The following is a 59,998-nucleotide window of genomic DNA, read 5'->3' as shown; positions in this document are numbered from 1 at the left end:
GAATTAACGTACATTGTCACCGACGAACTCGTAGTCACCCCACTATCCCTCACAGAAGTCGTTTCATTGCGCAAGGAAATCTCTGATCCAATCAAGATGACAGAGTTTAGCGTAGCTGAAGAGGAGGTCAGTCTGGTCGCTTCGCCTTTAATTTGTGTTGATGCAAGTACTTCAAAAGTATGAGATACATCTAGCTAATTGCTGCTGCATGTTGTTGCATGCTCTTGTTTCAGGTTCTTGATTTTCTTGCTGTTGCTTTGACGTCCAACGCAGCCCTAACAGACGCCTTCTTAGCGAGGACTGTCGGCGTGTTCACTTCGGGGGGCGAAAGGAGTGAATGATACATCAGAAGGAGCAGAAGGACGGGGAGAGTGGGTTGCAAGTAGATGAGAGAAACTGATTAAATAAATCACTAGTTTAATTTCTTATTAGAAAATTTTAAAGCATTGTAGTTCGATCCCAATTGATGTTTGATTTGAAAAAAAAAATTATATTGAGGGATTGTGGAAGTATCCGATGGAGGTCTAACCAATTTTATAATAGTAGAAAGAATTGCAGAAGTTATTATTTGTCATGTAGTTAGTATTTTCGAATTTAATTTGATAATCGATGAAAATTTATAAAAAAATAAGTATTTTTTATCGATGAAAAATTAAAAATAATCGATGTAGGATAGATCCCTAGGACTATGGCTTGGAATCATCTTAAACAACAATGAATCAAATAAAATTGATTTATTTTGTGCTTGTACTTTCTTATATTTGTATTTTATTTCCGTCGTGTATTAACATTTTGTAGACGAGTATGAAATTGAGATGAGATAATCAAAGTTATTCACTCTCTCTCACTTGCACCGATCCTAACATCTTATTCTTTTCACTGAATCCATTTTGGTGTGTCCAAATTAATCTCACACAAATTCATTTGCAAAAGTGATTAGCAAGAAATTTATTAATAAAAAATAATAACTTTCATTAATTTAGTAGGTCAACATCTTCCTCACCTCATCTAATGTTTGTCCAATTAAACATTAATAGAAAGCTTTGAAAAACTCATTAATTAATTACCTTAAATTTCAAACTATTGGAAAATAAGGTATTCCTATTTGACGTAGAAAAAATCTAGTCAATCCCCCATTGAAAAAAAATCTTTAAATCGAATACAAATATCTCTAATATATAATTTAATAACTTATCTTGTAAAAGTACTATCTTTTATTTTCCATAATTTGTAGCCACACACCACTCAAAACCGCATAAGTTTCAATGAATTTTTATTTTAATAGAAGGAAAAAAATTTAAATTTGTCTTGTTCCTCCTTTTTCAAATTTAATTATGTACGAAAATCAACTTACACAAACTAAATTCACATTAGGCAAATTAATTTTGAGGATTGATTTAGTAGACAAATTAATCAACTTTATAGAAAAGTGTGCTTTGATAGTTTGTAACGGATTACTCTACTTTGATAAAAAAAAAAAAGTTAGGATCTGGATCGATTGGTGTTGACACGTCAGATATAATACCTGACTCTATGCCTGGCTCTGACTCCAGTTCCGACTGACCTACTTGACTTCATCACCGAGCTCATGACCGACTCCTTGATTGACTCTGCCCATAGTTCGGATCAATGCCCAACTCGGTTCAACACCCGACTCGTAGATCACTCGACCACCCGATCGAGCTCCCCACTCTAGCCTAGTGGCCAAGTTTCGGCTCGACTCTCTGATCAATCGACTCCGCGACCTACTCGAGCCCACTAGGGGTCCCATTCGACGTCCCACTCAGTGCTCCACTGACTCTGCTCTCGAATGAATTTGTGATCTCCTAGCTAGAGATCGATCCCTTAGTCATCTCAACCCTCTGAGTCTGTGCTTCCGCCCAGACCACCCTCAGAAGGACACGTGCAATGATAAATTATTTGATGGTGGATCACCTACCTCATTAGTACAGCATGATTAACGTAGCATGGTCCTAGACTAAACTGAACATGGGTGATAAGACTCTTAATTACCACAGTGATGAGACATTTTCTTTACCAACAATTAGATATTTCCTTTGATAATCTCATATAATTGTTCCGTTTCTTATGGGCATAGGTGCACACAAGAAAACACATACCATCTTCTTCATCTCCTACTCTATCTTCATCTTCATCCTCATCCTTCGTCGGAGAGCTGATTTAAATATTGAAGCGGTTGAATCAGGACATCCCTAATCTCCATTCGTATTTTTCTTCTTCTATTTGCTGTTGGACAGAAATCCACTATCTCTTCTCAGGTCGTGGGTCCTGCATGAATCCATCAACATCGAAGTTCTCAAGCAGGGACAACAGTTGATAAATTAGTGATTGAGTTTGACGTCAAAGAATTTGAAAGTAGAGATAGACTGGATTTGTTAAATTAAAGAATTTGTCTGGACGTGGAGTCTAATTAATTAAATGACGATGCAGAAGAGATATTCAAAGTTGACGACTGGACTTGTACATAAATAAATTGACACCTGGACGTGGAGTCCAATTAAATGGGAAATGGCGATGTAGCTGAAGAGATATTACGACTGGACTTGTACATAAATTAATAATCTTATAATTAAGTTGATGTTTTGTAATTACCTCCGATCCTCCTTAATATCGACGACTACCACCTCTCTTCCAAGTATACATTTTTCAGAAGTCAACACTCATGACCCTCCAAGTCAAATTTGTGGATGTGTGAATATTTAATTATAAGCCCATGATATATGTAAGGATTAGAAATAAGTCTGAATATCTAATGGACCTAATTAAAAGTCCAACTTGAATTGCTTGGTTGATGACTAGGGAAAAGGTCGATATCTCTTAAATTATTAATCTATTATTCTTTTCACTGAATCACTTTGGTGCTTGCAAATTAATCTCACACAAATTCACTTGAAAAGGTGGTCGAGCAATTGGAAATTTACTAAATGAAAAATCAATGAATTTCATTTAGTAGGTCAACATCTTCTTCACCTCACTTAATGTTTGTCCAATTAAGCATTAATAAGACATTTTGAAGAACCTTAAAAGTCTTTAATTTGCCTTGAATTTCAAGCTATTGGAAACATTATCCATGTTATAGGCAACATTTTTTTTACCAATTAAAAAGAACAATGATGATATTTATTTGAGTACATAGAATCAATTCAGTCTTGTGGATCAATTACAATTTAAGTTAAGTAATGGTTAGATTAGCTCAACCTCCTTAATTAACTTAATCATGTTATAGGAAATATTATTTTTTTTTAAAAATCATTAAAATTTTTTTGGATAACTTTATAATTCTTAAAAGTATTTTGGTATATATGTTTAAGATATTCCTCTTTGATATAGAAAAAATCTAGCCAATATGACGTCGGACAAAATAGTGATTATTTCATAGGCGAAAGATTGGAGGAGAATTGGGGAGAGAACAAGTTCAAGAAGTTGGAAAAACAGATAGAAGGCCGCGACGGCGCCATTCTAGATTTTTGTCAAAAAAGAAAATTTTTTATTAAACAATCAAACTGGTCGTAAACGGCTAAACACGCCTATAAATAGGCTATAAACCAAAACTCTAACTTGACAAAGTCAAAAATACTAAAAAAACTAAAAATAGAAAATTACTATAAATAGTAAAAAATAAGTTCGGAGGCGCATCCGACCATACCTCGTTCTGATTTCCGAGTCAAAAGTTATGACCCGTTGAAGTTCGACTCTTCATGTGTTGCCTCTGCATCACAATCCCTCCCCCAAATTAAAAATATATATATTTAAGTTGATTACAAATATCTCTAATATATAATTTACTAACTTATCTTATAAAAATCACTATCTTTCATTTTCCATAATTTGTAGCCATACATAATCGCATAAGTTTCAATGAATTTTTTATTTTCATAAAAGAAAAAAATATTAGTGCAATCGGCCTCTAAGTTGACTAGGTTGATCAAATTTGATTGACAAAGCTTAAGTTGATTCGAATTGAGTTTCGATATATGATCAATATATTTATTGATGCAAGTGAGATGCTTAAGTGAAAGAAAATTAAGATTGTTGGAGGAGGAGATTGTTGATATAATTGACCTTGAAGCAGATTGACCAAGATTGTGAATTGTTGAGTGAAGAGTTAGTAGGTCAAGATTGATCGAATATTTGACAGTGGAGAAGTCCAAGTGAATTATAATTAATCAGACAATTGACAATTGGAAGCTCATTAAAAAGTTGATAAGAAGAAAGTTTGAGTGGGTCATAGTTGGCCGAATATGTGATGTTCAAAGTCCAATAAAGATTTGACGAGAGAAAAGTCTAACTAGCTATAGGTTATGATTGAGCGGATGCTGGATGGTCGAAAGTCCAATAAGGTATTAACATGAGAGGTAAAGTCTAAGTGGATCATTAAGGATTAGACATTTAAGACGTGAAATCCAAGTAGGTTAACGGTAATCGGATACTAGATAAATGAAGTCATAATAGATTAAGGTTAATTGGATACTAGGTATAAGATAAAAATTCAACCTTGGTAAAGTTGAAAATAGAGGTATCAGTCGATTGCTACTCATTAGCAATCGACTGATGAATCTCTAAACCCTAAATTTATGATTTAAGGGGGTTTGTTGCATGATCAGTGGATTGATAGGTTTGATCAATCAACTGATAGACACATTAGTCGATTGATAACTTCGAGCAATTGATTGATGGCACTGTAGCAACAAGCAAATTTTTAAAACTGGACTGAACAACTCAACTAATGGATATCAATCAATTAATGAACAATAATAGTTGATTGATGTTATTGTTGGATCAAGAAAGACTAGAGATGGGGTGAATTTCGTATTTTAAGACTTTTCTTTTCATAATCATAGATAACAACGGAATGAAAACACACAAATAAACAAATCAATTTTTACTTGGTTCACAGTTCAATGATTGTTACTCCGAGATCCATGATCCCTTGGATCATTTTTCATTGGGCAATCCACTAAATTTCTCCTCTCCAAAAACTTTTGAAGAATGAGGAAAACTTGTACAAGAATGAAGAGAATAGTAACACACTATTACTCCCTTTAAATGGAAATGGAAGAAATTAAGTTTACTGATAACAAAGAATGTAGTATGTAGGCAAAGGTTGTCGAAGAGCCTCACGGAGTAGCAGTAGATTGTCTTGCACAGGCAAAGCAGCAAGTGAGAAGGACTAATCGTTCAGAATTGATACAGAGCCTCGGATCTCGAAGCTTCTTTTATAATCTTTATCAGATCGATCCTTTGGATCAACTGAACTTCTTTATCAGGCAACTAGACCTTCGACTTTCCTTGCGTGCTTGATTAGTTCTCATTCGATCTGATCTTACCATATTTTATTGATCGATTAATAGACTTACCAGTTGACTGATAAATACTATTTCCTTTCTGAATAGATCTCATCTTATCTGATAATGCTTTCCATATTTGTTTGGTTGATTGATCCTGCTAATCGATCTACTGAACATCTATTTTCTTCTTTGCTGGATTCAGATCTGACTGATGCATATCTGCATTGATCGATCAACCAAACCACTATATTCGGTCAACAGAACCCTTAAATTCTAGACAACTTTATTTTATCTGCAAAACAGAGTTAGCACAATATATAATAGTAATCCTACAAGACAAAGTTAGAACAATTTGTGTATGTATGGATCATCCAGTTTATGTATGCATGGATCATCTAACAATTTAGACGATCTAATTTTGATTTAGAAACCTCCGTTAGTTTCTTCAGTCGGATCAATGTTTAAGGTTGCTCTAATCAGGACACGTGCTCACTACCTCTCAATTTGAAAGAAGTAGTAATGCAAAATATTATTCTTTGATTTACCAAATATGCTAGTCTGATCAACCGTGTGCTGCCGATCGAAAATTTTATTTCGGTCACACTAAATCAAAAATCAATAAATTTTTGATCTGAGGACAAACTTTATTTCTTTGATTTACCAAATATGCTATGTTGTACATATCGAGCTGAGGACGAAAATTTACTAAATCAAAAATCAATAAATTTTTAGATTAATTTAGAAAAAACTGTTGTAATAAAATATGAACAATATTAAAATAAATATGTTCGGAATCGCGATCGGCGCGAGGTTTTCTCCCTGAGCGACGGCCACGGCAAAATCTCGGTCGCCGTCGCCTCCTTTCTTTTGAAACAGAGCCGCCGTCGCCGCCGTGTGAGAAGGCCCGAAAAGACACCTTCGCCTGATCTGCATACTTGGGGATTGCCGGTTGTCGTTCGTCGATCGACTTGCTGGGATCGATTTGAACTTGGAGGTGAGTTCCCTTTCCTTGGTTCCGGTTAGGTTTCCTTTTCTTGAATGGTGATCGGAGTGTTGTGGGTTTTGGCAGCGAGGTGGAACTGCGGAATCAGGTTGGATCTAGGGCAAGAGCTTACGATTTGAGGTGACTTGGTTGGATCTATTATGGTTTAATGGCTGATTGTTTTTGCTTTCAGTAGTTGGTGCTGCTCTACCAACTACTTAGATGCTATTGTTTTGAAAATGCTTTATCGGGGATGTTTCACATGGATAGACTACAACAATTTATTCTTCATTCTCTGACACATGAAAATCTTCCACGTTTCCGGCAATGGTGGATTTAGAACCCTGATGTAATCACTCGTTATATGTATTATTGTGTTTCATCTCCAGATTTCCAAATTCCAGCTTTAACACCCAAACTAAGAAGAGTTTCATAAAACATCAAATGTGCGACCATAATATTCTTAAACAGACAGGAAATGGTACTAGTTATTGAACCATCTATCCTGCCTTCATTTCTTTTAGTTTCTGTGAATGACTTTGTAAATGTTATTCAACCCCTAAAGGTATGAAACATAAGCACATATTTGCTTAGTTTGGAAAGGTCCATAAGGATCATAAGTAGCCAAAAAGTTACTTGTTCATAATTTTATTAAATAGCTATTATATGGACAACCGGCAATTTCTGTAGAGGCCAAATGGCTAGGGTTAAACTATGGGTTAGGTTAATTTGGATTGGGTTAAACAAATATTAAAAATCGACTAAGGTTTTATTTGATGGAAATATATATATATACATACCATCGAATTTAGGTAAGTTATTATAATTTCAGGACATTGAGCCGGATTTCTAGACGTAGGTTTTTCTTGTTGATACGGACTACAATCGGAAGGTGGGTATCTTCTCTTATCTTTTTAGATAAGTTGTTTGACATGTATAGTTTTGCTATAGCTGGTAGTATTCTTGATATGCTTTTATATATGCTTGGTATGTCACTACTTGCTTACATATGTTGTATACCATTTATACTTGATACATGTTTAGTTCCTTAGTATCTTGATACTAGCTATGTGTATATAGGTTCATCAGAGTAGTTATATACTGTTCTTTACTAGGCATTGATTATCTACTAGATGTATCTTGCATACATGAGTGTCATGCACCATTTTGCATGATTGCATGCTGGCGATCATCGGCTCCTTTATAGTTTGAGTCCGTCACCAGTTACATGATCTGCACACACTGCCACTCATGGGTTAGTGGTACATCAGGAGGGTGTGTGCAGTTGTTCTGTCAGGGCTCCGCTCGGCCACTCAGGGGTAGTGGTTCCGCAGCGTGGTAGCATTACAGGGATCCCTCCTTCGCATTATGAGACGAGGAGATGAGAGCATTGCTCCCCCATATGGCTTGGGGTAGGAGGATAGGTGTACTCCGACAACATCCTGTCCACTCGGTCACTCAGGAGCAGTGATGGCAAAGTGCACAGTTGTCATAGTCCTACCCACTCGACCTCACCATTGTGGTGACGGTGGCTGACTGGCGTCAGGGGTGACCATGTCATTGCATCATGTGCATACTGCATGGATTGCATTTATTTATGCTTGCTGCATATGTTTGACATGCACATACAGGAGGCCTTATGCATTTTGGTAGGTGATTCTGGTATGTACAGCTCTTCCGTTCCTTCAGTTTTTCCATTTCTTACTATCCTCTCAAGAGACTGTACTGACATGATTATTACTGCTAGGGATAGTTTACTATACATGTCTGTTAGATATCCGCTGAGTTCTTTGAATTCACTCTGTTGGTTTCTTTTTTTTTTCAAGTTGATGTTTGTCTGGAGAGCGGCCCTGCTAGTCCCTTGTCGAGATGATTTCGACAAAATTGTGGTTTTGTTTCGATATTAGTATTTACTTTTCAGAACTTGATCTATATCTTGTGGATTTTCATATATATGTTATTTATTTTTGGTATGCATGTTATAAAATAATAGTTGTGGTTATTATTCCCAGTTTTAGTACTTGTGAGTATCTTTGTTGTGTATAGATTGTGGTTGTGTAGGCCTTAGGTGGCCATGTTGGCCTTATTATATATGTATTTAGGAAAAATGCAATTGTTACTGAGGAGATGCTGTCGAATTTTTTCGGACAGCCATCTCCCAGAGCGTGACAATTTATTTGGTATCAGAGCAGGTTTCCGAGTCTTTCGGTATTTACGGATTTGTGGAGTTTATCTGATACCAATTCATGGTATCAGAGAAAAGGTATGCAATGCCTTTCGGTTTTGGAGCTTCGGATTTTTATTTTGGAGTCGTTATTATGACAAGGTCATGTTTTGGGACTAGCGGCGACAGAGCATCTCCAGACGTCAATAGGTAAAATGTATAATCTAGCAACTTTTGTATCTTTTGTTGTAGGGTATAGAACTAAAATGGTCGGAGAAAAGGAAGATCTTTTTAGAACCAATCATCTAGTAACTTATCAATCATATGGAAAATTGGTGTTATAATTTCATTGGATTTCACTTTGTCTCTTATGAAGTGACAATTAATCTTGATGTGTTTCATCAACATCAGTATGCATATTTGAAGGTGACTTCGGTCCTCACACAAAAGTGTCTTTCCTAGAGCATCCTTCAGATGTCATAAGATTCTTAAGACTACCTCTAAATGATCCAGACATTGAGTCTCAATAAAATAACTAAACATATTCACCATGAATGATACGTCTAGTGTTAAGGCATTATATATATTGTATTGAGGTAATGGATCCCCCTTTCCTTGCAACACTGACATTGAGATCCATAAGGATATTGGTTGGCTGAGCATCCAATATAACAACTTCCTATATTCCCATTGAGATGTATAAATGCATCTTCTCAAACAAACATATCTATTTAAGAAAAATATGCTAGATTACGTAAATTCTAAGTCTAAAAGTGCGAGTGAAAATATAATTTTTGCTTTGTGATTGTTATAGTGTCATTGTAAGTTATGTTGATATCATCTATGTATAGACAGGAAGAATAATTCACTTCCTAGGTAGAGATGTAAAAGGAAACACTGAATGACAGAAGAAGAGCATAATTTAGTGTATTACACTATGCGCTAAGGGATTGCTTCAAAGATATAATGACTTCCAGTTTGACACTGAACCATACTCCCTCTTTGTAAGTGGAGGTTACTTCAAGTACAATTCTTCCAGCAGGTAACTGTGGAGAGGCTTACATTCTTAAAATCCAACTAATAAATGAGGCACATTCATGAAGAGTAGTTGGATTGAAGTAACCTTAGGCAAAAGTGAAAAGGTGTCTAAGTAATTCATTACATAGTTAATCGATCACATAGACTTGAGTGTATCGGTAGCCATCAATCAAGCCTTTGGCTGATCCATTAAGGCACTAGATAATGTCTTCATTAGAAATACTTGTTTACTCCCTATTGTGAATTTGTCGAGAGGAAGAGGTATTGGTTTCTATATAGCATTAAAATTTAAGGTTTATATTCTGTCATAGCATGTTTAACATTGGGACATTGGATATGATATGAGGTAGGTGATGTAAAATAGATAGGTATGAAATGAGATATAAATGAGAGGTAGAAAAATTCAAGTACTTTTTCATAGATAGTCAATCGACTGTGTAGGACTGTTATAGGGTGATGGATTCTATTTTTTTTATTACAGAAAAAGACTATAACGTTGCAGTTGTCGAATTATATAACCTTGAGTGTTACTTCCTGATCGATACGTCTTAACTCAATTAATACACTTGTGTTATTTTATTTATGTACAAGTCCTCAATTATGAATATCTCTTCTGCATCGTCATTTAATTAGACTCCACGTTCAGATGTTAATTTATTTATGTACAAATTCAGTCGTCAACTTTGAATATCTCTTCTGCATTATCATTTATTTATATTAGACTCCACGTCCAGACAAATTTATTGTTTTTCTTCTATTAAAATAAAAATTCATTGAAAGTTCTTAATTACGAGGTTTTGCGTGGTTACAAATTATGGAAAATAAAAGATAGTGGTTTTTACAATATAAGTTATTAAATTATATATTAGAGATATATTTGTATTCAATTTAAAGATTAGGGAACACTGCAGTCATATCAATATATATAAGTGTTCATATAATTCAGATTACTGGTTCTTCAATTCAGTCAAAGAAATATTTAGTTGACTTGGAGGGGCAGAAGGCTGACTAGTGTAAGAAGTTTGCATTTTAAACTGTACAAGAGCAGTCGGTGATGACTAAGTGATGACTAAGTGAGCTAGGGATCTTCTATAAATGCATGCAAGCTAAGGAATTGAGAGCTCACTCAATCCCATCACAAACACTAGCTAGCATTAATTTAAGTGCTTTACTACTCGATCCACTTGCATGGCCATGGAAGCTAATTCGCTCTTCTCCCCTTTCTTCTTCATCACTCTCTTCCTCGGATTCTTCATAACTATACTGATAACGAGATCAAGGAGCAGAGTGCATAAGCAACGAGCACAAGTAGTATTAGCTCCTCTCCCACCCGGCCCGCCCAGGCTTCCCCTCATCGGAAACATCCACCAACTCGTCGGCGGCAACACTCACCGTATCCTCCTCCAACTGGCCCGAACTCATGGCCCCCTCATCTGTCTCTGACTCGGACAAGTCGACCTAGTCGTCGCCTCGTCCGTGGAGGGCGTCGAGGAGATCATCAAGCGCCATGATCTCAAATTTGCTGACCGACCCAGAGACTTGGCCTTCTTCAGAATATTGTTCTACAACGGGAGCGGAGTCAGCATGGTCCCCTACGGTGGCAACTGGAAGCAGATGAGGAAGATTTACGCCATGGAGCTGCTCAACTCCCGGCGCGTCAAGTCGTACGCCACTATCCGCGTGGATGCAGTCCGTAAGCTGACCGCGGAGATCGCCCGCAAGGCGAAAATGAAAGAAATTCTGCGTACCCATCTTTTCATTATGATAAAATATATAGAGAGTACATGAGTATTTTTAGGCTACAAATTAAGATGAATATTTACATTCTAATAATGCAGAGATTATTTCTATAATCTAACAAGGTAAATATTTACATCTAATAATAAAAGATTTATAGAGATTATTTCCATAATCCAGAGATTATTTCCATAATCTATCACACCCCCACAGTCGAAGCGGGAGGTTGCCGTACGTTGAGGCTGTCTCGAAAATCATCAAAGAGTATGCGCGGAAGTCCTTTAGTGAAGATGTCGGCAATTTGATAACGGGACGGAACATGAAGAACACGCACCTGTCCACGAGCAACTTTTTCGCGGACGAAGTGGATATCCATTTCAATATGTTTAGTGCGCTGATGTTGAACGGGATTTCCTGAGAGATAGATCGCACTAACATTATCACAATAAACCAATGTGGCCTTATGGACCGGATAATGGAGTTCCAAGAGAAGGTTTCGGATCCAACAGGATTCGGAGACAACATTAGCTACCCCTCTGTACTCGGCTTCAGCACTAGATCGAGACAGAGTAGGTTGACGTTTAGAAGACCAAGAGATTAAGTTGTCTCCAAGAAAAACACAGTATCCAGAAGTGGAGCGTCTGGTATCGGGGCATCCACCCCAATCAGCATCAGTGTAAGAGATGAGACCAGAAATCGAAGACTTGTAAAGATGTAAACCATAGTCAAGAGTGCCCTGAATATATCGCAGAATTCGTTTGAGAGCATTCATATGTTCACCCTTCGGGTCATGCATATGTAAGCAAACCTGTTGCACAGCATAAGATATATCTGGTCTCGTAAATGTAAGATATTGTAATGCTCCGGCTAAACTGCGATAATGTGTAGGATCCTCATAGGGAGATCCAGAAGAGACACTCAGTTTAGCCTTAGTATCTACCGGTGTGGATGATGGCTTACAAGAGGTCATGCCGGCCCGTTCAATAATGTCCTCAGCATATTTACGTTGACAAAGAAATAACCCATCCGCATGCCGTGTAACGGTAATACCCAAGAAATAACTGAGAAGGCCCAAATCTTTCATAGCAAATTCAGCAGCAAGGAGGGACATAATAGATTGGCGAAGTGCATCAGATGAGACAGTGAGAATGATATCATCAACATAAAGAAGAATGTATGCCATGTCATTTCCTTTTTGATAAATAAATAGAGAGTGATCAGATTTGCTATGGGAAAAACCAATGGTGGAGACAAAGTCAGCAAACCTTTGATACCAAGCGCGAGGGGCCTGTTTAAGGCCATATAGAGATTTCTTCAATAGACACACATACTCTGGATGTACAGGGTCTTTGAAACCCAACGGCTGATGCATATAGACGGTTTCATGTAACTGACCATGCAAGAATGCATTTTTAACATCTAACTGATGGATGAGCCAAGATTTTGATAAAGCAATACTGAGAACGGTCCGAATAGTAGCTGGTTTCACCACAGGGCTAAATGTTTCATCATAATCTACACCAACTTGTTGTGATCTGCCATCACCAACAAGACGAGCTTTATACCTCTCAAAAGAACCATCAGATTTCTTTTTATGACGAAAAATCCACATTGAACGAATAACATTAACATCAGAAGGACGAGGCACCAACTCCCACGTCTTATTTTTAATAAGAGCATCATATTCATCTGACATGGCCGCTTTCCAATTCGGGTCGGACAAGGCAGCTTTTGGGTTACGGGGAATAGGGGATGGTGTAACCGATGATGTCAAATTGAATTGATGTTTGGGCTTAAAGATCCCATGCATGCTGCGGGTTGTAATGGACCGAGGCAATGCTTGGCTTGTTTGGTTATGATGTGGGCTAGGTGAAGAGACTAATGGATGTGTTGTTGTAGGTGGATTGGGTTGTGGAGAAGTGCTGTTGGACCCAGATGAAATAGATGGGTGAGAAGAAACAGGTTCTGGGTGGGGCATGCTTGGAGCCGATTGAGAAGGGCGAACTATAGTAGGCTCTTGTTCTTGCTGATGAACTGGGGTAGATTGACTGTGAAGATGATGGTGCAAAAGGGGATGCAGACCGTCACTCAAAAAATCATAGGAGTGGGAAGAAGGAGCATGCAGGTTCGCAAACGGGAAGTTAGACTCATCAAAAATGACATGTCTAGAGATAATTATTTTACGACTAGACAAATCATAACACTTATATCCTCTATGATTGAGCGGATATCCCAAAAAAACACAAGGGGTGGAACGAGCTTGTAATTTATGTATTGTGGTGGAGGGAAAGAGAGGATAACATAAACACCCAAAAACTCGTAAATGTGTATAGGAAGGATCCCGATGGTAAAGAAATTGAGTTGGGGAATAATTAGAGAGTATCTTGCTAGGGAGAATGTTTAAGAGGTATGTTGCCGTTTGGAGGGCATGATGCCAAAATGATGGTGGCATAGAAGAGTGAGCAAGAAGAGTTCGAATCAAGTTATTGATTGCTCGAATTTTACGTTCGGCTTTGCCATTTTGTGGAGAAGTATGAGGGCAAGAAAAACGAAGCACCATACCATTAGTGTTACAAAATTGCTTAAAAGTCTCGTTATCAAATTCCCTCCCATTGTCACATTGAAAACATTTAATATTTGTCTCAAATTGGGTTTGAATGAGTGCACTAAAAGACAAGAAAATGGATGAAACTTGTGATTTTCTTCCAATGGGAAATGTCCATAAGAAATTAGAGTAATCATCCAAGAGAAGAATATAATACTTATGACCTGCCGAACTTAAAATTGGTGATGTCCATAAATCACTATGTATTATATCAAAAGGTTTTGTAGTGCAAGAATTTGAAATAGAAAATGGCAACTTAACATGTTTCCCAAAAATGCAAGATTGACAAACAGAAAAAGATGGTTGACAGTCAATAAATTTATTATTCCTAAGTGAGCGTAAAACAAGTGCACCCGGATGCCCCAATCGATTATGCCATAAAGCAGGAGAAAGAGCTGCAAAGGTTGATGGAGAGGTGGATTGATGTCTGGTAGTGGTGGTGAGAGGATATAGGTCCCCAGTGCTATCACATCTCATTAGCGGCATCCCTGTCTGAGAGTCCTTCACAGAAAAACCAAATTGATCAAACTCAATAGAAACATTATTGTCAATGGTGAAACGGCGCACAGAGATAAGATTTTTAATGAGTTTAGGGGCATGTAGGACATTTTTCAAAGTTAAAGGTGGGTGAGGTGGGGAAAGGAATTTTTGTCCATAACCACGAATTGGAATTTCCTGTCCACTGCCAACAATAATATTTTTGTTATTGCTCATATTAATATAAGACGAGAGAGTACCTTGAGATGCAGTCATGTGTGAAGTTGCACCAGTATCCATGTACCAGTTTTCATCAGGAACATTTAGAGATAAATTGTGCATTGCTGCATCAATGTCAGTAGGTGCATAACTCGAAGGAGGAGACACTTGGGCACTGTATGCTTGTGGTGGACGATTGCCAAGAATTCCGGGTTGACGAGCAGGAGGTGGGCGAGTCCATGAAGAGGTGGGGTAAGGACAAGGGGGAGCAACCCATGCTTGTTGTCCCCAAGACCCCGATAGTGGGTATGGTACCCACTGGTATGGCTGCTGCTGCTGCCACGGACGATGTTGTTGTTGTTGCCATGAACGCTGCTGTTGATGTCCACCGTTGTGGTTGTTGCTACCACGACCTTTTCCTCTACCGCCATCATATTTTTTTCGATTATTGTTGTGGGTCTGACCACGTTTCTGACCATTATTGTTGCGGTTTGATATATTTCCAGAACGTGATATCGAGCTTCGGCCATAGCTAGACGCAGGATCAATAGAACCGTTGGTGGTGAGGAGGGCGGTGTCTGCAGCATTGGAGGCAACGGCTGCCTGTTTAGCCTTTCGAGTTTCCTCAAGGATTAACCTCGATCGTGCCTCATAAAAAGAGGGTAAAGGATTACTCTGTTGAATGAATGTAGCAACACCATCGTAGTTCTCATTTAACCCTGCAATTAATTGAAGAACTAACCGTTGATTTGAAACCGGTGCACCGACGTTAGAGAGTTGATCGGCAAGCATTTTGAGTTCTTGACAATAGGCTGAAATATTAGGATAATCGTCCATCTGAACTTGAGTGAATTGATTTTCTAGGTAAACAGCACGAGAAGTTTTGTTATCTTGGAAAATATTTTGCAATCGCTCCCATGCTTGTTGTGCAGTTGAATCCGGTTCTAAGATGGTGTGCAAGAGATCGGAGGAGATCGTACCATAAATCCATTGAAGAACTATTGCATCCAAGCGTGACCATAATGCTTTCTCAGTCTCGATAGCCTCTTCTTGTTCCGTCTCGGTTGACTTTGATTTCGGTGGAATAATATGATCGATAACTTGATATGCTCGGCAATGGATTTTAAACAACTCCGCCCATGAAGAATAGTGTCCCTTTTCCATCTCTAAAGTAATAGAGATGAAGTTCTTGACATTGTTAACGGCCAGAGCAGGATGAAATTTGGTTTGATCGGCCATTGATACAAGTAGAAGGAGAGAGCAAGAGAGAGAAGGATGAGAAGGTGGAGAAGAAAGGAAGTTGGAATGGCTAGGGCTCTGATACCATGAAAGAAATTCTGCGTACCCATCTTTTCATTATGATAAAATATATAGAGAGTACATGAGTATTTTTAGGCTACAAATTAAGATGAATATTTACATTCTAATAATGCAGAGATTATTTCTATAATCTAACAAGGTAAATATTTACATCTAATAATAAAAGATTTATAGAGATTATTTCCATAATCCAGAGATTATTTCCATAATCTATCAATAATTCTATCATTTACATAGCCATTTATCCAGAATTTATTGAAGGAAAAGTCGGGTATTACAGGAAGACCTCAGATCTGGTACTGGAGTTTGTTATCCTCTTAGAGAGGTCGGCCCTTTTTTGCCTTTATTATGACCTCAAGATATCAGGATTTCTTTACCCTTGATCCACGTCATTGCTAGATATTTTTTCCCGATCTTACTCATCATCCACGTCCCTACGAATTACTCTCGCCGGATCAATATTCAAATTCAAGTTTGAAATATATATATAATATTCGAATTCAATTCGAAGCTCGAAAATATCAATAATATTGACTTAAGTTTGATTCAAAATATGATTCGAGCTTGAGTTTGATTCGAATTATTCGAACCTTAATTCGAACATAATCAAACTTTAATTCGAAATGCCTTAAATTATTCAAGTTTGATTCAAATTATTCGAGTTTGATTCGAATTATTCGAATTTGAACAATATAATAGAAAATAATAAATATATAATAAAATTAAATAAAAGCTCGCGAATAGTCGAACACAATATTATAGATTCGAATTCAACTCGAAAAATTATTGATCATACTCGAGTTCGGCTCGAATTCGATAATTTTAAATACGAGTCAAATATTATTTGAACTGGCTCAAAAAAGCTCATGAGCCGGTTCGATTCATTTGCACCCTAGTTTAGCCCACTAGGAAAAGAAAAAGATAAAAAAGAAGATTTTTAAAAATTTTGAATATTTATAAGGATTTTGTTAGAATTTTAGATGGTAATTTTAGACTAAAATTATCAAAATAGTCCTAAATTAATTATTTTATAATTTTTGACTCACTCACGACATATACATTTCCCTTGGTTCTTAAAAGCCTTGTCAGAGAGTATTTATTATTTATTCCTTCTTCTTCTTCTTATTTGGGTGTATCCTTAATAGGTTTCCTTAGTTGACTTTTCCTTATCATTCCATTCCTTTCCTTTCCTTTACTATGAGCTCAAATTTTGTATAAAAACCACCCCCAAAACCATTATAGAAAAACATGCTTAGTTCTTCGATGCCTAGTATCATATCCACCACCTCAAATAGCAGCTTCAACTCTCATTCCCTTGAACCTCCTATCGTTCCAATGTCCATGGAGAATCAACAATCAACTATGCCCATTTATGCGGTAAGCCAACATTCCCGATACTCGAGTAGTCCATCAATGATCGAGGCTAAATCTTTTATGTTTTTATTCACTTCTGAAAAACCTAGTTCAATTTGTACTAGTATGAGAGTCGGATCGATAGGGCCTTCCACAAATAAAATGATGTCTAGCCTCGAATTTTCATCTACCGTAGAACTCCCCCCTTTCCCGTTCTCGAGTTTCGCCCTTAGTACATCGTTAATGGAACAGTGTTCGGAGAATGTTGTTCCTAACTTTAGCTTCCAAAATTCCATTCTCATAACCCAAGCATGCGACTTCGAAGGTTATCATTTCGATACCAATCTCGGTCTGAACCCAAACCGCATGAACCGTAATAGTTGTTTGTATGATCCTACTTATGACATATCGAACCTCAATCCACAAAGTGAATCTGCCAAGCCCAAACGGCTTTATAGATGTGAACCTTGCCGCGTGCAATTCGACACTCCACAAGCCTTTGGAGGGCATATGAGCCACCATAGTAAGGCGAGGAAAGCAAGAGAGATGAAGAAAAGGGTTGCAAAGAAGCCAAAGGTCGAGTTGGAAGTTAGTCGATCGAATAAAGAGCTAAAGCTTGAGATGGATGAACTGGTGAAACTGAACATCATCAAAGAAGGCGATGCTGCGACTACCGAATTTGAAGCATTTATCAAGAACAAAGTCGAGAGAGAACAAGCTTGTGATCCTTTTGAACTTCCCAAATTGAAGAATAATTCGATTGAAGCCAATGGAAGCTTGATCTTTCCCAAGGAACAAATCAATGATTTCAAGCTCAATGAACTCGATTACATACATCTTTCTTCCTTCTTCAGTATTTGATTTGAATAATATCGAATGAGTTGTTATAGTCTTTATGCGAATAATGTCGAATGAGTAACATGACTAGCTATTATTGAGTTCCCTCTTTTCCTTTTATTATTATTATTATTATTACTATTAGGGATATTTATTTTCTTTTTTTTCATTTTTAAATTTTATTTTATCAGGAAAAAACTCAACAAACTTTTTCCAAGTCAGCAAAAATTGAGAAATGGAAATAGGAAAAGACTATTTTACCCTCACTGAACAATCAGAGACTCTCATGCCTCTCCCTTTATAAACCCTAAACCCTTACTCCGTTGATCACTCCGATGTCACCTCCCCTCTTCTCTGCCCATCTGCCACCGGCGTTTACTGCTCAGCTCCTCGTGCCCTGCTGTCTCTTCCCATGGAGCAACGCTGCAGGATCCTAAACCGCCGTCCTCTCTTCTCTGCTCTCGATTCGCTTCTTCCGAGGTATCTGGAGATGATAATCGGAAGCGAGTGATTGACTCCGAGATCCAGTGTGAGCAGGAGGCGCATATAAATGGCCAGGTCGATGATATTGTTCTGTTCTGTTCCTTTAGGCTATTTCTAATTCTTGGTGTCACTAGAATAGTCACAGTGATGAATTGTTTTTTTTCAAAAATTGTAGATGCTTCATTGCGTAGGATATAATTCCGGAAACGATTTGGTTCAGACTAATCCATGGATTTGACTGTTTTACTGGCAAAGAAGAATCATTTCCTAGTTTCTGAGTCAAGGAAAATTGACGCTCTTGGTTTCCCAATGATGACTTAATTGATCTTTTATGTATGCTTTAATCCAAGATTTTGCAAATCTGCTGCTACAGGTGAACTTTTGATTTCATTTGCTTGAATTGGTTTTGTGGCCTGATGCTGCCATGATATGCATATGAAAAACATTGGGATTGGAAGGATAATTTTGGACTCGAGGGGACCTCGTGTTCTCTTTTCTATTCCTCGATTGATATTGATAAATGGGTTGTGCAAATTTGCAGGTTGTTGACATACCAGAAGACTTCCCTTTTGAGATTGTTGATAATCCTGGCGATCAAGCATTTTTTGTTAAACAGGACTTTGCTGGTGAGAGCATCCAACTCACTGTGCTGATGAACTTTGATGGACAACATGATGTTGAGGAGAATGATGAAGATGATAAAGACGACAATTCTGCGGAGCCTACACCATCTTTGGTTGCAACAATTGATAAAGGAGAAGGCCCTTTACTAGAGTTTTGTTGCAACCTCAATTGATAAAGGAGAAGGCCCTTTAACTCAACCTCAATTTGGAATCAATACCATGGTCCTCAAGAACATGATGATCCTGATGACCAAAGTGCATATCAAGGCCCTGAATTTGCATAAGTTCTGTTTTTTGCATTTATACTTGTGATTTATGCTGCCCTTGGTAACTTTGGCATCAACCAAATTCTGTGCTGATGAACTTTGATGGACAAAATGATGTTGAGGAGAATGATGAAGATGATAATGACGACATTTCTGCAGAGCCTACAGCATCTTTGGTTGTGACAATTGATAAAGGTTGTTGCAACCTCAATTCGGAAGAACTTGCAATCGATACCCATGGTCCTCAAGAACATGATGATCCTGATGACCAAAGTGCTTATCAAGGCCCTGAATTTGCGTAAGTTCTGGTTTTTTGCATTTATACTTGTGATATTATGCTGCCCTTGGTAACTTTTGGCATCAACCAAATTCTTGCATTTAGCAAAAGCAAAAATTTATTTTAATATGTCTGCAGGAAATGCCAAACGTAAGTGTTTGTTTTTGAAACTAGAGCTATTAAAACTTGGTAGTAAATCAAGTGTTTAAATTTAGCTTTTGCAGATTTCACCACAATTGCATCATAGTTTCAGCATATCATTCTTATTAGTGGTGCTAGTAGGTGGTACAGTTGGCAGCTGTTCTTATTTATTGTTCTATTCATGGTTCTTCTAATTGAAGCTTTATGCAAGCCAAGTAGAATGATGAGCTGGTTAAGGTTGATTTTGGAACCCAATCTTTGTTTTTATATTCAAAGAATAATTCTTTTATTTTCATTTATCTAGCATAGATACAATTGTCAGCTGTTCTTTTTTATTGTTCTATTCCTGGTTCACAATTGGCAGCTGTTCTTATTTATTGTTCTATTCATGGTTCTTCTAATTGAAGCTTTATGCAAGCTAAGTAGAATGATGAGCTGGTTAAGGCTGATTGTGGAACCCAATCTTTGTTTTTATATTCAAAGATAATTCTTTTATTTTCATTTCTCTAGCATTGGGTCTTGGATAAGAACTCAGCAATTTGACTATAATAATTATTTAAAATATAATATGGTTCATAAGTTAAATCGTCGTTTACGTGATAAAGTAGAAGTGCAATCTTTTTCAGCTCTTATTGTTTTTATCTATCTTCACAAGGAATATAAGACAAATAGTTCCTTGTAATTAAAATCAACAAGAAATAATAATTTTAGAAATAAGTAAAAAATAATAATAATATATTCTCCCTTTGAAAGTGAGATTAGTTTTTTAATTTCAACTTCTTTCCTTTGAAAGTGTTTTAATTTCAACTTCTTTCAATATTTAAGAAATGGTAGTAATAATAATATTTTTTTATACTATTTAAAATATATAAGCATTAAAAGGAAAAAAACAGCAGACCGTTGGTTTTTCTAGAAGAGCCACGTGAGCGTCGGTCGATCCTTTATTATGCGGACCAACTACTTCGTTTTTCACGGCGGTCTTCCTGTCTCCTCCAGTTCCTTCTCAGTCTTCCGAGAAGCCTCCAGATTAAACGATGGGCGTTGCGGCGGCCGACGGAGTCGTCGCCGGCGACGGCACCACAGTGTTCCGAGGCACCGCCTACTCCTTCCTCCGCACCAACCTCGCGCTCTTCCTCTGGCTCGGCGCCATCCACTTCGACGCCGCACTCGTCCTCGTCGCCCTCCTTTTCTTTCCCCTCCGCCTCGCTGCCGCGTCCGTATCCCTCTCCTTCTGTGCTTCTCCCTTATTCCTTGTTCTCCAGCTTACGCCGCTTGTTTGCTTGCTCCGATGCAGGGTCTTCGCGGTTCTGCTCTTCTTCATGGTGGTTCCGATCGACGAAAGGAGTAGATTTGGACGGAGATTGTCGAGGTTCCTCCTCTGATCCATGGATAGATTGGTTTCAGCTTCGATTAGGCTGATCGTTAGGGTTAAAGTTTGTTTGTTTGTTTTTTTGTTCCTCTCCTTCTAAATAAGTTCCCTTTTTTTGGTTGTAAACGTGATCAAAATTAAAACTTAGGTTCATTTGCAAGTACGCCTGTGGGTATTTTCCGATTACCCTTCATGTGGAAAACATCAAAGACTTCAGTCCAGACCGAGCTTATGGTGATCTCTAATCCAGCTACTGTTCTGTCTCTCTATAGTTTTTTTTCTCGAAATTCTTCCTGTTGTTTCAATAAAGTTGGTCATCGATGTAAATGAAGTGATACTGTTACTTCAGGCACTGTTATGAAGTAACTAAGTTCGAAATATTTGCAGTTTTTGCCTATGAGCCGCACTCGGTGTTACCAATAGCTGTTTGTGCGCTTGCCGACCTCACTGGATTCATGCCACTGCCAAAAATCAAGGTTCTTGCGAGCAGTGCTGTAAGTTTTATGTTTCCTGGTTATTTCCTTTATAGATTTTCGCATACTTTCGTGTTTTTCTTGTCAGCATATGCTTAAGTGTTGCTTTGTGTCATGTGCACGGTCAGGTCTTCTACACACCTTTTCTGAGGCACATTTGGACATGGCTGGGACTTGCTCCTGCATCCAGGAAGAACTTCTACTCGTACCTTGATTCTGGATACAGTTGCATCATTGTGCCTGGTGGTGTCCAGGAGATGCTTCATATGGACTGTGATTCCGAGGTCTGATTCTCTACTTGAATTATATATACAAGTCTGGCAAATTCACTATTTGTTTCTTAGTTTTCTTTTTCATTCCAGCTGATAGTTCTGGAAGAAATTTCATGGCTTACCATATCTCTGGTCTAAAAAATATTCAGTGTTTTGCATTGTAGTTTCTAATTTTTAAAATGGCTTGGTTCCTTCTACGACTTAAACTGTCTTCTATTTCACATATCTTTTCCTCTTAAGAAGCAGAGTCAGAATTACTTGTATACTAACCTTGACTCCTGAAGAAAATTGTGTATTATGAAAATAAAAAGTGATGGTGTCTTTTACTAAACTTGAGAGTTTGGAGCCTTTGTGATGCTAAGACATCATTTTGAAACCTAGGACACACAGTCTTATTCACCTTTGATGTGCCAAAGATCTAAATGAATTTCTTATAACGTAAAATAGTAGTTTTTTACACACCTTCAATCGGTACCACTCTTCGGTATTACTGTCGGTGTGTCTTGTAATTCTTACTTATTGCACAATTTGCTTTCTTGTTATTGCGTTGCAGTGGCCCAACTAGACAATTATTTGAATGGCCTCAACAAGTTAAAAGAATATTAACTTGAGAATGAATAAATTAGACAATGTAATGATAAGAATACAAAAAGACAGATGAAATATAATAATGTGTTTTCAAAATATATAACTCAACTATTTTTCATCATACCATCAAATGAAACTTTACATGTGCCTCAATTTGTCTTTATGTATTGAACTTGTTGCATAATAAACTTTAATAGATTAATTCTACATCACAAGTAAATCAAACTAAGTTGTCGACTCAAGGACTATTTTTTTATTATTTCAATCTTCATTAACACTGGAGAATGAGGCATAGAAGAGATATTTCAGTGTCAACAAGGTTGTAAACACAAAAGAGACCCACTGTAAGAGTAAGAGTCGGAGTCATAAACACCAGCCGCCAATCCTAGGCAAGTGAGGAGACGATAATGATGGGTTGAATTTTAGTGAGAGGTTGAAATTGGGAACTAGGATTAGATTCATTTAAATTATATGTTACAATTCATAATTTTTAGTTAATCCTAGTTCCCAATTTCATGCATTTATTGATGCATCTATTGTATACTTGTTGATGCTTACTAGTATATTTATTGAACTACCTTGTCATTTTTCTTCCTGAAACTCACATTATGCAGTCTGTAAAGGAACTAGCAAACTCTATTCTTCAATAATTGGATTTGAAGATGATCAACTAGATCTGCTAACTGCACTTTTTTTTTGGTTCTGTACAGGTTGCTTTCCTTAAATCAAGAAGAGGGTTTGTGCGAATTTCCATGGAGATGGGTCGACCTTTAGTGCCAGTATTTGCCTTTGGCCAGGTTTTATATCACATGTGATCTCAAAATTATGCTAATATATCTACCACAATTAAGTTCTGGCGGGCTTGATGACACTAATTTTCTTTTTGCTAAATGTTGATACAAAAACCTAATGTTCCTTCTCCTACACATGCATATTGTCATTTGCAAGTAAGAGTAAATTATATATTTCTTCTGTAATTGGTGGCAGAGTCACATTTATCATTGGTGGAAACCCACGGGCAAATCATTCGTGAAGATTGCTCGAGCACTCAAGTTCACCCCATTAATCTACTGGGGAAGATTTGGGTACCGACATTTCCTAGCCTTTTCCTTGATCATGACAGAAATTTGCAACTTTCCATGTTAGATCCCTTCTTTATGTTTTTTCTTTTGGTGATAATTCTTTAACAGGCTTGCTATTTATTTATTATTATTTTTGTAGAACACCCATACCGTATCGGCACGCAATTGATGTGGTAGTGGGGAGGCCAATTGAGCTGACAAAAAATCCCAACCCAACCTCGGAGGAGGTAATACTTCTCTTCAAAATTTTCTCTCATAGTGATTAAGTTGAGATCATATCGAATTCTAGTGTATGGTCTGAAATCAGTGCTTTTACTGTTGTTCAATTCTCGATTCAACTGGTTGAACCAGTCAGTCCTGTTAAATTCAGTGAGCCACTCCAGTTGAATTGAACCTTTGATCAATTCCACCGAAAATCCGCCATGGATTGACGTAAAAAATCACGACCAAGGGTGCTAACCGATTTGATTCAAGCAGCACTCTTGATTCCTGTTTTTTTTTTTTGGGTACTGCTAAAGTGCTTAAGCTTGTTCTATTTTTTTTTTTCTGAATTGTTGTGACCAGATCAATGAGGTTCACTCTGAATTTGTTCATGCTCTCAAGGAGCTTTTCGAGAAGTACAAGGGCAAAGTTGGCCATCCTGATCTCGAACTCAGAATCGTTTAATCTGTTCATCTTCCTGGTCTCTTCTTGTCTGAACTTGATGAATTTTAAGAACAATCCTAATGAAGGTGGAGGTGGCTGGGCCTTATTATCATCATGCTTCATGGCATCGGATCATCAACTAAGAAGCTCCAACCTAATCACCAACCAATTCCCAATTAGAAAAGATGTGTGTTGTATGATTTGTATAAAAATTAGTTATTTTGGTTGTTCATTGTAATAAAATGCCATGACTGCAATGAAATGATGTCTTAAAGTTAAAACAAAATAAGCTAATGATAATTTGGTTATTTTGATAGTTCCTTCAATGGAGGCAGAAGATTCAACTCAAAATAGTTGACATTTGTATGGTATGATGATGATTACTTATTTTCCTTTTTGTGAATACCTTCATTAAAATTTCATTCTAATATTATATTTCAAGCACTTCAATAATCATGGAATATATATATTTTTTTTTCAAAATGAGAGTTTATATGAGGCACATGTTTTTCAAAAAGGCATTGGATTTGTTTCTTTGGATTTATTTATTTATTTTATTAATATTTTTAAGACGTGGGATTAGTGGATGAGGCACAGTGGAGCTCTCCTATCATTGAATCTTTTTTCACATCAGCTTTCCCAAAGCTTCTTTAGGGTTGTTAGCTTTAGAAACTTTTAGTAAAGTGGGAAAAAGAAAGGAAGTAGGAGTGTTGCACTTCAATCCCTGTTCCAAAACTACCCATCTCGATGGCACATGCCTACCTCGTGGTGGACCGAACTATGCTCGCGAGTAAAGGGTCATCCGAAACCAACTCATTCGTATCGGTCAAGTTGCTTCTAACTTTGGTGAACTCGGTTGGAGTATATCTATGTCTATTGAAGGCTTAAGTTGCACCCGACTCGGGTGAGTTCAATTAGCCCCCATCTTCTCTATTCGCGAAGCCAATTCAGAAATTCTTAGATCAAACTTGATGTTTCGGACACTAACTCAAGAACTTTAGCTAGAAACAAAAATTAGCTCCGCTCGAGTGGCTCTTAATTCACAAGGCTTAATTCTTGGATGCTTCGTGCACATGATCATTTGTATTAGTCTCAACAAATCTTATTCATCTATTGAGCTAGCATTTTACCTACCGATTGATCGTGCATATATAACTTGATCATGAAAGAGCTACATTTGGATCACTCACCTATTCGAGCACACCACATTCGTATAACAAGCAAAGTTTACGATAGCCATTGTAGGCGAAAGTTCAGGGCAGATCGAACCCGGAGGAGCTAGCCTTCACTTTGTCATCCTTTTGTGCCAATCCATTGCTCCAAGCTTTTCCAACACATTAAACTTTTCGATAAGTTTTGGATGATCACTTTTTTTTTTTTTTTTGACATATTTCGAATATTATGGTTCTTAATCCGTAGCATGTAAATATGATAAATAATGTAAGTTTAATTTTGATGTAAATTATAATTAAATTATATATACGGATTACATTGTCAATAGTTGCTTGAATTTGGCAAGTTTTTTTATCAAACAAGCTTTTTATCAAACAAACTTGAGGAGTTTGGTTAATGTTAAAAGAGCTTGATTGGAACTTAGTTATTAAATTATTATTTTATTTTATTAACAAGCTTAAACAAAGTGAGGCTGAGCTCATTTGCAAACAATTATAATAATCATTATTTATACTTGTTACAATATGTTGAAATCTAGGTTCATCAATGAGATTTGATCAAAATTCATTGATAACTTAGATGCTTTTAAAATGTAGACTCTTTAGCATGGACAAGATTAGAAAAGTGTAAGAGAGCAATTAATGTCATCCTAGAGTAAATAAAAAATGTGATACTGTGTCAAAAGTAAAAACATATTAAAATTTTTAAATAATTTCTCTAGACTGATAATGGTCATGACTAATTTTGGGGCATGATGAGACTCAAGAGAAGGAACCTATTAGATTTGATTTAGACTGAATTTAATTTGTTTAGATCATTAATGAGTTATGATTAAAATTCTTGATAACTTAAATGCTATTGCAATCCTAAAACTTTAGTATGAGACAAGATTAAAAGAGTAAAAAAATCGATGTTGATCTAGAGTAAATCAAAGATGTTTATTTCTAGATGATTTTGTGTCAAAAGAAAAAAATTTAAATATTTTGAACAGTTTCTTCGTACTGATAGAACCATAAGTCAAGAGTTTTGGAGCATGATAAAATTTAAGGGAGTGAAATAAATCTATTGGATCAAATCTCTTGATATTCCACTTTTGGAGTACTAAGGTGGTATTGCTTTAATCAAAATAGTATCAAGGTAGACGATGTTTTACAAAACAATAAAGTAATTTTTTAATTAAAGTTTTTTTAATTTTTAGTTTTATTTTACTTTCGTTTTTATCTTATAATTAGCTATTTAAAAAAATGTGCCCTTTGATAAAAACAAAGTAGGGTGTGCTCTTTGGTAATACTCAAAATTTAGTACTCTCTTTAGTTAAATGTGTCAATTTGGACAGTGTATGTGAAACAAAATAGAGACTTTTGAGTAAATGCCTTCAATAATTATATTGTGGTGGCTTGACTTGACTTTACCATCTTTGTCATATCATCAGTCATCTTCCCTTTTCAAAGATTCTCGTCCTCAAACTTCTTTTTTACTCAGAGTCAAGTTTGTCGATATCTAATTTGGAGTTGAGGGGCATGGGATTGTTAAAGAAAATGCACAATTGCCATATAAACTAGTAGTACATCAGAACTTGAAGCATCAAATGGCAAAACATGTAGCAACAATTGAGTACATTAACCATGACCTCAGAAGGCATGTGTTACTACATGGAGAGAATCAAACAAGAGGTGCTTCAATCACAAAACTAGATAATAAACTTTTTTTCTCTTTCCTTTCTTGTTTGCTCAGCCTTGGCTTCTTCAGTTGGTGAACAAGGGTAGATTCTTCCTTCACTACTTCCCTTCTTTTCCTTGGCCTTCTGTCCTTCCTTGTTCTTCTTCATCTTCATCTTCTGCTTGCACTTCTCCTGTTGGAGATGAAGCTGAGCATAACTGGCTCCAAGAGACAACATCACTTGGCTTTTCTTCTTCTTCTTCCTTTTCTTGATTTTTCTACAAGTTTTTGTTGCATTCAGATTAATTCAGTCACAGGAAGTACTTATAGCCTCTCAATTTTTATTTATTTATTTATTGTTTTTATATATTTTCAGGTCATAATTTGCCTTGGTAGGTCCAAACACACCAAGTGGATGAAGCAACTATGCCACCTACAAGTGCCCTTTTGACCTTCCTCAATTATATCAGAGATCCATGAATCAAGCTCTAAAAAGTGTGTTTTTTGAAACCTTTATCTTTGAGTGTTTTCTTTCTTCAATATGATCATGACTTGAATATATATATGAAAGGCACTGAGTTAATTAATGTCGATCGTATTGCTATGAAATACATCTCGTGTGGATAAGATCTTGTGACTTTCGGCAAGAAATTAAAGGTAGTGGTGTTAATTACTTTGATAATCGAAAACAACGATATGATACTGAGCAAAAGTAGTTCTTGTAACCTTTGAGTTACTAGTAATTAATGAATTCTTGTTTCTATGAATTCTATTCCAGAGTGTTTTTCAGAAACTAACAAGTTATCCTTTTATTCAGAAATCAGAAAGCATTGAAGCATTTGCTTTAAAATGAAGTAGTGAACACCATCAAATTCGGAAGATTCATCCGAGAAAGTTCTTGAGCCTGTGGCATGCTTCTCGGATGCACTCCCTGCTGTTGAATGAGCTAACTCTGATAAACCCTTCACCACTAGGGCCAAATCCACTCCCTGGCACTGTAATTATGTGAGTCTTCTCAAGGATTTCACTAAACACTTGCCAAGATTTCCTTCCAGGGAAGTGAACCCAAACATAAGGAGAATTGCTCCCCCCATAAACCTCGAGACCCATCGAAGTAAATGTCTCAGCTAACATCCTTGCATTCTCCTTGTAAACTTGGATCACTTTCTTCATGGCCTGCAGTTAATTGTATATATATAGTAGTAGTTCGCAGTTCGATCGCTATCTAAATGTAGCTAGCTACCTTGCTGCCTTCGATCGAGAGGCACGCCAAGCCACCTCTTTGTGCGATGTTGGACGCACCGTTGAAGCATGTGCAGACGATGCGGTCGAAGTCCTTATGAATGGGGAAGCCGTTGGAGAACGAGAGCTCGTGAGGCACCACGGTCCATCCCAGGCGGATGCCGGTGAAACCAGCCAGTTTCGAGAAGGATGAGATCTCTATGGCTACCTCTTTAGCGCCGGGGATTTCATAGATGGAAGCAGGACTGCCATCTGAAACATAAGCAGAGTAAGCAGAATCATACACGATGACTGAACCGTTCCTGGTCGCCACCTCCACCAGCTGCTCCAACTGCTCCCTCGACGCCGCATGGCCCGTCGGATTGTTAGGCGAGCAGAAGAAGATGATGTCGGTCCTCGGAACGCCGGCGAAGTCGGGGAAGAAGGAGTTCTCCGGCCCACATTTCATGTACTCGATCCCTCCATACTTGCCGCTGCTCCTCATGTATCCGCCAGTCTGCCCGATTATGATGCTCGAATCCACATAAGCCTGAAACAATCATTCTCATCAGCATAAAATTTATCTGGAAGAAAAATTTAATATCAGTATTGAAATTAATTACTGGAAAGGTTGGATCTTGCACTGCAATTGTGGCATTGGATCCGAACAACAGCTGAAAACATGATCAGAGAAGGATTGTTAAAAGAGGAAGAAATGAACTCTCTCTAAAAATATGAAATTTTAGTGACCTGAATTCTAGAGATATCACATTGTGCACCATCTGAGATGAAGACTTCAGTGTCTTTGATGCCCATGTCTTTGTAAATAGTTGCTGCAATTGCCTTCCTCAGTTCCTGTATTCATTTTTTACAAAAATAAATAAATAAATAAATAATTAAAATAAAACACTTTTGAAAAAAGAAATATGTATGCATGTAAAGTTGTATTTGGTTACTTTATCTCCTTGCTCTGCTCCATATCCTTGATAGCCTTCCTTGGTGGAGAGTTGATGAGAATACTGCAACAAATTATAATAATGATAATAAATAAGTAAATAAATAAAAAAAACTTAAATTACTCATGCAAATAAAACATGTTTCCTTGATCTGTTAAAGAAATTAAGAAATTTTTTTTCTGACAGACAATTTTCAGTCAGTTTGACCTCTGTTATTGTCCCATAACTTTCCCTCTTTATTTTATAAACTCATTCACTTAATCCCAAAGAAGTCAGAGATATGATGCTTTAGTCACCTTAATCTGATAAATATAAAACTGAAAAAAGAATCATCAGTATCAAATTACTTCTTTTCTGAAAACATAAAGAAAACTGAAAGTGTATATTTTACCAAAGTTATTATTTCCTCTAGAATTTTAGACAATGATTTTAAATTACTGAAATTTCTTTAAGTGTACCTCAGACATAGCAGATGCTATAAGGAGTGGAATAGGCTCAGTTGTGTCACCAATCCCCAAGCTGATGATCTTGGCATTTGGATACTTCTCCATATGCACCATTTGCCTCATTGCAATCTTTTTTTGTATATATAATCAAAAATAAATAAATAAATAACAATGAACTATATATATTTCTGAATATTTTACCTCAGGAAACAGATATCCATTTTGAAGCTTTTCCATATTTTCATTGCGAGCAACCTTTAATTGGCACACTGTGCCTAAAAATATTGTGTAGAAGATTAAAAACAAAGACAAAAATGAGATTAAATAATAAAAACAAGTAGAGAGAGAGACAAAAACACTATCAATTTACCCACCCATTTTGACTTGTTTTCTGATAATGCATGAAGGCCCTGCCTTGAGATGAATTGACCTTAATTATAAAAGAGACAAAAGATATTCACATTTATGATTCCAAAAAAACAAATAGAGTGAAGGATTAAGTTAGATAATTAAATGATTACTTTTGTGGGAAGGCAGTGAACTCCATGAGTGAATGGAAGGGAGTTGAGATGAGTGTGGAGTTTGGAATTGAAGAGATTAATGGCTGAAAAGATTGATATAAATGGAGGTATTTATAAGGGGGATAGGATCTATGAGGAAGAAGAAGGTAGTGATGTGTTGGAAATTTCATTGACCATGTTGCTCACAATGACTGATGGGATATATTGTGAGGGAGAGGAAAGTAGTAGGAATTTGGACATATTGTGGTGTGTTTATTTCCATGGACAATGGCACTAGCTCATGGTCAACATTTTGTCAACCATGAAATTTGGTTGTGCACTCAATTGTAGGCTTACTTGTCGAGGTTGACAATTGGATATTTTTATCGAGGTTATTCCTTGGGAATTCATGATGGTCGAAAACAGAGAGGGAAGGAAATGGTGAGGAAAAGATAGTGAAAAAAAGTAATGGAAAAAGAGGCTAGCTCTTTAGTTTGTCTTTTGATGATTCTTTAGAAGAAAAATAATTAAATAAATAAATTTTAAGACATTTATTTGTTAAACAATTATCAATCAAGCATACATTAATCTAGCAAAAACAAATATGTAATCAAGTGAAAGTTAATTTAGGTCGAGTAGAGTAAAATATTTTTGAGAAGGAGCTAATTAATTAATTCCTATCACTTTATTTATTTTCATTATATTTTTTGCACCATTAGACCTTAATTGTTTAAGCTTAGGATTTGCTATATATATTTTTTCACTATTTTTCTAGGTCTTTTCCTTGGTCAATGCCCCATATGCAAAATACACATGAGCCTTTGCTATGTTCATGCATGTTGACCAATTTTTCTTTGCACTAGTTAGAACATAACAATATTCAATATAAATAAATAAATAAATAAATTATTGAAGTAGATATGAATTCTAATAGTCTAGTCAAGTCCTCACATGTGTGATAGGAATTATATTTTTTTTATTATAATGCATTTTTAAAATTATGGCGAATTATATTCATTGAATTTGGGTAAATTCGCCTAACTTGCATGAGAAGGGTACTGTTAAAATCCAAGAAAGAGAAAAATGTTTTGATATATATATTTTAATACTCTTTAATTAGAGATGTAAGTAATTAAGAGTTAGAGCTAGCTAGATGGACTTTTTCAACTTAATTTCCTCATGTTTAATTAATTAATATGCACTTTCAAGTTCAAGATTATTGTTCAAAGAGGTCGTCTCACTTCAATACCATAATATTTAAAGAACAAGAGGGCCTTTTATATTTAATTATATTTTAGGAATTTTTATTTTACAAGATGTGGAGTTCTATCAATTTTTTTAAGATAGAGCTTTTCGAGCATATAAATTCTAACACTATTTTTTTACTTGTATTTTACAAATTAATATTTGCAATATTTATTTCTTAGATTTTGAGTATTATATAGGTTAAACTTTTTTCCTATTAATTAGATTTTCTATGAATCTATTACCAACAACTTTCTCGTCGTCTCGATCGTATAAAAGAAAAAAAATACTTTTGAAAAAAGAATTGATATTATAATAATAGTACAACTTGAATAGTCATACACTTGAACTTCTCTTTTTTTATTTTATTTGACTTCTTTTCTCCGTGCCTTGTTTTAAAGATACATGCATGAATTGTGCAAAAAATCCAACCAATTTCTTTAGAGAAATAATTAGTTGCTTAAAAGTCCATGTGAATTACTAAGACTTGGTGTTGTAGGGGTCTTTGATTATTTAGTCACATGTTAGTACCCTGATTGACTTGGTTATTTAGTCAAATATTTATTCACAAAAGTTATTTATATATTTAGTTTGACTGACTTGGCAAACCTAAGTCAAATATTTGTAAAGTCAAGAGGGCATTTTTTTTCCTAGGGACCTCCCAATTTAATTTGATTTTTTTTTAATTAAAAGGATGTCTTATTTCACTGTTCAGTCATGTATAATTATCCAATTACCCTTTAGTATTGATGCGGTGGAATCTCTAAATGGCCACGTGCTCGTCACATGGTGGCCCCATGATTGCCACGTAGCCTTAAAACAAGGAAAGAAGAGTTTAGAGAAACATTTGGAGGGTGGTTAGTTAAACTTACAATTCTGGTTTTGATTACGAATTGAGTCTGGATCTTAGTACCTCGGGGTCTTAACTTTAAGTCCCAACCTTAACATCCACTCGGCATCATGTGCCAACTTCTTTCTGGCCTCGAGTCCCGACCTCGAGCTCCCAACCTCGAGCTTCGACCTCGGTACTCATTCGACACCATGTGCCAACCTCTTCTCGATCTCGAGTCTCAACCTCGAACTCCTGACCTCGAGCTCCGGTCTCGACACTCACTCGACACCATGTGTCGACTTCTTCTCGGTTTCAAGTCCCGACCTCGAGCTCTGACCTCAACACTCACTCGGCACCATGTGTCGACCTCTTCTCGGCCTCAAGTCTCGATCTCGAGCTCCAACCTCAACATTCACTCGACATCATGTGTCGACCTCTTCTCGGCCTCAAGTCTCAATCTTGAGCTCCGGCCTCAATAGTCACTTGGTACCATTGGTCGACCTCTTTCCGGCCTCGAGTCTCGACCTCGAGCTCTGGCCTTGGCACTCACTCAACACCATGTACCGACCTCACTCGGCATCACGTGTTGACCCTGTCTCGGCCTCGATTTTCGACCTCAGAGCCTACTTAATCTCAAAAGTCGGTCGACCCGCGCAATTAAGGGAGCCTAAGACTGCTTCTTCCGAAAGAATAGGAAAATATCCCTAAAAGATATGGATGATCAAAATATTTCTAAAATTGGAACGGGTATCTCGAAATATTTCCTAAGTGAACGTTAATATTTCAGAGATCAACTCTATAAAAGATAGTTCATATCCATAGGCACAGGTATGCACATATCAAACCATAATTTTCCTAAGTCCTTAATCTCCTTCCTCATGCAAAAATTCTAACTTAAGCGTCAAAGTAGCTTGCCGGGATCCATCGTCGGCGTCATTTTAACTCTCTTTTTTTCTCAGTTCTTTCAGGTCTCTTCATCTCTCCGGGCGACTATCTTCGAGGAGCGTGCGCGTCAGTAATTTTTGAACCGGTGGCTTGATCATCCATGGTGTATTGACCGGAATAAGTATTATTCGCATTATTATCTCCCTCTTAAATTCTAAGTCGGTCGAATGCATTGTAGCATCTATAATTTTGTAATAACTACAATTTCATAACAACTATAATTTCGTAATTGCTATAATGCATATTTAACATGTTCAAAAATATTCACATTATAGTAGTTACGGTTTCGTAGCTCCTACAACGCATACTTAACATGTTCAAAATATTCATGTTGTAGCAACTACAGTTTCTTAGTTGCTACAATATGGATTCAACTCTGTTCACCTACTATTTACATTGTAGCAGTTATGAAACCGTAGCTCTTATAATTATTGTAGCAGTTAAGAAATCATAGTTGCTACAATGCAAATTCAATCTGCTCACATAACATTCATATTGTAGCAGTTACAAAATAATATTCTCACTTGTAGCAGCATGTCATGAAGATGAGTACTTCTTTATCCCTACCTAAGCTATGGATTCTTAGAATTAAGCTTCGATGTTTTCCTTCGAAGCCTAAGCTATGAATTAAAATTATTCATAGACTTACGATTTTATACTAATTGTGATACTTTCAGTACTCCTCTATCCCTACCTAAGCTATGGATCAAACCTTTGCAACACCCTAATATTCACTTAATTCTAGGACCTAATTTTTAATTTCTCCGATAGGGCTTTATTACTTACTCAAAATTATGCTCTCTTTCTCTCTACGTTGGTGGTCTCACCCATTGTTTTTGACTATCCTTCCACTACGCAAGCATGGTGATACCCCAACTCCTTTACCTGCTCCTATTCTACTAATGAGTAGTGTCAAAGCAAAGAAGAATGTCAGTGCCCTATCAAAGGTTCATGTAACAACTCTTGTTTATCTCATTTATCAAACATCCAAAAAAACTAGTCATACTTGACTATGATAGCCCATAAAATACTAACCCAGAAACAAACTTCACTTCTCAGGAACTAGAAACTCCTAGTGATTTCCTTACACCAACCTATTTACTATATTCACTTAATACCCAACTAGATTTGGAGACCTTAATTTCTAAATTAAAAACTATAAATAATAGGAGAGAACCCTACCAAATACTAAGAAAGAGAGAAGGTATACTGCCAATAAGTAATAATAAATTTTAATCTCACCATCAAAATACAAGATTTAAGATATACAAATTGGGAAACAAAAGAATGCACTATACATATTAAGCAATTACTCAGTTTAAGAGTAATCCAAAGATCTTCTTCTAGACATAAAAGTCTGACTTTTATAATTAATAAAAAAGCGGAACAAAAACGTTGACAGTCTAAAATAGTCTTTAATTATAAACATTTAAATGATAATTATCATGAAGATGAATATAAAATACCAAATAAAGACCAACTTTTGAATAAAATATAAAATCCAAATGGTACTCAAAAATCAACATGAAATCAGGATTCTGACAAGTAATAATGCATCCTAACTCTATATAATGGACAATTTTCTCTTGTCCAAAAGGACTATTTGAATGGTTGGTTATGTCATTTGGCCTAAAAATAGCCCCTCGAATATTCTAGAGAAAAATTGATAATATATTTAGGGATATTTCTCAGTTTACATATATGTTTACATTGATATATTTATGATGTATTAGTATTCTCCAAAATAAAAGATGAATATTATGCACATCTACACATGATTTTACGTTATTCAAAAAATATGGTATGATAGTTTCTAGAAAGAAAATGAAACTAGCCACAACTCATAGATTTTCTAGGCATAGAAATCAGGCAAGGGAAAATTTTCCTTCAAGATCATATTACATCTAAAATACTTGATTTCTTAGATAAATTGGAAGATATAAAAACTTTTAGGTCATTTTTAGGTCTACTAAATTATACGAGATATTATCTAAAAAACATAGGTAAAATTAGTAGACCATTATATAATAAGACTTCTGCAATCGGATAAAAGTATTTTAATCAACAAGACATAGATTTGATAAAACAAATTAAAAGATTTGATAAAACAAATTAAAACTATGGTTCAAATAATTCCTCTATTAACTCTACCTCTGGATTTTGATTATCTAGTCATTAAAATCGATAGCTATGAAACAGGATGAGGAGGAGTGTTATTTAGCAAACTTTCTAAGTATGAACCCGAAACTACAGAAGCTCTATGTAGATATGTTTCTGGCAAATATAAAGAAAAAAGTCACCTAACTTTTCTAAATTATGAAATTTTAGCAGTAATCTACTGCTAGATGCTTTCATATTATTTATTTGCAATAAGAAAGAAATAACCATACGAATTGATTGTGAAGTAATAGTCAAATACAGTCAACAAAAAAAAAGATTAATAAAAAATTTGAGTACAAAACGACTACTTAAATTTACTGATACAATTATAAATAAAGGATTAAAAATCTAATGGGAACATATAAAAGAAATAAATAATTCTCTAGCTAGTAGATACTCTATCTAGACTTCTACATTAAAACTTTGACTTTATACTTGCAGAAAAGAATGATGGATAGATAGAAGAAAGTAAGAACTTTTGCAATGAGAACTATGAAGTTCGGTAGTCATGAACTTCAACAGTTTACAAGACATGAGGACCAATTCCACTTTGACTCAAGGTCAAAACTTGATATTTTACAAAATTATCTCATAGACAACATTTGAATATCCTTACAATTCCTAAGAGTTTTAATTACAATATTGAAGTTATTAATGTAATATCCAATTACTTCTTACTTTCAATACAAAAACAAGAAAATTAAAAAAAAACTTACTATACTGTATTTTCTAGTTCACAAACAAGAGTATATCATGACTGAGCAAAAGTAAAGACAACCATCCAAGGATGTGAAACCCTTCTTATCGAGTGCTTTATTCTTTAGATGATACTTTTATTGTTGTAAGGGCAAGAGTAGGGTCTAACTTCTTTATCAATACTTATAAGGATATGAAGATTGAACCACCCAAGAACTTGTAAGGAAATTACAAACTAAGAATCGTAATTTTCATATCTATCCGTTTAGGAGAACTTTCAAAAGTGTAAATGACAAAAGCTTCTCCCTTTCAAGCATGTTTCAAAATAGTTCCTATTTTGTGTGGAAAGGCTTGAGTGGAGTTTAAATCATGTACCCAAAATTTATATAGTAATCTGTAGTCTATAAAGGTGAAGGGGATGATTAATCTTCCGTTAAAGTTGTGTGGAACAAATTTTTCATAATCTATATTTGTCCTTCAGATGGAGTAGGATAATAAGCACGAACACCCAAAGTTTGCAGATCCTGCACAATGTTGACATTTTAATTTGAAACTAAATTCTGCTTCATAGATTACTGAAATACCATCAAATGGGTTTTCATGTATCATCTTTAGTAGCTCGCATAAGTCTAGGATGTTAGGAAGGTTGAATGGTCTGCCAAGCTTCGAATGCAGTTGAAAACGTCTTTTGGCAGATTGTTGGGTCTACCAAAAATAATCTTTTCATACTATAGCCTTTCTAGAGTAAATGCAGTCTTATGTTTGAGATCTGTTAAAGTTTGATAGTTTGCTGGCTTTTGAGAAACACTCAATTGTCTTAGCTCCATTTCTTTGAGTTGGGAGCTGGTTGCTTGAGAACTGGTTGCTCTGAGATACATTTTTTCTAGCTAGACTTTGCCATCAATTTTAAGTGAAGTACCAATAAAAAAAGTTAGTATACTCATGCCCTAACAGTAGTAAAAGCATCATCTAAAGAATAAAACCCTCGATAAGAAGGGTTTCATATCCTCGGATGGTTGTCTTTACTTCTACCCAGTCATGATATACTCTTGGTTGTGAACTAAAAAATATAGTATAGTAAGATTTTTTTATTTTCTGATTTTTATATTGAAAGTAAGCAGTAATTGGATATTATATTAATAACTTCAATCTTGTAATTAGAACTCCTAGGAATTATAGGGATATTTCAAATGTTGTCTATGAGATAATTTTGTAAAGTATCAAATTTTGGCCTTGAGTCAAAGTGGAATTGGTCCTCATGTCTTGTAAACTACTAAAGTACTTGACTATTGAACTTCATAGTTCTCATTGCAAAAGTTCTAACTTTCTTTTGTCTATCCATCATTCTTTTCTGCAAGTATAAAGATGAAGTTTTAATGCAGAAGTCTAGATAGAGTATCTGCTAAAGAATTATTTATTCCTTTTATATATTCCCATTGGATTTTTGAACCTTTGTTTATAATTGTATCAGTAAATTTAAGTTATTGTCTTGTACTCAAATTTTTTCTTAATCCTTTTATTTGTTGATTGTATTTGACTATTGCTTCACAATCAGTTTGTATAGTTATTTCTTTCTTACTATAAATAAATAACATAAAAGCATCTAGATAGTGGATTACTGTTAAAATTTTATAATCCACAAAATTTATGTGATATTTTTCTTTGTATTAGCCAGAAGCATATCTACATGGGCTTCTGTTGTCCTGGTACATAAGTCTTATTATATAATGGTCCATTGATTTTACCTATATTTTTTAGATAAGGTCTTACATAATTTAGTAGACCTAGAAAGAACCTTAAAGTCTTTATATCTTTCAATTTATCTGAAAAATCAAGTATTTTAGATGTAATATGAGCTTGAAGGAAAATTTTTCCTTGCTCGACTTCTGTGCCTAGAAAATCTATAGGAGTTGTGGTTAGTTTCTAAACTATTAGATTGTTTTTTGATTAATGTAAAAATCATGTATAGATGTGGATAATGTTCATCTTTTATTTGAAGAATACTAATACATCATCAATGTAAACACATGCAAACTGAGAGATATCTCTAAATATCCATTTTTCTTTAGAATATTTGAGGGGCTACTTTTAGGCCAAATTGCATAATTAGTCATTCAAAATATTTTTTTAGATAGGAGAAAGTTGTCTATTTTATAGAGTCAGGATGCATTCTTACTTGTCAGAATCATGATTTCATATTGAATTTTGAGTATCATTTTGAATTTTATATTTTATTCAAAAGTTGATCTTTATATGATATTTTATATTTATCTTCGTGATAATTATCATATAGACATTTATAATTAAAAATCATTCTAGGCTGCCTACATTTTTTGTTTTGCTCTTTTATTAACTATAAAGATTGGATTTCTATATGAAGATCTTTGGATTGCTCCTAAATTAAGTCATTACTTAATATGCATAGTACATTCGTTTTCAATTTATTTATCTTACATCCTATGCTTTGATGGTGAAATTAGGATTTATTATTGCTAATTGATAATATACCTTATCTTTTTTTAGTATTTGGTAGGATTTTCTTTTATTATTTTTAATTTTTTCAATTTAGAAATTAAAGCCTCCAAATCTAGTTGGATATTAAGTATAGTAAATAGATGGGTGTTAAAAAATCACTAGGAGTTTCTAGTTCTCAAGAAGTAAAAAGTCTACTTCTGGGTTAATATTTTCTGGACTATCATAGTTAAGTATGATTAGTTTTCCTAGATGTATGATAAATGAGATAAACAAGAGTTGTTACATGAATCCTTGATAAGACACTAACATTCTTCTTTGCTTTGACACTGCTCATTAATAGAAACAGAAACAGGTAAAGGAGTTGGGGTATCGTAATTGTTACAACCCGTCCAATCGATTCAGAATTTAAAAAAGAGATTTAGATAGGAAACAATAACATGAATAATATTGAATAGTATTGAAGGACGATTGAATAATTATACATAGTTGAATAGTAAGATAAAAACGGGCTCAAAATCTAAATGAACCAAGATTTTCTCAATAATCTAAATATTGTTATGTCAATTTTGCATAATTAGATTGCCGACTTCCAACCTCTTCCATTTCATTCACAATCTATCTCATTTATTCGTGCTACACTCCTAGTTGATGATTTACGCCAACACTCTTCAAACACACAAAACATTTATTTTTTATGATATTATTTCTTATGTCCCACGGCTACTGTTTGGCAATGATCATCATTAGTAAATAACCTATCAAAATTCAAAAAAAAAATCTTCAAAATGAGGGGTACAAAGAAAAGAAACTGAAGAGGTTGTGATGAGGTATTTTCAAGTCTCTGTATGCATGAACAAGTGGAGTTAAATTGAATGAACAATTTTTTATAAAAAAAATTCAAACAATTTGACAGTATATTATTTAACAACAAAAAGAAACTTATAGGGATGCTATTATATATATGCTCACTGAGTTTTTTTTTGAGAAAAACAAAACAAAAATGATACCAGAAATCGTCTTCTCACCTTTTTCTGATCAGACATGTTCGCAGAAACAAACTAGGATATGAGTTACATATTTGAAACGCTCAAGCTGACTGATCTTAAACATTTACAGTTTCCCAAAATCTCAAACCTTTCCCCTCGCCACACTGAAAACTGTAAATGATGCCACATGCTTTATTCTGTGAAACAGTGATTCAAAAAGAAACATCAAAAATTCAAATTCAAATTCGATACTGAGAAGATGATTAGTTACATCTTATAAATATTTACACAAAAAAAAAAGAGTAAGGTCTACACTGTTGGTACGACCGCTCGAGACCGAGAGGATAAAAACAATATAGCATGTAGTATCCACAAAGTGCTGCGCCGATGGTGGATACTCGTACCTATTATGCCTATCCCTTCAGTTCATATCTAAAGCACAATGGTAGATTGTCTAAGGGGAGACTACAGTAGTCCAAGTGCCCTTAGCTGCTGAATATGCTCCGGCGGTAGTGGCGGTGGGCACCAATCTGCGCCCTCACTGTCGACATCCTCCACAACATACTCCTGATGCAAATTAGCAGACAATTATAATGTTCGGTGTGCCAGCAGAATTGCACAAAGAAACGAGAACTCACTTTTGTTAGCATCCTCTTAGCAAGTATGTGATAATGGCGCTGCCAAATTCGTTGACCAACCATTGTTGCAACAAGAACACTGTAGAATATGCCGATAACAGTGAAGAGACCAAGAACAACTAGCGCTACGATAAAAAGCAGCGGAAAACCGGCTTCGCCGGCCCCTCCTAAGCATCCACATTCTCCTGCAGTACTCGCACAACTTTCAAAGCAAGCGGTACAGTCAGTCCACATGCAAAGGGTGCCAGGAAGATGACAGTCAGCACACATTCTGAAATAGGAAAGAAAAAGAATCACTATCATGGCGAAAACACATGCCAAGAGGAAAAGGGAATGAAAGGAAGATGGTTGGTTTTGTCTGTCGATTGTGAAGTACATACAAAACAGGCATTGCTTTTAACAAATTCCATTGAAAGTACTTGATAAAATTTAATGGTGTAAATTGGAAAGCTTAAAAGAACAAGAAGAACAGAAGCAAACCCTGGTTGACAGCAACAAAGACACAACTCCCGGCATGGCTGAACCAAATCATTTCGCACTCTTCGATCATAACAGGTTATAAAGCAGCCGGATAACCCAAGAAGAGCAAAAAATAATAGTGCTCCTACATATGTAAACAAGTATGATTAGGGGAAGAATAAACAAGAGTCCATGACATCTGAAAAGACCGAGTATGAGAAGATAAATTAAATTAAAATGCTTTGTAGAAGGGATGAGTCTTAACACAGGTGAAGAGTGATCATGTGCTAAATTCAATTTTGATGAGTGTCACGAGATTCATTATCACATGATATAGAGGGAGAGTCATATGCATCAACAAGATTAAAAAATGACATAAAATGCAGTATGGTACAACCACAACCACAACCACAACCACAGATACTCCCCTATTTGAATTCATAATGACTCAAATATTATGGAGAATTATGATTCATAGGCTATAGTTGGAATTATAATTGTTTGTGGCACTGATAAGAATATCCTGTAAGTTCCTTAGTTTGAATTGTTGGCTTATATTGTTGGAACTTGGAAATACCCAAGCACATTACAACTGTGGAAATCATGACATACAATTTAAATTCTTGTAAGAATAGGCCTCATCTGAGAACTGTTGTGTAGCAGCAAATGAGTTTAACGTCTTAAACCAAGATCTTATATGACTCTTATATTGTAAGATAGTATCACTTTCTGAGGTTGTTTAGGGACAAAAGTAGGAAACTACAATGGCCAGAATAATTTTGGATAAGTATGTATCGTATTGGAATCCCTTTACTCCAGGTCTCTTTCTGCTTAGTTTATATCAGAATTAACTAAGTTTTTAATAGAACCTGATGGCATGTTGTTGTAGCTTCAGCTAAATTTCCTCTCCATTGCATACAAATTTCATCTTGAAAGATATGATACTGTTTTTTAAGTTTTTCATGGTGTGAGTAATCTCTCTTCTGTACACATTATAAGTAGTGCTTTAATAAAATTATATTGCATAGTTCACTGATAATATTTCATTTTCTACACCAACTTTATATTCAGGTACTTATTTGTTGACTTCACAAGGCTCCAGCATTTGTCAACTCACCATTTCACCCTAGTCATCCATAAAGTTCTAACTGATAGAAGAAAGCAAGTTGTTCCAAGCTAAGATAAATTAACAAGGAAATCAGACATTTAGTTTAATATCACCAAATAAGATCCCAATGTGATTTGTCCATATATTGTTGCAAGTTGTAGCAGATGAAATGGACTAAAAAAACTTCATCCAGCATATTAAATCAATAATAACAATCACAACAGTGTTCTACAACAAGGACCAAAGCAGGATAACATATTTACAACTCAATCAACAGATAAAATTATCACCAAGAGTTCTAATGGTTTAGAAGTTTACCACATATATAGTAGAAACTAATTTCACTGTCAAAGCCCCAAGCCAATCGCAACCAACTGTCTTGAGAAGCATCAACCAAATATACCACATATGCCAATGAAGAAATTATCTGCCTCAAATTCACAAATGATAATTTAGTGGGAAAAAAATATTAAAATTTCCAAATGCATCACAAATGGCATGGAGATCAAGTTTACAAGTTGAACAGCTGCGAATATAACTAGTATATCTCTAGTAACAAAGAATCGGAACTTCAAGACTCTCCATTTCCTGTCTGCATGAACATGAACCCTTAGATAGTAAGGAGCCTTGCAAGTTGTGCAATGAGCAAATGCAAAACCTTCCTGAGAAAATGAAATATGCAAATGATTAGTTACCTAGAATTGCATATATTTCACTAATTGGTCTACCAAATAAAATAAAATATTGAGAACAAAGATTAGCATTTGTTAATGCTATCAACCTTTAATCTAGCAAACTCCGTTCTTGTCAACCTCTAATCAAACAAGCAGTTTGATCATTCTTTTGAACTATAATTAATTTGGTTCAATCGCTTCAACTTATCTCTTATTATTACAATTCAACATGAGCTTTTTAAAGTTATAGTAATGTGACATAAGCAACCCTCAACATCAATTCATCAATCAGTACACGTAATATTTCTGCCAAAAGATGGAGAGAGTTGCAAGAATGGTGAGAACACAAAAATAATTTATATTTTCAACTGCAGCATCTACCATGAGTCCATCCTTAAATTTGATGTTGGATAAAGATGGTTCGATCATGATTCAGATTATAATCAAGAGAAGATATTTCCCTATCCAATTGATTCACCAACAAACAAAAAATGGCGAGAATTCACCAAGTTTCAAGCCATGTTATGAATGATGAACAACAGAACAGATCACTAATGCAAGAAAGGATATCCAAGATCTGGTGTTGCAGCTAACTTGTGCAATAATTATACCACATGCTAACTAACTAAGCAATCATCGCTATCCCAAACAAAAGGAAATCATATATACATTGACAAACACCTTCTACATCTTCTGGGAAACAACCTATTTGTCAAACTAAAAGAAAAGGGTTGAAATTTTACATAATTTTCACCTGCCTCGGGAAAAAAATCATAATGGCATGTTCTCCCAGCACAGCAAAACCAAAGTGAAACTCAAACACAATACCAAGGATTTGCATTTGCAGCAAAGACTTCTAAACCTCAAAGCATCATACCAGACACGCAATTGACTCACCTTGACAGATCGCCAGTGGTCCAAGCATTCACGGTGGACGTACTTGGAAGTTCCCTTGCACTTGCATGGCGCTATGAAATCCCGTCCTGAAGATCCAATCCATTTTTATTTTGAGCCAAAAAATAGTAATCACAACTGAATAACAGCTCAACCAAAATCTCAAAGAACCAGATGAAAACTTGTTCCAAAATGCAAGATGCAGGATCAAGATTCAGTCTTTGGTTGCAAGAAATTAAAAAATAAAAATCGAAAGATAAAAAAAAAATAGCAAGTGGGCGAAGAAACGTAGACGACCGTCAGTTTCGAGGCAGATCCGGCACTGGATTTGCTCGCCGGGTCCAGCTTCTAGGTCAATCTCGTCAGGTTCAGTGATGGGGGCCGGCGCAGTGAGAGGAGTGGAGCTCCCCTCATCCGCCATGACCATTGATCGGACCCTCTGCGGATCTAGCGGATAACTCTATATCTGCCGATATACACGATAAAAAAGCGAGGAAGCGCTTCGATTCAAGCAGAGGAGGAGGATTAGGAAGAAGAAGAAGAAGACCGCTCCGCTCCTCACTTCGCTGGTTCGCTTCCCACCGGGAGAGGAAAGGCCACGTAGGTTTAATGGGCTTTATAGGCTATTTTAACAGGCCATAATTTACTTCACAATAGAAAGTAAGAGCCTCCCTAATCCATTCCTATTATAACATCTTTCATTTCATTAAAAAGTATAGATCCATTATCACATACTCATTATAATAATATATCTTTTTTATCCATATCCTTTTAACATTAATACTCATTATTTATGAATTTCTTCATCATTTTAAAATTATATCATATTAAATAAATACATTTCAAAAATATTTTAAAATATTAAAATTATTAATAAAAGTTAAAACTAATCGTTAATAAAATTTTATTCAATTTTAAAATAGCAATTAAAATTAACCATTTTAATAAATATAATTAAAAATAAAAAAAATGCACGTGAGGTGGGTCAGCCTCCTGGCTGGTCCATCCCACTTTTAATTGAACGTGTTCAATTGGAACAATGGTGTTTAACACCAATGGTATGTTATAACACCTCGTTAGAGCATCCATCGCATCTACTTAATGTTGAGAATCAGACCGCCAAACAAGTAAATAAATTACTTGTATTACACCCACATTAAAAATACTACAATACTTTTGTGGATCACTCACAAAGAAGAAAAAGAACAACTCACAATTTGACTCACAAATTTATTTTTTTTATTGATGAATGAATAAAATAAAACTACTAGTAGAGGAGAGTATTTATAGTACTCACCATGCAATCTATACCGTTCAATAAAAACAAATTCTAACCGTATAAAAGTCTCATTCTTATCCATTGAATGAAAAAAACACTTCCTATCATACATTTATTTCTATCTTTTACCAAGTCGTCATCCATATCCATTAGATTGGAAAATTATTTCTATCCATAAGATTAGAAAAATATTCCTATACATATGGGTTGGGGTTGATCTTCAATACTCCCCCTCAACACCAACCCTCTGTACTGTGTCGAGTTGATCACGAAACTTTTCGAATTTGTTGGCGCTCAAGCCTTTTGTGAATAAGTCTGCAACTTGATCATTTGTATTGACTTGCCTCATCTCAATTTCTTCTTGTAGAACTTTTTCTTTGATAAAATGATAGTGCACTTCAACAAGTTTAGTTCTTGCATGAAAGACCGGATTTTTTGCCAAACGAATTGTCGATTGATTGTCACAATACATTGGAACTGCATAATCTACTAGTTGATATAGGTTATTTATTAATTGAATCAACCATGTGCTTTCTTGAGCTGCCATTGCTGCTGCTCGATATTCAGCTTCAGTGGTTGATAATGATACAGTTGGTTGTCTCTTGCTGCACCAAGAGATTGTTCTAGAACCAAGCTTGAATATATAACCAGTTGTTAACCTTCTGGTGTCATGATCTCCTACTTAGTCAGCATCACAGTAATCAACTAACTTACAGCCTCCAATTCTTTTATACAAAAGACCATAATCAATTGTGCTCTTCACATATCTTAGTATTCTTCAAGCTGCTTCCAAATGAGGCTTCATTGGATTTTGCATGTATCGACTTATTACACCGACTGCATAAGAAATATCAGGTCGAGTTAAGGTTAAGTAAATGAGACTACCTACCAATTGTCGATACATAGTTGCATATTCTAAACTTTTCCCTTCATGTACACACATTCTAACATTTGGCTCCATAGGTGTCGAGATTGGTTTGCAATCAAGCATTCCAAACCTTTTTAACAAGTCTTTGGAATATTTCTGTTGATAAAGAAATATTCCTTTTTCTGTGCGATCAATTTCTAAACCAAGAAAGTGCTTGAGTTGTCCAAGTTCTTTTATCTGAAATCGGATTGATAAATTTTTCTTCGTCTGAAGAATTTTTGATTCATCATCACCAGTTATGATTAAGTCATCCACATATACTAGCACGATAGCTAACTTTTCTTCATTTGATTTGATAAATAGGCTAGAATCTGCAGGTGTTACTAAATAACCACTTTGAGTTAAAAATTCAACAATCTTACCATACCATGCCCTGGGTGCTTGTTTCAATCCGTAGAGTGCTTTCCGCAACTTACACACATATTCAAGATGATGTTGGTTCTGAAAACCTATTGGTTGGATCATATGAATTTTCCGATCCAATTCTTCATGAAGAAAAGCATTCTTCACATCCATTTGCCACAGATTCCAGTCTTTGTTGGCTACAAGTGCAAAGAGGACTCGTACAGTTGTAAGTTTTACCACCGGACTAAACATTTCAACATAGTCTAGCCCATACTATTGAGAAAAGCCACGAGCTACCAATCGTGCCTTATACCTCTTGATTGACCCATCTGGACGACACTTTATTTTGTAAACCCATTTGCAAGAAATGGATTTCATATCTCTTGGTTTTGGTATGGGATCCCAAGTTTGATTTTGCTGTAGTGCATCAATCTCTTTTTTCATTGCTGTCACCCACTCAGAACTTTGTGATGCTTCTTCAAACGTCTCAGGCTCTATTGCTTCTTCAACTATGGCCGCATTTGCATATTTTGGATTTGGCCTTCGTGTTCTTATTGACCTTCAGAGAAGAGTTAATTTTTCCATTTCACTAGGCCTCTCTTCTTCATTTGGTTGTTGATATATGCCGGTTCGCCAAGGACTCTGAGCCACTCTTGGCTCAACATCATTGTCATTTGGATCTCCTGATTCATCTGAACTTGATTGAAGTTGAACTGTATGCTCCTCCATCTTTTGTTGTAATTTATCTTCAAAATCTTTAGATTCTGACAATACCTCCTTCTTTGAGGTCCACCAAGAAGATGCTTCATCGAACACTACATCTCGTGAAGTGTAACATCTTTCGCTCGTTGGATCGCAACATTTCCACCCCTTTCTCTGGCTATCGTATCCCACAAAGATACATCTAATAGCTTTCTTGTCGAACTTGCTTGGTTGAGGAAGTTTGTTAATGATGTAAGCTGCAGTCTTCATTGCTTCAGCCCAAAATCGTCCAAGTACATTTTTGTCATGCAGCATACTCCGACAAATTTCTGCAAGATGCTGGTTCTTTTTTTCTGCTACACCATTCTGTTGTGGTGTATTACCACATGTGTATTGATGGTATGTTCGACTTTCTCTTAAGTATTGAGAGAAATCTCTTGAGCTATATTCTCCCTCGTTGTCTATGTGCAATCAACATATCTTCTTTCCCAATTCTCCTTCGATTGACTGCTTGAACTCTTTGAACATTGAAAATGTATCAGATTTTTCTTTCATAAAGAAAATCCACACATACCTTGAGAAGTCATCAATGAATGTCACCATGTACCGCATACCACCAATTGAGGGTTGCTTGACGGGCCCAAACACATCAGAGTGAACTAACTCTAATGGTTCCTTTGCTTTAAATTTTGACTTCTGATATGGTAATTGGTGTGCTTTACCGTACTGACATCCCGTACATACCGTGTCTGTGCGTATGTCTAGTTGAGGAAGACCCTTGAGCATCGACTTCTTCATCATCATGTTTAACTTGGAATAGTTAACATCACCTAACCGCATGTGTCATATATGCTGTTTTACTTTTCCTTGTCTTGTTTATATATGCAGACTCTACTAACATCACGTAAAGAGACTCTAATCGTTGCCCCTCCATTGTTGGTGTTTCTGAAATTTTGAGGTTTCGATATACCTTTACATCTTCAGGACCAAATATAATATAATGACCTGATGATGTTAATTGAGCCACATATAGCAAATTCTTCTTCATTCCTGGGACATGATAGACATCTTGAAGAGGCACTGGGTTAGAATTATATCGAGGCGTAATTACCGTCTTACCAATATGAGCTATTGGTAACCTTGAGTTGTCGGCTGTAACCACCATACGAGCTCCCTTGTATTCAGATAAATCTTGCAACTTTTCTTTGTCACCCATCATGTGATTTGAGCAGCCTGAATCTATGCTCCAGTCCTGTTTGTAGTCAATCTATTCTGGCATTGTTGTGAATGCTAATTCTTTTTCCTCTGTAGCTATCAAAGCTTCAGCATCCCAATCATCTTCACTCTTCTTCTTAGAATTGGAAGTAGCAGTATTACTTTGTATAAACTTTTTCTTGGACCAACAATCTTTTGACATGTGGCCCACCTTCCCACAATTGTAGCATTCACCAACAAATTTTCTACGATCAATATAATTTTTTGAGGCTCCCCCTGGATGAGTGCCTCCATTTCCTTGATGGCATTTCACTTTGTCGCCATCCCTTTTCAATCCACCACTAGTGTACTGCTTGAAGTTGCTTTTACTTTTGCTGGTATAGAGTGCTTCCTCTTCACCTTTTAGTGAGACTCCTCCCATTTGCTTAGTCATAGCTTCTTGCCCTGAAAGTAAATTTTCAAATTCAAGAAGTGATGGCTGCGTTGGCCATCCTTGTATTGCAGCAACAAACCCTTGATATTCTGGCTTCAAACCATGAATAATTATTCTTTTTATCCTCGTTTCTCCAATAGGAGCTGTTGGATCTAATTCTGAAATTTCATAACATATCAACTTCACCTTGTGGAAGTATTGGGTAATCGTCTTATCATGTTGCGCTATTGACAACAGCTCATTCTCCAGAAGTTGCAATCTTGCATCATTTTTCTTTGAAAAAAGTGTAGCAAAGATATCTCATACCTCCTTTGGTGTTTTGGCATCTCGGATGTGCTCCAACATTTCTTCTTCAATTGTGATCTTTAAAGCAAACATTGCTTTACCAGCCTTAATCTTCCATTTTCGTAAGGTGTCATTGGCATCTTCTGCCGGCTGCGTAGCTTCACTACCACCGACAACCTCCCAAAGATCTTGACCTTGTATGTAAGACTCCATACATGTTGTCCACGTGTTGTAGTTTTTGTTGTTGAGCTTCTTGATTCTTCCTACGACTTAAAGATCGTCCATCGTGTCGAAAAGGCTTTGATTATACCAAACAAGTTTGGTTCACAAACTTATAAAGTATAAAACTCCTCGCAATTCAAGATAGCTCCACCAAGAACAATCTCTGATCGTTCTGCTCTGATACCACTTGTTGAGAATCGAACCGCCAAACAAGTAAATAAATTACTTGTATTACACCCACATTAAAAATACTATAACACTTTTGTGGATCACTCACGAGGAAGAAAAAGAACAACTCACAATTTGACTCACAAATTTATTTTTTTTATTCATGAATGAATAAAATAAAACTACTAGCAGAGGAGAGTATTTATAGTACTCACCATGCAATCTACACCGTTCAATAATACAAATCCTAATCGTAGAAAAGTCTCATTCTTATCCATTGAATGAGAGAAACACTCCCTACCATACATTTATTTCTATCTCTTACTAAGTCGTCATCCATATTCATTAGATTGGAAAATTATTTATATCCATAAGATTAGAAAAATATTCCTATCCATATGGGTTGGGGTTTATCTTCAATACTTAAGGGCATCCACAACTCATCTTCGTTATAACACTCTCCACCTTATTAAAAAGCATAGGGTCCATTGTCACATACTTATTATAACAACATACCCCTTTCACTCACATTCCTTTTAACATTAACACTCATTATTTATAGGTCCCATCGTCCACTCATTCATCTTAAAATTATATATATTAAATAAGTACATTTTAAAAATATTTTAAAATAGCCATTAAAAAACTAACTGTTATCCCCAATGCTCTGTTAATGAGGGTATTATAACATCCCTTGATGTTAATGACCAATGTGGCGGGGTGTTATAACACCCCTCCACGTCTTGAACGCATTCATGTGGCAGTGGGGTGGGCCAGTCCCTTGGTTGGCCCACCCCACATGCATTTTTTTATTTTTTATTTTTTAATTATATTTATTAAATGGTTAATTTTAATGGCTATTAACGGTTAGTTTTAATTTTTATTAAATAATTATAAATTTTAAAAGTAAGATGATTATTAAAAATAATAATAATAATTTTAATATTTTAAAAATATTTTTAAAATATATTTATTTAATATATATAATTTTAAGATGATTGAGTGGATAGTGGAACCCATAAATAATGAGTGTTAATGTTAAAAGGAATGTGGGTGAAAGAGGTATGTTATTATAATGAGTAAGTGACAGTGGACCTCATGCTCTTTAATGAGGTGGAGGATGTTATAATGAGGATGCATTGTGGATGCTCTTACTAATTTTAGTATGATTTAAAATAAATAATTTTAGAAAATATAAAAGGGATATAAATATATTTACATATAATACTTTTATTTATTTATGTATTGATAATTCAAATATCCAACTCTTACAATTCGACTAATCCTGAAGGTGACCAGTTCGAGTTTACAGAAGTTTTCCATCGATCATCATGGTAAATCTGGAAGCATGTGACCGGTCCGATCCCATAAAAATTTTTCATCGATCACCAGAATCTAACCCCGTGCAAATTTTCCACGGATCACTAAGTATCTAATTATTATGATTTGATTAATCCTTACACTCTATTTGGAAGGAGGTGAGGGAAGGAGAGGGAATGGTAAACAAAGAGAAGGAAAATCTTGATCCTTGTTTATTTGAGATGGAATGAATTAACGAGGGGAAAGAGAGAGAAGGGCAAATTTCACTTTGCATGCTTATGAATTGGTATAATTTTTTACATTTCCATTTGGAATGTAAAGGAGAAGAAAAATTCAAAAATATTTTATTTTAATTTTATCTCTATTTTAAAATATTAATTTTTAAATTAACTCATATGTAAATCACATTCAGTCTTGTATCTCATCTTTATGTCTAACCACTCGCATGTCCACCAACCGTCAACACTAGCCCTTTGAAGACAAGACTCAAGAAATATTTTAGTAAATTTTTACAAAAATATCTAAAAAATACTAATTTATTCTTCTGTCATGTACACATTCTATATTTCACATCTACTTACTGTTTTTTTAAACTGTTTTTATTTATTTAAGTCATAAATACTAATTTTAACTAACTAGGATGGTTTTGAAAAAAAATCTTACGATTTAATGAACTATATATATATATATATATTTTTTTTATGTGTAGATTTATTTTAAAAAGTAAAATATTGTTATAATTTTATATATTTATGAAAGTGACCGATCTCATCTATGAAAAATTCCTACCAATCATAATGATAAATCTGAAAGTGCAAGACTGATCCAACCCCATAAAAATTTTCTATTGATATGTAAATCTGAAAGTGCAACTTGGATTGTAACAGAGTGAATACAAGTTGAGTTCCACCGTTGTTGAGGCTTTCAAGATTCAACAAAATTTGCAAAAAAAAATTCTCCATAGTCAAACAAAAATATTACAAGAAATGGAACTGAATCCGTACTTCGAGATCAATTCAAAATTCTGATAAATTTCAGGCATAAATAAAGTAAGAGCTAAGCGAGACATTTTAGGCAGTTTAAGATTAGGAAGAACTACTGAAAAGACTAACAAACAGGAATTTATTAGATCTGGCTCTGGTGGAACCAAAATAACTACACAGTCATCACAGTATGAGTACTCAAACTTCAGCACTAAGGGCACGCTCGATCTCTTCTAGTGATCGCCCCTTCGTCTCCACGACATTGCCGGCTATGTAAAGAACAGCAAGAGTGCATACTGCCGCGAATCCCTGATACACTCGGCTGATTCCAAACTGCTTCACCACGCTCAGAAAGTAGAGACCGATAACGAAATTCGAAATCTACAACAAAAGGTTGTGTTCATTCAAGCAGGAACTAGGAAGATGAATTCATCGAAAAGATTAGAGGTTAGTATCGATTAAAGGAACCCTGCAATTAAAGGACTTACCCAATGCATGCCGAGAGACAATGCTACTGCCTTAGCTCTGATCCTAGAGGCAAATATCTCAGGGAGGAGAAGAGCCGGTACAGGGCCGGCACCCAGCGAAAAGGACAACACATATCTGTCGCGATACAATTTAACGAAGTTGATGTAACGAAAATGACTACAAAATCTTCCCACATGGTGCAAAAGTTCCATTCACTTACAGAACTGTGCCCAAGACCGCAAGGGTCCCTGAATACGGTGCGAGCGGCTTCCATGAGAAAGACAAGGAAAGCAGCAACATAGAAGCAGCCTGCAGAAATAGAAATGGCAATGCAAAGATATTAGTGTCGGAAACTGATTTCTGAAAACAGTCGTGTAAATAATCATATTTCATAACGTATCTAAGAGAAACATTTCGAACCTCCTCCCTCCCTAGAGTTTTATGCGGTATTTTCAACTCAATTTCCTCTATCAGGTATCTTGATGAATTTTTGAAACAAGTACTTATTTTTGAGAGTACGCATAGGAACGATGAGCTAAAATATTCTAAGCATTAGTAGATCAATGAATAACTTCCGAACTAGAATAACTAACACTTGGGTTTTGCATTAAGTAGCTACAAATGCTAGAATGAAGATCTTCATGGAATCAAGCATATAGATAAAATTGTCTCACTAACAATTTTGACTCAGCTTAGAGAATTAGGCGATTGCATGCCGCAAAGGTGCAAACTACGATCACTGAAACGATTTCCAGAAATTTAAATTGTATGCGCTAGTAGTACAATAAGCATGAGATAATTACATAGCTCCACAATGCAAGGTATTAGTACTTAGTAAAGATTGCAAGGAAGGGAGAAGTATTTCTTCATGTAAGTAAAGATTTAACTGTTCAGATGAGAAGTTAATTGATAAATGTTGAAGCACGCTCAATTTTAATGAAGGAAATTAATTTTTTTTAGAGAACCAGTTATATGTTGTTTGCTGAGTACCCCATCAATTTACCTTTCCTCATTATTCTTGTAAAAAATATTTACATCCACAAAGATAAATTGATGGAAAATACTAGCAGATAACTAAAATGTAGCTATCTCTTTGAGAAGCATGCAAATTTCTTAGACACTATAAAAGTCACCGAAAGACCAATACACATTGTCGACATGATATCAAATGTTTGCTCCAAATTGCAGAAATAAGACAAGTCGAAAAAATAATTGTTTTAGACTCATGATACTTAAATGAGGTCAATAATATAAGCAAGAGAAAATGAGTACCATTCCAGAAAAGCTTGTTATTAGGAGGCTCTTCCTCCCTTGCTTGTCCATTAGAGAAGATGCAACAGCAGTACCTGTAACAATAGCATGTTAATAAGGAATCATTGGTTATGCAGTGTGAATAATTCGAACTAGAGATTTCTGTGTTTAAATTTAATCTTGTAACTAAAACAGGAAAGCATACCAAAAACATTTGATGCCCCAACAAGAGCACTAGCTGCAGCATCAGAAGCAATTCCCGCACTGCGGAATACAGATGTCGAGTAGTACACAACAGCATTTATCCCAGCCAGTTGTTGAAACAAGAACAATGCAGCGCCAACACTAACAACTGCAATTGATCGTTAACATAAAGAGAAAGCTATCATAATAAGAGATAATTCCTGCATAAACATTGGTGATCTACTAAGAAGAAGGAAATATGTGGCACAAGCAGAGGGAGATTGCCAAAGGCTCATGTTTCCTATGGAGAAAGAAAGGTGAGGGAAATGGTTGGTGGTACATTATATGGCCAAAATGTACCATTTTAGTAAATTGTTAAAACATAATTCTGATTGGCAAAAAATCTCTCCTATCTCCTCAGTGTCAATTGTGCAGATGAATATCTGTTGACACTCAGCACATTTAAGCACACTTCAGACACCACATTTAAGCACACTTCAGACACTCAGCACATTTAAGCACATTTCGGTACAAGTCAAGGTAAAGTCAACCAGTATTTGTTAATTTTTTAGTTTATTTCTTAAGGAGTGAAAAGTATATGAATTATCTCAACACACATTGATGCAAAAATGAAAAATAATAATTTTTAATTCAACTATCTAATCAGCATGCATTATGCATTAAAGTAAAAAAAAGAATATTAAAGAAAAATATCAGCACTAGAAGTTCAATACCCCAAAAGCAGAGGCAGAAAACAGAAGAATTCTCTGGGTAAAACATATGACAGATCTAAGAGGCAACTATATGAATTATGAGAGTACCTTTCCAATAGCGTTTGCTGAAAAGATCAAACCAACCAGCATCTGGTTCAGTCGAACCTTCACCACCTGATCTTAACTCGTACATAACATCGGCAACCTGCTCTTTGCCATATAGTTTCCTTATAGCTGTTTCAGCCTGAGAAAATTTTCCTTGCTGCAGTGCACAAGATGAAGGTTAGACAAGCAACAAAGATTAATAATAACATCAGTTGAAATAGTAACAAAAAATTAACCTGAAACAGCCACCGAGGGCTTTCTGGACAAAAAGCCATCCCTACTGCCATCAGCACAGAGGGAAAGATAGCAATGGAAAACATTGTTCTCCACCTAATAGAAGGTCAAAATTACATAAGAACACTAAATATGACAAATGAGAATCATAAGATGCTTACATCATATAAGTCTAAAAGGATTAAAAAGTAAAGACAAACTATTTTGAAAGAACTGCAATACAACACCATGAAAAGGTATAGAAACTCAGAACTCAAGATTATGATGACAATACAAACACCAAACTGCAAGAAAATTTCATATGTATCTTGTCACAAAGGCAGCATTAAACAGACAATTCAAGGTAAGATGTTGAGGTTTAAAGTAAAAGCTTCAAGCAGTTGTTTAGCATGTTTCTAATAGTATGGAATATTTTAACTTGTAAGATACTAAGAGTTCTAAATCAAATTTATGAGAAAAAAATCAAGAGCAACTGGCAGCCCATGGAAATCAACCAGGAGAGGCTTGAAGATCTGCTTCCAGCCCTAGGAAAACACAGTTACCTATAGTGTAACAGAAGACTGCGGCTAAATTAGGTTCGGCAGAAGGCTAAAACTGGTCTGTAGTAATTTTCAGTCACCTGACTCTTCATAATTTTAGCCATCTTGAATAACTCCTTTGTCAGTTCAATCATATTATGCAAGTTTGCTGGCTTATTCTGCTTCTTAGTTTTAGTTGTTGCAAGAGAAACATTGAAATCCCTTCTCCTGGCAGAATGCTTACTATCTTTTGTTTGTCAATCATGAATGCTTGTGCTCCCTACTGAAGACCACATTGTTAGTACCATTGTTGTATTGCTTCACAGGGCAAACGTTCTTTTTGTTTGGATGGGGATGGAATAGCTTGGCAAGATTGGCTTGCTATGGGGGAGGCAGATAACAAGAGGGCCACCACATTTGGACACTGGAGCAGAGAGAGAGGGGGGCACGAATTGCAGTTACTGAACTTGCACACTGAGAGGGCAGCAGCAAGGGTGCATGGATGATGTGTGAGTGGGTGACGTGCTCAAACAGGCTTCCGGCAACAGAGGAACCCTAGAAGCAGGAAGTCTGTCACGTGATTTCACTTAAGCAACAAGGTTGATCTCACCCAAACTTCTGAAACTATTGAAAAAGAAGGGAGAACCTTCATCCTTGTCTTCACACAATGCACAGAAGAGCACACACACTGAGAGTCAACGCTAGAGTAGAATCAATTACACAGTGACACCAGATGCCTTAGATGACTTGGATAATTATTCTTCTTTAGGAATTTAGTTAGTCCTCTCTATCTTTATATATGTAGTATAATGAATAAAAACTATTACAGGTAAATCATTCACCCCTTACATATTTACATAAAGACACTTTTAACAATAACAATTTGCAATAGTGATCAACATGGATTATATGCGTATCACCATATATATCTTGTTTAACATGAAGACAAGAATATAAAGACAAAAATATACTAACTAGATATGATTACCATGATCATAACAGAGCAAAAAAAAATTATCTTGATAAATATGAATTGAAGAGTTGACAATATTAGAAACAACTTGATAGCACGATCCGACTCAAATCACAATTAATAGAGACATCCAAAAAGTGATGGCACACAACTTGAATATATAATGGGTTGACACGAATTGGCCCATTTATAAAGATAATTCATTTTTTAAAAATTAATAGATTTTGTGTCATATTACATAATTTTAATTGTTTAGACAGTTTAATTTATCTTACATGTTATAAATAATTATTTAAAAAACATATAATTATTATTATGTTATATAGTTTCTTATTAACCCGAATCTCACAACTCTTTTACAACATGATTAACATGACACACAACGCCTAGTGGCCCATTATGATGATGGAAAACTAGAAAAGTAATTATAAGTAATGCTTACCTTACAGAACAAGTTGGAGTTGAGAAACTATGCAAAAATTTACTAGCAAACTCTAAGAGCAGTAGCTGTAGCTAGTGAAAATTTACACATACACAAAAGTGACTTTGGGTTTAATCACCGAGCTATAAATTTAAAGCATTGAAAATTTCAGGAAATGAAATTAATGAAAACGAAAATGGAAGACACTGGAAGGAAACTGTTGTCTGACTTGGATGTAGTTTGAGAATCATAAGTAGCATCCAATTTAGGTTAATAGGATTTTGCCTTGTATATTCAGTTGTTTTCTCCCCCAAACTTTTATGAATGTACGTACAGAAGCATTCCCAAATCATCATCTTTTTTTTTCCTTCTTGAACTTAGTTACCAATCTGAAATATGATAAGAACAACCTTAAATTTCATCCATTTTGTTGTTAATCTCTCTTAGTGTGCCTCTTAGTATATGCTTCTATGAGGGCAAGAAATTCAGTTCCTTTGTCTGTGGCAAACACTTCACAACTAATAGATTCCCCTCACCAACAAGAAATAGATCCTGAACAAGATCATTAATGTACATCACTGTTCACTGAACTACAAATTTTAAGATGCTAAATGCAGAAAAGCAGATAAGGTTATAAAAATTACCATAAAGGATTTCCAGATAATGGCAATCCAGCCACCAAAGCCACAAGAATTCCAATGCAGATGAAAAGTTGGTTTATTGATCCAAGAGCTCCACGGATTTCTGTTGGAGATATCTGAAAGTAGAGGATGCAGTTTAGCTATTTAACATATGCACACCAGTTTTTGTAGCATAATCATCAGAAGGTACAAAATCAGTAACCTCAGATATGTACAGTGGCACAATAGCAGAAGAGATCCCGATCCCAATTCCAGCAAGCAGTCGACCAATTATCATGGTCCGCACATCCTGGGCTATTGCACTGCAAAGCCCCCATCAAATTAGCTAGAAAATCTGTCAACTAACTTATAGAGTTTTTGCAGCACAAATGATGGAACCTGAGAAATGCACCAATTGCAAGGGGAATTGCATCGAGCTGAAAAGATCGGGTCCGACCAAATTTATCAGCCAATGCGCCTCCAGTGAAAGAACCTATTGTTGCTCCTGCAAGGGTTATGCTAACAACCCAACCTGCATGTAGATTTAACAAAATGTATGATAATAGTTTTTAGAAAAATCTCAAATGGCCAATAGAGAAGCTCAAGAACAAGTAACTTAAATTACTTGGCAAGGTTCAGTCAACCTGAAACTATTGCCATGATTATCAATGCTTAAAGGGCAGCCCGATACGGAGTCCCGGGGAAGGGTTTATTGTACGTAGTCTTACCTTGCTTTGCAAGAAGTTGTTCCGAGACTTGAACCCATGATTATCAATGTTTACTAAAGAAAATTTGTTTCCAACTCAAATAAAAGAGGAAGATAAATTTTCTGACCACTAAGAAAAAGACAATATGAATACACCTTGTAGTACGGTATTTTGTGTGATTCCCAGATCCTTTGCAAGATATTCGAGTGCTCCATTTACCACACTGCAATTTGTAGATGCAATAGCAAATATGTTAACATTAAGGATACCAAATTGAAACTTAGACAAAGGGAAATAAAATAGAAAGCTTTTTACTTTTGAAGAAGAAAATGACATTTCATGAAGTATGTATTTTCATGCAACTTCAGCTAATTAGCTTAGACAGTTACCAAGATATACTGGATGAGAAAACAAGATGAAGAACTACATCAATAATAGTTATTAGCAGCACTTAGAAACATACGCAAGGTGATAGCCAAACAGAATGGCTCCCAAACAAGCTACACCAACATATGGAATCACATTCCCAGATGTTTTCTTCTGCAGTTCATCGGAGGGTAGATCATCAATCCCACCTGAAATTGAGTCAAAATCATAACATTTGGCTACCTGAGACACAATCCATAGAAAACAAAATGCAAATTGCTAGTTTGCTGAGTTTCTACAACAAGGAATACTTTTAAATCGTAAACCCAATTTCCATGATCTTATGATCCCAAATGAAGGAACCAATGAATTGGAAATTCAGTTCCATGATTTTTTGAGTTCCTAATACCCTGCTTAAGTAGATAGAAGGATTATCCATCCAACGCAGATTGATGAATCAAATAAAAGAAACTAATAAAAGACAAGAAATTTTGTAATCATAAAGCCCATCAAGTCACTGCATAAGCAACAAACTGCAATTTTGATCTATGATTTACGATAATTAGATGAGCAAGGAAAAGAACTAAATAAAAGTAAGTCCCGTAGAAAGAACCAACCAGTTGCTTGGGCTTTTACATATCGAGCTTTATCTCTCGACCTAAAAATCCCCTCCACATGGCTCCTCGATCTTGCCATCTCCACCCCGAAATTGATCGACGATCTGAGCGGAAAACTTCCACGACAGAAGTCAGCGTCTGCCGTTGAGAACCTGTTTGAACCCGGCCTGGTCTTCCTGATCAGGCCAACAACATGCGAACCCCTGCTTCGCCGACTAGGGGATTCAAGCGCAGGAACGCATCCCTTAGCAGCAGCAAACATCGCACTCTGCGTCATGTCTCCCTGCTAATTCCTTCCTCCTATACATAGAAGAGACCACTGATGTGAACAGTCTAACTCTCAAGATATCAGAAAAAAAGCAGTAGAATAAAAAATAATGATTACAGCTAAAAGGATACTCTTTTGGTCGGAGTTTGATCTAGATAAAAGAAGGCACGAAGGAAACCCAATGCACATTCTCAAAGGTTAGAGAAACCGAAAAAGATCGATCTTTGAGCATTTCTAGATCGATCTGAACGGACGAGAGGAAAAAACGAATCTTTTTTACATCAAATGGTGGAAGAGAGTATGAGCAGCCAAGGATCATTAAAAAAAGAATAACATCGTACGAACCAGGGAAAAGGAATTAACCTTTGGGATTGCTACTGTGAACCTAGCCGAAGAAGCTCCTCCAATCTTGGCATCGACGGATGAGAGAGCACGTAGACTAGAGAACTTCGCAGTATCCCTAATTGCAGATAAGAAGAGCGAGAGATCCTTTTAAAAGGGGTTTTGTTGTCATAATTGGATAGAAAAGAGGGATTTTTAATCGACTAAACCCCCCAAAAAACAACAGTTGGTGATCATCAACAAGGCAAGAATGGTGGCCGTCTTGACGAGGAAAAACAGCGATGACGGTGACGTCAGGTGCCTACGTGGAGGATGGAGACGGATCCAGTTTGAGATACACGGCTATAGTGTGGGATTGGTAAATTTTATCATTTACTAAACAGATGTAGATTTGCATGCAAGTATATATATTATTTTTTTACCTTTGGATATTTAACGGATAATAATAATACTAATTTTAAAAATAAATATATTAAAAAAATATAATCAATATTTCTTCAATTAAATCAGTCTTTTAGCAAGTTTACCCATTGCCACAACCTCAAAGAATTGAGATTGATACTTTACATGTTAAAAATAAAAGTTACATTAACTCTATCGAAGAGATATTGAATGAATAAAATTGAGTAAACTGAAATGATTTTCTTTTATCATAAGTAGATAATAAATTTGATAGATCAAGATAAGCCACACATAACAATTCTATGTTCACCTCATTAAAGCAACTGTTCAATTCTTGAAATTGTAAATCTATCACTTAATAAAATATTTCAATGTGATATTAGAAAATATTTATCTTTCCTTCAATATTTCATCGTGATCTCCCATAAAAGGCGAACATGACTTATATGTGCAGGTGACTATCTCATATTTAATACAAAATAAAAAAAAATTCATTTAGTAACAAATCCCAACTATGATCTATCATGACTTACAGTTAATGTTTGCTTGATCTTACAAGAATCATGACATTTATGATGTCTTGATCTTTTCTTTGCAAAGCTT

The 59,998-nt window shown here is 35.6% G+C and overlaps 5 protein-coding genes across 7 annotated transcripts in view; 2 read left to right on the top strand and 3 right to left on the bottom strand.

Moving 5' to 3' along the window:
- The window catches only part of LOC141846997 (kinesin-like protein KIN-4C), a 6,403-nt gene extending 6,062 nt beyond the window's left edge, over positions 1–341 (top strand). The window contains exon 18 of the mRNA XM_074735002.1: positions 234–341. Coding sequence (XP_074591103.1) covers positions 234–341 — 108 coding nt within the window. The remainder of the gene's footprint in view (positions 1–233) is intronic.
- A 20,453-nt stretch (positions 342–20,794) lies between these two features.
- Positions 20,795–24,654, top strand: LOC141847513 (diacylglycerol O-acyltransferase 2D-like). Its single transcript, XM_074735571.1, has 9 exons — positions 20,795–21,044; positions 21,126–21,200; positions 21,349–21,434; positions 21,588–21,694; positions 21,802–21,957; positions 23,244–23,330; positions 23,521–23,618; positions 23,755–23,842; positions 24,180–24,654. The coding sequence occupies exons 1-9, from the start codon at positions 20,866–20,868 to the stop codon at positions 24,279–24,281; spliced, it is 978 nt and encodes a 325-aa protein (XP_074591672.1). The 5' UTR covers positions 20,795–20,865; the 3' UTR covers positions 24,282–24,654.
- A 3,216-nt stretch (positions 24,655–27,870) lies between these two features.
- On the bottom strand, positions 27,871–30,108 carry LOC141847807 (aminotransferase ALD1 homolog). 2 transcript variants are annotated; one of them, XM_074735895.1, is made up of 8 exons: positions 30,090–30,108; positions 29,917–29,990; positions 29,728–29,844; positions 29,270–29,332; positions 29,064–29,168; positions 28,937–28,987; positions 28,336–28,863; positions 27,871–28,268 (listed from the first exon to the last, which is right to left on the bottom strand). In XM_074735895.1, the coding sequence occupies exons 1-8, from the start codon at positions 30,091–30,093 to the stop codon at positions 27,975–27,977; spliced, it is 1,236 nt and encodes a 411-aa protein (XP_074591996.1). In that variant the 5' UTR covers positions 30,094–30,108; the 3' UTR covers positions 27,871–27,974. The 2 variants fall into 2 exon arrangements, with proteins under 2 accessions (XP_074591996.1, XP_074591997.1); XM_074735896.1 differs by having other exon boundaries at positions 29,917–29,984.
- Positions 30,109–39,792: 9,684 nt separating this feature from the next.
- On the bottom strand, positions 39,793–43,899 carry LOC141847541 (uncharacterized). The gene is made up of 7 exons (XM_074735595.1): positions 43,625–43,899; positions 43,331–43,416; positions 42,275–42,421; positions 42,078–42,186; positions 40,673–40,796; positions 40,193–40,463; positions 39,793–40,121 (listed from the first exon to the last, which is right to left on the bottom strand). Exons 1-7 carry the CDS (start codon positions 43,752–43,754, stop codon positions 40,020–40,022), a joined length of 969 nt encoding a protein of 322 aa, XP_074591696.1. The 5' UTR covers positions 43,755–43,899; the 3' UTR covers positions 39,793–40,019.
- Positions 43,900–51,323: 7,424 nt separating this feature from the next.
- On the bottom strand, positions 51,324–59,207 carry LOC141847844 (plastidic glucose transporter 4-like). 2 transcript variants are annotated; one of them, XM_074735931.1, is made up of 14 exons: positions 59,015–59,207; positions 58,384–58,683; positions 57,864–57,975; positions 57,556–57,623; positions 57,093–57,225; positions 56,917–57,016; positions 56,718–56,830; positions 54,164–54,257; positions 53,931–54,084; positions 53,132–53,278; positions 52,948–53,021; positions 51,896–51,984; positions 51,696–51,810; positions 51,324–51,588 (listed from the first exon to the last, which is right to left on the bottom strand). In XM_074735931.1, the coding sequence occupies exons 2-14, from the start codon at positions 58,658–58,660 to the stop codon at positions 51,406–51,408; spliced, it is 1,659 nt and encodes a 552-aa protein (XP_074592032.1). In that variant the 5' UTR covers positions 58,661–58,683; positions 59,015–59,207; the 3' UTR covers positions 51,324–51,405. The 2 variants fall into 2 exon arrangements, with proteins under 2 accessions (XP_074592032.1, XP_074592033.1); XM_074735932.1 differs by lacking the exon at positions 59,015–59,207 and adding an exon at positions 58,769–58,923.
- Positions 59,208–59,998: the final 791 nt, after the last annotated feature.

Source organism: Curcuma longa, chromosome 16 (assembly GCF_044706935.1).
Source record: "Curcuma longa cultivar G26 ecotype Majalengka, Jawa Barat chromosome 16, ITB_CL_G26_1.1, whole genome shotgun sequence".
Classification (NCBI taxonomy): Eukaryota; Viridiplantae; Streptophyta; class Magnoliopsida; order Zingiberales; family Zingiberaceae; genus Curcuma; species Curcuma longa.
Note: the sequence above shows the minus strand (reverse complement) of the source record. Positions and strands in the feature narration are given on the sequence as shown.

Coding starts and splice junctions, on each gene's coding strand:
- LOC141847513 (XM_074735571.1), top strand. CDS start 20,866: ATGGGCGTTGCGGCGGCCGACGGAGTCGTCGCCGGCGACGGCACCACA. Junction 21,958..23,243: donor ATATGGACTGTGATTCCGAG/GTCTGATTCTCT, acceptor GGTTCTGTACAG/GTTGCTTTCCTTAAATCAAG. Junction 23,843..24,179: donor CCAACCCAACCTCGGAGGAG/GTAATACTTCTC, acceptor TGTTGTGACCAG/ATCAATGAGGTTCACTCTGA.
- LOC141847807 (XM_074735895.1), bottom strand. Junction 28,864..28,936: donor TGCAAGATCCAACCTTTCCA/GTAATTAATTTC, acceptor TGATTGTTTCAG/GCTTATGTGGATTCGAGCAT. Junction 28,269..28,335: donor TCTCGATCGAAGGCAGCAAG/GTAGCTAGCTAC, acceptor AATTAACTGCAG/GCCATGAAGAAAGTGATCCA.
- LOC141847541 (XM_074735595.1), bottom strand. CDS start 43,754: ATGGTCATGGCGGATGAGGGGAGCTCCACTCCTCTCACTGCGCCGGCC. Junction 43,417..43,624: donor GATCTGCCTCGAAACTGACG/GTCGTCTACGTT, acceptor TTGGATCTTCAG/GACGGGATTTCATAGCGCCA. Junction 40,797..42,077: donor TAGTTTCTACTATATATGTG/GTAAACTTCTAA, acceptor TTACATATGTAG/GAGCACTATTATTTTTTGCT.
- LOC141847844 (XM_074735931.1), bottom strand. CDS start 58,660: ATGACGCAGAGTGCGATGTTTGCTGCTGCTAAGGGATGCGTTCCTGCG. Junction 57,976..58,383: donor TGTAAAAGCCCAAGCAACTG/GTTGGTTCTTTC, acceptor ACTCAATTTCAG/GTGGGATTGATGATCTACCC. Junction 51,985..52,947: donor TAACAAGCTTTTCTGGAATG/GTACTCATTTTC, acceptor CTATTTCTGCAG/GCTGCTTCTATGTTGCTGCT.